At 41.7% G+C, this 61,311-nt stretch overlaps 3 protein-coding genes across 4 annotated transcripts; 1 reads left to right on the top strand and 2 right to left on the bottom strand.

The window, feature by feature from the left end:
• Positions 1-20,765: 20,765 nt before the first annotated feature.
• On the top strand, positions 20,766-25,115 carry LOC101467036 (female protein-like). Its single transcript, XM_076889593.1, is given in 7 exon segments — positions 20,766-20,818; positions 21,124-21,228; positions 21,315-21,366; positions 21,369-21,474; positions 21,477-21,607; positions 24,546-24,649; positions 24,651-25,115. Coding segments are annotated over 7 exon segments (657 nt in total). The 3' UTR covers positions 24,757-25,115.
• An 8,297-nt stretch (positions 25,116-33,412) lies between these two features.
• LOC101468531 (metalloreductase STEAP4-like) lies at positions 33,413-43,066 on the bottom strand. Its single transcript, XM_004541689.2, has 9 exons — positions 42,017-43,066; positions 41,811-41,918; positions 39,985-40,055; positions 39,471-39,555; positions 37,351-37,629; positions 37,173-37,267; positions 36,912-37,065; positions 36,601-36,771; positions 33,413-35,203 (listed from the first exon to the last, which is right to left on the bottom strand). The coding sequence occupies exons 1-9, from the start codon at positions 42,203-42,205 to the stop codon at positions 34,940-34,942; spliced, it is 1,416 nt and encodes a 471-aa protein (XP_004541746.1). The 5' UTR covers positions 42,206-43,066; the 3' UTR covers positions 33,413-34,939.
• Positions 43,067-56,635: 13,569 nt separating this feature from the next.
• On the bottom strand, positions 56,636-60,970 carry LOC112435567 (sterile alpha motif domain-containing protein 3-like). 2 transcript variants are annotated; one of them, XM_076889591.1, is made up of 9 exons: positions 60,841-60,970; positions 59,981-60,176; positions 59,732-59,893; positions 59,162-59,249; positions 58,907-59,071; positions 58,410-58,616; positions 58,008-58,176; positions 57,767-57,846; positions 56,636-57,294 (listed from the first exon to the last, which is right to left on the bottom strand). In XM_076889591.1, the coding sequence occupies exons 1-9, from the start codon at positions 60,932-60,934 to the stop codon at positions 56,998-57,000; spliced, it is 1,458 nt and encodes a 485-aa protein (XP_076745706.1). In that variant the 5' UTR covers positions 60,935-60,970; the 3' UTR covers positions 56,636-56,997. The 2 variants fall into 2 exon arrangements, with proteins under 2 accessions (XP_076745706.1, XP_076745707.1); XM_076889592.1 differs by having other exon boundaries at positions 59,732-59,872.
• Positions 60,971-61,311: the final 341 nt, after the last annotated feature.

The following is a 61,311-nucleotide window of genomic DNA, read 5'->3' as shown; positions in this document are numbered from 1 at the left end:
ATGATAGTATGGTTCTTGTTGATAAAATACCACACCTCCTACTGCTACCTCTGTAGTATTAGAGTCTTTTTTTACTTTGTGATAACATTTGTGAGAATGAAACATTCCCTCTTGTGTTGAGAAACTGATAAGAACACCCGTTTTGCATTTAAATCTTGTTAATAACAAATGTTTTACAAATACAGAGTCGATTCCCAGAACCGTCACAGAAAAGTCATTTTCTTCTGTTTTTGTATGTTGATCTTTCTCTTTGTCTTTCAGCAAGATAAGATTGGGGGGAAAATGCTTAGCTAAATTTCCTGAAACTTGATGGAGGTAGAGCATGAGCAATAGATGAAGCCATTAAAATTTGATGCAGACTCCAATTGCTTTAGAAAAATATGCAACTTTTTTATGAAGTTATAAATTATGAAAGAGTAGTATTGTAGTAGTTTGATATATTGCATATTCTAAACAAAAGTAATGTCTTGGGCACAGATATATACAAAGATGCTTCAATGTATGAATACCTGAGGACCAGTTACACCTGTTGTTCTGCACTCTCTTGTTAAGAAGGGTAACAAAGAATAATAGTACTCATGTCCTTTCAGTAGTAACACAAGATTAAAATAGTACAGCATTTTATATTCATGATTATATCTAAAACCAGCTTCATACCTGAGTGTAAAAACCATTAAAATGTTCCTCAAACTGATTCAAAAGTTTTTCTCCATTTCTTGCCTGCCAACTACGTCTCATCCTGTCTGGAGGTGAAACTTGGGGAGTCTTTCCCTGCTGAGTTCAGTGTGCTCTGCCTTGTCATTTCAGTCTGATCCCTCTCCAGGGTTCATCCCTCCAGTTCATGATTCTGTTCTCCATGACAGACACATCACAGATGTCCTCTGAAGACATGGTGTAATATTTGGATGTGACAGTACAAATAGGCCCTTGATGTTGTGCTTAGACAAGCCATTTCAGCTTATCAAGAGCAATGACTTTATCAGACAACCGGCAGCTGCTTATCACAAGTAATCAACCTTTATTTAAATTAAGTCTGATGGGAAAAGGGTAAGCAAAAAGACCGTAAAGGAAAAAAGAAAGAAATCAGGAAATACTGTCTCGCATATCAAAATGCACACGTTTACAAAAAAGGATGCTCACAAAAGAGCTTCTCACTCTCATCAATGCTAGTTAAATAAAGAAATTCTGGACTTCTGACTAACGAAAAGATCAGATAACTGCAGCATGAAAAACCAGAGGACTGGAGCACGATCCTAAACTTTGGTTGCATTTGTTGAAAAGGTGGCAATAAATTAAAGTACCATATTATGATGGTGGGGTGTGGTCTGTGGATCAGCTGCAGGAAAGGTGCAGTGGGTTCATGAGTAATGCCAGGGGAGGCTGGCCAGCGCAGCTGGTGATAGTTATCTAATCATGCCTCCCCTATTTCTTCTCTATCTCTTCCATCTCTAATATATTGCATCCTTTAGCAGATTGAGGCATCTAACACCACTGACAGTTACATGTAGCTTTCCCAGTGTCTTGGTTTGCACATGGATTTTAAAAAGAAACACTTTGTAAGCTGCTGTAGTCTGTTTTATTTTGACGTCCCGTATGACTAGGACTTCAGCCAAATTACCTTTTAGTGGGTCTGCTTGTAGTCCTTATTGCCTCAAGTTAATGATGTAAGGGTGTGTTTATCTTTTTTAAATTGCATATACGCTGATTTATTTCCTTGTTTTATTATTATGAATTTTATCACCCACATTATTGAATTTTTATCATTTGAATTTTTATTTTAACTTTCTCTCACACTGTCCATTCATCCATTGTCTTCTCCTTATCCTCATCAGGGTCATCAGGAGGGGCTGGAGCCAATCCCAGCTACCACTGGGTGAGAGGCAGGGTACACCCTGGACAGATCGCCAGTCTGTTGCAGGGCTAACACAGAGAAACAGGCAACTATTTACACCTATGGGCAATTTAGAATTACTGATCAACCTAATTCCTCTCATCCACTCTCAGCAACTCCATTAAAACATTTTCTAAAATAAGGAGACAATATTTTTAACACCAGCACAGTCCTGACCTTTAAAGTTCATTCTTCTTAAAATGGTCACATTTACAGTAAACCAGTGAAAAACATGTTGCACACTGTTATTTACCAGGACATGGTGTAATCATGAATGCTCCAACTGAATTGCACATCGATTCCAGCTAGAATGGGGAAGCTGTGAAGGCATGAACTCAAAATTACAGTTCATTGTTGATCTTGACAAAGGCTTTTTGTCTAATGGAAAAGAGCCAGAGTGTTAAGGTGGCTGTACTTTGTTTTCCTTCTGAATTGTGTATACAGGGAGTGCAGAATTATTAGGCAAATGAGTATTTTGTCCACATCATCCTCTTCAGGCATGTTGTCTTACTCCAAGCTGTATAGGCTCGAAAGCCTACTACCAATTAAGCATATTAGGTGATGTGCATCTCTGTAATGAGAAGGGGTGTGGTCTAATGACATCAACACCCTATATCAGGTGTGCATAATTATTAGGCAACGTCCTTTCCTTTGGCAAAATGGGTCAAAAGAAGGACTTGACAGGCTCAGAAAAGTCAAAAATAGTGAGATATCTTGCAGAGGGATGCAGCAGTCTCAAAATTGCAAAGCTTCTGAAGCGTGATCATCGAACATCAAGACACACAAGCTGAAACGTCAAGACTGGGCCAAGAAATATCTAAAGACTGATTTTTCTAAGGTTTTATGAACTGATGAAATGAGAGTGAGTCTTGATGGGCCAGATGGATGGGCCCGTGGCTGGATTGGTAAAGGGCAGAGAGCTCCAGTCCGACTCAGACGCCAGCAAGGTGGAGGTGGAGTACTGGTTTGGGCTGGTATCATCAAAGATGAGTTTGTGGGGCCTTTTCGGGTTGAGGATGGAGTCAAGCTCAACTCCCAGTCCTACTGCCAGTTTCTGGAAGACACCTTCTTCAAGCAGTGGTACAGGAAGAAGTCTGCATCCTTCAAGAAAAACATGATTTTCATGCAGGACAATGCTCCATCACACGCGTCCAAGTACTCCACAGTGTGGCTGGCAAGAAAGGGTATAAAAGAAGAAAAACTAATGACATGGCCTCCTTGTTCACCTGATCTGAACCCCATTGAGAACCTGTGGTCCATCATCAAATGTGAGATTTACAAGGAGGGAAAACAGTACACCTCTCTGAACAGTGTCTGGGAGGCTGTGGTTGCTGCTGCACGCAATGTTGATGGTGAACAGATCAAAACACTGACAGAATCCATGGATGGCAGGCTTTTGAGTGTCCTTGCAAAGAAAGGTGGCTATATTGGTCGCTGATTTGTTTTTGTTTTGTTTTTGAATGTCAGAAATGTATATTTGTGAATGTGGAGATGTTATATTGGTTTCACTGGTAAAAATAAATAATTGAAATGGGTATATATTTGTTTTTTGTTAAGCTGCCTAATAATTATGCACAGTAATAGTCACCTGCACACACAGATATCCCCCTAAAATAGCTAAAACTAAAAACAAACTAAAAACTACTTCCAAGAACATTCAGCTTTGATATTAATGAGTTTTTTTGGTTCATTGAGAACATGGTTGTTGTTCAATAATAAAATTATTCCTCAAAAATACAACTTGCCTAATAATTCTGCACTCCCTGTATACATATATATATATATATATATATATATATATATATATATATATTAGGGGTGCAACGATATTCGTATCGATATTGAACCGTTCGATACAGTGCTTTCGGTTCGGTACGCATATGTATCGAACAATACAACATTTGTAATTTATTTTATCAATTTTCCTTCTGACGATGCTGTCTGTGTTGAGCGCTCAGTGAATCTGTGTTCGACTACTCCGCCTAGGCTGCACTGTCCAGCGCAGATCCACTGAGCGCTCAACACAGACAGCATAGTCAGAAGGAAGAGCGCAGGGCAAGCTAGCGAGACAGAAGTTAAGCTCTCCTTGCAACAGGCAAATTGAACCTCATTCAGATCTGGCGTTTGGAATTATTTTGGTTTTCATGTGACGTATGAGGTAAGCGAGTCATGGACTAAAGTAAAACAGTATGTTGGATGTGCCATGCAATGCTCAATTACATTGGTGTGAACTAGTGTGTTAGCGCAGTTAGCTCGTTAACGTGTTGGCCGTCTAGCCCCATGCACGGAGCGATCGGCGGTAGCTCGTTAACGGAGATTTGCCGTGTTGTGGCGTTAAGGTCATTTCAACGAGATTAACCTGAAAGCACTAGTGGGAACACAACGAATATGACTGCACATTTACGCCGACATCATCCTAGTGCAAAGACAAGTGGAAGCAGACAAAAAAAAGCAAGCATGCTACTAACTTTAGCCGAGTCATTTAGACCGCTGTTAGCACATGATTCTCCTTATGCTGCTGAGAATATAGCCCAGAAGAAGCGGATAGTATAGCATTTATTTTGGAAAGAGCCATTTCTCTGTAATAAACTCTCTTTTCCAAAGATGAGTGATTCCTCAATCAGATACAGGGCTTGCAATATCGCTAGCCCGATGTCCTGGAGCTAGCGATTTTTTCAGTCGGGGTACCAAAATCTTTCTCTGCCCTGCCCGTCGGGCTATTGTAGGAAGGAAAAATATATGTCAATGCTTTTGCATTCTTTCGGAAATGTAGCTGGGTAATTATGTCATTGGCATCGGTGAGCCACTGTCAATATGTGACATATTGAAGTCGCGTTTGAATTTGCGCTTGTTTTTTTTGCTTTCACTTTGCAATCGTGCGAACTGTGTATAGAGAGCGACAGCACTGATCTGTGAGTGATGATAATTTGTGCACCAATTCCTCTGACATCGTCTTATTAATCGTTAGCTTACTATGCAAACATGACAAGTGAAATCTCCCGCAGCAAGCTTAAACATGTGAGAGGTTGACCGCGCAGAGAATCGCTGAGCTTATGTGAGTGAGTGTGTAAAAGCATTTCAGTTCTGCTGAGCCAAATAAGACAGGTCAGGGTGAAGAAGTGACAGCCAAAGAAAAGCTTACCACAAAACGGAGAAGTTATGACAAATCAGAATATAAGGCAAAAAGAAAGTGCAGCTTTATGGTTTCATGGACAAAAGAATTTCTGTGGCTGCAATATGACGAGCTAAATAACCAGGGCTGCACATAAGTGGTCCGCAGGTGCGCATTCGCTGTCAAAATAAAAAACACGCACAAGGTTTAGGGTTAAATTTAAAAACTGTACTTTTGAGTTAAAATATATATTTATAATTTTAATAAATGACAAATTAAAAATGCATGAACATTTTTTTGTATCGAAAAAATATCGAACCGTGACACCAAAGTATCGAACCGAACCGTGAATTTTGGGTATCGTTGCACCCCTAATATATATATATATATATTAGTGCTGTCAAAATTATCGTGTTAATTGTTAAGATCAACGCGAAATGTTTAATGCATTAAAAAAATTTAACGCTGATTTTGTTTTTTTATTAATTTCCTGTAATCTAAGACCTTTAAATTCATGAGCACCTCTGGAGGAGGGGGCAACAGTGTGCTATGCTGGCGTTTGGCCTGACAGAAATGATTAGAAGAAGAAGAAGAAGTGACACCATGCTACTATCTAGCTAACACTAGCTAACACACGCAAGCATGGACGAGGGTGGACTTTTGGGTGGAAAGTTTCTCTTTAAGAAGTTGCCTGATGGCTTGTTGGACAAAACGAGAGTAAGATGCACAATTTGCAACGCTGAATTCAAGTACCACAGAAGCAGTTCATCACTGGCGTATCACCTGAGAGCAAAACACCCAACTGAATCCACCTCTACGGGACCTCGCCAGTCTACGCTTCAGGAGTATGGTGCTTGTGGACGAATAACAAAAAATGTGAGAGAAAAGGTAACCAATTCCTTGGTTGTTTGGATAGCTAAAAACTGCCGACCAGTTAGCATAGTAGAAGATGATGGACTGAGAGAAGTCATTCGTGCTGCATCAGGAGATGAGTGTTACAATCTGCCCTCGAGAGGAACCATTGTGTCGAGACTGCACACTTTGTATGGGGACCAGAGGGCTCAGCAGTCCAGCAAGCTTGTGCAAGTAAGGAATGTCGCTCTCACCGGAGACCACTGGACTTCGGTGAACAACGATAATTACTTAAAATATAAAGAATAAAAAAATGTAATTGGAGCCAGGCTATTAATAAAGTAATTGAGATTAATCACAATTAATAACAGAAAATTGTGAGATTAGTTAGTTAATTTTTTTTAATCTATTGACAGCACTAATATATATATATATATATATATATATATATATATATATATATATATATATATATTAGGGGTGCAACGACATTCGTATCGATATTGAACCGTTGGATACAGTGCTTTCGGTTCGGTACGCATATGTATCGAACAATACAAAATTTGTAATTTATTTTATCAACTTTCCTTCTGACGATGCTGTCTGTGTTGAGCGCTCAGTGAATCTGTGTTCGACTACTCCGCCTAGGGTCAACAGTGCAGCATAGGCGGAGTAGTAGAACACAGATTCACTGAGCGCTCAACACAGACAGCATTGTCAGAAGGAAGGAGCGCAGGGCAAGCTAGCGAGACAGAAGTTAAGCTCTCCTTACAACATGGACCTCCCCCACCGTCATTCAGATCTGGCGTTTGGAATTATTTTGGTTTTCATGTGACGTATGACCCTGAAGGTAAGCGAGTCATGGACTAAAGTAAAACAGTATGTTGGATGTGCCATGCAATGCTCAATTACATGGGTGGGAACTAGTGTGTTAGCGCAGTTAGCTCGTTAACGTGTTGGCCGTCTAGCCCCATGCACGGGGCGATTGGCGGTAGCTCGTTAACGGAGATTTGCCGTGTTGTGGCGTTAAGGTCATTTCAACGAGATTAACCTGAAAGCAGAGGTGTGGACTCGAGTCACATGACTTGGACTCGAGTCAGACTCGAGTCATTAATTTTATGACTTTAGACTTGACTTGAAATAATGTTCTAAGACTTGTGACTTGACTTGGACTTTTACACCAATGACTTGGGACTTGAATTGGACTTGAACCGGTTTACTTGAAAAGACTTGATATTTTACCCCAAATATAAAATTTAACATGCATATTATATAGAGATTGAAAATGTGACGTCATTCACGGGTAGAACCACAAAGGATTCTGGGAACTCGTGGCAAGCGGTACTAGCGCACGCAGGCTTTCAATTGAAATCAGTCACACAGCGATAAAAAGAAACACAAAAATGTCAAGAAGCTGTTGTATTATTAACTGCAATAGCTGGTCGCATGACAGCCACGGGAAGCCGACGGGTAAAGAGATCGGTTGTTATCGGATTACGTCGTTGAAGAGAAATTGTTCGAGCCATGTTTCCGAAGTAACAAAGATGCGACTGGATTGCAGCCATTCAAAGACCAATTATAACGTCCCAGAACCCTCCAGCTCACAGGTTAGTCTGCTCCAAGCATTTCCACAAAGGTCAGTCTGCTGTTGTAGTTAATGCGTCATTTTTCTTAACATAATTGGTGATATAGGTTACAAGCAAGTCTGGCGCTGAACAGAAATTGTCGCGCTATGCTCCTTTGTTTATTGTGCATAAATAGTGAATTGTCCTGACAGAATATTGTGTTTCGCTTCTGTTATTATGGTACATTGACAAAAACATATACTTTTATTCACAGGGTAAAACAGTTGTTTTGTATCACTAATTGCCCAGTACGATTACAGCATACAATATTATTGTCACTGCTACATTTCTGTGATGCTACCAGAAATTATTTCCACTGCTAATTAACTACCGTTGAGCTCAAAGGTCCTATTAATAAACGGTTAACGAATGTGTATTTATGACGACGATTTGTGAGACTGGTAAACTTATGATACGTACGATGGTCTTTACTTTCTACACGGTGCATTTCAAGGTCCTGCACCCATCCGTCGGTAAACTGTACCTGGGCTTGTTGCAGTGACCGGAAGTTACTAAACTTCATGAGTGTATGCACTCACTCCAAGAAGCGTATAATTATAAATATGCATATAAATATGCTACGATGAGATAGCTGACTTCATCTAACTAGCAAATGTTTTCCAGGCTACGTTGGTGATGCAGTTTTTTTTTAAATTATATATTTTTTAAAATATCATTTATTTATGTATGATATTTTTGTCATGCGATTTTAAAGCCGGTCCTACAAGCGCATCCAAGAATAACATGCAGCTTATCTCAGAACTGTCGGTGAAAATTATTCTTGGAGCTAGGTTTAATTGAGCTGCATTTTAAAGAGGTGCAATTTCACAATTTGTGTATATTTTCTAAGTTCACTATTTTGTCATGTGTTGAGAAAAACACAGATTTAAAAATTACATGGTCTAATATTTACATTTAGCATATAACTGCAACATGCTTTTTTTCGGGGGTTTTTTAAAGACTCGAAAGGACTTGAAATTCAAAGTTTCAGACTTGTGACTTTACTTGGACTTTTACACCAGTGACTTGAGACTCGACTCTGACTTGCCTGACATTACTTGAGACTTGACTTGAGACTTGAGGATAAAGACTTGAGACTTACTTGAGACTTGCAAAACAATGACTTGGTCCCACCTCTGCCTGAAAGCACTAGTGGGAACACAACGAATATGACTGCACATTTACGCCGACATCATCCTAGTGCAAAGACAAGTGGAAGCAGAAAAAAAACAAGCAAGCATGCTACTAACTTTAGCCGAGTCATTTAGACAGCTGTTTAATATGCTGCTGAGAATATAGCCCAGAAGAAGCGGATAGTATAGCTTTTATTTTGGAAAGAGCCATTTCTCTGTAATAAACTCTCTTTTCCAAAGATGAGTGATTCCTCAATCAGATACAGGGCTCGCAATATCGCTAGCCCGACGTCCCGGAGCTAGCGATTTTTTTCAGTCGGGGTACCAAAATCTTTCTCTGCCCTGCCCGTCGGGCTATTGTAGGAAGGAAAAATATATGTCAATGCTTTTGCATTCTTTCGGAAATGTAGCTGGGTAATTATGTCATTGGCATCGGTGAGCCACTGTCAATATGTGACATATTGAAATCGCGTTTGATTTGCGCTTGTTTTTTTGCTTTCACTTTGCAAGCGCGCGAACTGTGTATAGAGAGCGACAGCACTGATCTGTGAGTGATGATAATTTGCGCACCAATTCCTCTGACATCGTCTTATTAATTGTTAGCTTACTATGCAAACATGACAAGTGAAATCTCCCGCAGCTTAAACATGTGAGAGGTTGATCGCGCAGAGAATCGCTGAGCTTATGTGAGTGCGTGTGTAAAAGCAGCAGGATTTATATTTGACTACGATGACCTGGATGACTGAGAACCTTCACAGACAGATATATATTTTAGTTCTGCTGAGCCAAATAAGACAGGTCAGGGTGAAGAAGTGACAGCCAAAGAAAAGCTTACCACAAAACAGAGAAGTTATGACAAATCAGAATATAAGGCAAAAAGAAAGTGCAGCTTTATGGTTTCATGGACAAAAGAATTTCTGTGGCTGCAATATGACGAGCTAAATAACCAGGGCTGCACATAAGTGGTCCGCAGGTGCGCATTCGCTGTCAAAATAAAAAACACGCACAAGGGTTAGGGTTAAATTTAAAAACTGTACTTTTGAGTTAAAATATATATTTATAATTTTAATAAATGACAAATTAAAAAGGCATGAACATTTTTTTGTATCGAAAAAATATCGAACCGTGACACCAAAGTATCGAACCGAACCGAACCGAACCGTAAATTTTGTGTATCGTTGCACCCCTAATATATATATATATATATATATATATATATATATATATATATATATATATAGAGAGAGAGAGAGAGAGAGAGAGAGAGAGAGAGAGAGAGAGAGAGCAAGCTAGCAAGACAGACGCCAAACTGGTTGCAACATGGCAACTGCCTCAACGTTACCCGAAATTGAACCTCCACCACGTTCATTCAGATCTGGCGTTTGGAACTATCTTGGTTTTCATGTGAAGCATGACCCTGATGGTAAGTACGTCATGGACAAAAGTAAAACAGTATGTTGGATGGGCTACGCAATCTCAATTACATTGGTGGGAACTAGTGCATTAGCGCAGTTAGCTCGTTAACGTGTTGACGCCATGTCCAGCCCCACACACGGGGCGATCCGCGGTAACTCGTTAACGGAGATTTGCCGCGTTATGGCGTTAATGTCATTTTAACGAGATTAACGCTGACAGCACTAGTGGGAACACAACGAATATGACCACATTTACTCCGACAGCATCCTACTGCAAAGACAAGTGGAAGCATACAAAAACAACAAGCACGGATGCTACAGATTTTACCCGAGTCATTTAGACAGCCGTTAGCACATGATTCTCCTTATGGGGACCTGATATGTTTAATATGCTGCTGAGAATATAGCCCAGAAGAAGCGTATAGTATAGCTTTTATTTTGGAAAGAGCCATTTCTCTGTAATAAACTCTCTTTTCCAAAGATGAGTGATTCCTCAATCAGATAGATTTATTTATGTTTTATTATTTTGTTGTTTCAGCAACATTAAATTTAAGAACTGTACTTTTGAGTTAAAATATATATTTATAATTTTAATAAATGACAAAGATATCATCAGCCCCACCCGAGATTGGGTACATAGCCCCAAGTGCGATAGGAGAAGGATCGTTGAGTGCGAGAGGAACTGACCTGAAAAATAGGATAATGGCCAAGCTTGAAACCTGGATCCCTCGTAGCCGGTTACCAAGATTACGTGAAGTACCCTCAGAAGGTCTGCTAGATGATGTTAATGCAGCACTACGGACAATACCTACAACCACGATTACCGACACTAACAAGCTGATCTACAATACGGCAGCAGTGATCAGTGAGATGCTTGGCTACAAGTTGAACAGCCACAAGGGGCAGTACCCTCCATGGAGAAGGAGGCTAGAGGGCAAGATCAAAGTAGCACGGAGGGAGGTTAGCCAACTAACGGAGTTGCAGAAAGGTGCGACAAAGAAGCAAGCTGTCCATACCTGAGGCCTTGGAAACTGCCAAGCAAAGACTCACAGCCTTGGCCAGCCGCTTGAGGAGGTACACGAGAGAGATAGAAGGCAGGAGAATAAACCAGCTGTTCTCCACAGAACCAGCAAAGGTGTACTCTCAGTGGCAAGGGGAAGGTCAAGGGAACAATAATAAGAGAACAGCACCACCAAGGCTGGAGACGGAGCAATACTGGAAGAGCATATGGGAGAAGGACGCAACCCATAACGGCAATGCTCAGTGGCTAGTGGATCTGAGGGCAGACCACAGCGACCTCCCTGAACAGGGTCCAGTAACCATCACAGTGGCAGATATCCAAGAAAGGGTCTCCAGTATGAAGAGTTGGACAGCACCAGGGCCCAACATGGTTCACGCCTACTGGCTAAAGAAGCTGACTGCACTCCACGAGCGTCTGGCAGCACAAATGAACCAGCTGCTAGTTAACGAGAGACACCCAGAATGGCTAACCGAAGGTCGGACGGTCCTGATCCCCAAGGACCCCAAGAAGGGACCGGTCCCCTCCAACTACCGACCAATAACCTGCCTCAGTACTACATGGAAGCTCCTGTCAGGCATCATATCGGCTAAGATGAACAGGCACATGGGTCAATACATGAGTGGGACACAGAAAGGAATTGGCAAGAATACCAGAGGCGCAAAACACCAGCTACTGGTAGACAGAACAGTCAGCCGAGACTGCAAGACCAGACTGACCAACCTGTGCACTGCCTGGATTGATTACAAGAAGGCCTATGACTCAATGCCCCACAGCTGGATACTGGAATGCCTAGAATTGTACAAGATCAATGGGACCCTAAGAGCCTTCATCAGGAACTCAATGGGGATGTGGCGTACAACACTAGAGGCCAACTCCAAGCCCATAGCACAAGTCACCATCAAGTGCGGGATCTACCAAGGAGATGCTCTGTCCCCACTGCTGTTCTGCATAGGCCTGAACCCCCTCAGTGAGATCATTAACAAGACTGGCTACGGATACCGACTACGGAACGGAGCAGTTGTCAGCCACCTCCTGTACATGGATGACATCAAGCTGTATGCCAAGAGTGAACGAGACATCGATTCACTGATCCACACTACCAGGCTATACAGCAATGACATTGGAATGTCGTTCGGACTGGAGAAGTGTAGTCGGATGGTAACAAAGAGAGGGAAGGTAGTCAGAACTGAGGGGATTGAACTACCAGAAGGCAACATTGCAGACATAGAGGACAGTTACAAGTACCTGGGGATCCCGCAGGCAAATGGGAACCATGAAGAGGCCGCTAGAAAGGCTGCAACCACCAAGTACCTGCAGAGGGTCAGGCAAGTCCTGAGGAGTCAGCTGAATGGTAAGAACAAGATCCGGGCCATCAACACGCACGTGATCAGGTACCCTGCTGGGGTAATAGGCTGGCCAAAGGAGGAGATAGAAGCCACTGACATAAAGACAAGAAAGCTCCTTACCATGCATGGAGGGTTTCACCCCAAGTCCAGCACCCTGAGGCTGTACGCTAAGCGGAAGGAAGGGGGCCGGGGACTGGTGAGTGTCAGCACCACAGTCCAGGATGAGACAACGAACATCCAAGAATACATTGGGAAGATGGCCCCAACTGACCGAGTGCTCAGTGAATACCTCAGGCAGCAGAAACCCAAGAAAGAGGAGAGAGACGAGGAACCATCATGGAAGGACAGGCCCCTGCACGGTATGTACCACCGGCAGATAGAGGAGGTGGCTGATATCCAGAAATCCTACCAGTGGCTGGACAAAGCTGGACTGAAAGACAGCACAGAGGCACTAATCATGGCAGCACAAGAACAAGCTCTGAGTACAAGATCCATAGAGGCTGGGGTCTATCACACCAGGCAAGACCCCAGGTGCAGGCTGTGTAAAGATGCCCCAGAGACAATCCAGCACATAACAGCAGGGTGCAAGATGCTAGCAGGCAAGGCATACATGGAACGCCATAACCAAGTGGCCGGCATAGTGTACAGGAACATCTGTGCCGAGTATAACCTGGAAGTCCCGAGGTCAAAATGGGAGATGCCCCCAAGGGTGGTGGAGAATGACCGAGCTAAGATCCTGTGGGACTTCCAGATACAGACGGACAAAATGGTGGTGCCTAACCAACCGGACATAGTGGTGGTAGACAAACAGAAGAAGACGACCGTAGTGATCGATGTAGCGGTTCCGAATGACAGCAATATCAGGAAGAAGGAACACGAGAAGCTGGAGAAATACCAAGGGCTCAGAGAAGAGCTCGAGAGGATGTGGAGGGTGAAGGTAATGGTGGTCCCCGTGGTAATCGGAGCACTAGGTGCGGTGACTCCCAAGCTAGGCGAGTGGCTCCAGCAGATCCCGGGAATAACATCGGAGATCTCTGTCCAGAAGAGCGCAGTCCTGGGAACAGCTAAGATACTGCGCAGGACCCTCAAGCTCCCAGGCCTCTGGTAGAGAACCCGAGCTTGAAGGATAAACCGCCCGCAGGGGCGTGCTGGGTGTTTTTTTTGTTTTTTTTACATATATATATATATATATATATATATATATATATATATATATATATATATATATATATATATATATATATGTATGTATATATACATGTATGTGTATATATATATATATATATATATATATATATATATATATATATATACATCATGTAATTCGGTTTTGTCCGAATTACATGATGTGCTGAGCTCGCAGCAAGGACCCGGGCGCAGCCCTCATTGTAGCAGGAGACTTTAACAAAGCGAACCTCAGACAAGTCATGCCAAACTTTTACCAGCATGTCTCGTGTCCAACGAGAGGGGATCGGATTTTGGATCACTGCTACACGCCATACAAGCAGGGCTACAAAGCTGTCTCACACCAGGCTTTTGGGAAGTCTGACCACAACGCCATCTTCCTCATTCCCCAGTATAAACAAAGCATACGGAGGGAAGACGTGACCACGAGGGAAGTAAAACGGTGGACTGCCCAATCAGAAGCTACGCTACAGGATGCACTCAACGACGTAGACTGGGACATGTTCAGAGCATGCGCAGTCGACATCAACGAGTTTACGGAAGTAGTAGTATGCTTCGTCAATATGCTAGCGGAGGAGATTATCCCCACTGCGAGAGTCACCACATTCCCAAACCAGAAACCGTGGATGGACAGATCGATCCGCACTGCAGTAAACGCCAGGACCGCCTCCTACAACGCGGGTCTCACCACTGGCGATATGAGCGCCTACAAAGCGGGCTCATCAAATCAAATCAAATCACTTTTATTGTCACATCACATGTGCAGGTACATTGGTACAGCACATGTGAGTGAAATTCTTGTGTGCGAGCTTCACAAGCAACAGAGTTGTGCAAAATACAATAATGTAGACAAGCAAAATACAAGAATGGCTACATCTGAAACTAATAAATATATGTACAATATATAATAGTATATGCATTTCTGGATGTGTATACTAAATATTTTTCTACGTGTGTGTGTGTGTGTGTGTGTGTGTGTGTACACATATTTTACAAATTAAATAGAGTAAACAATAAATAGAATATATAAAATACTTAAAATAAAATATACAGAGTGAGACATGTGCAAAACAGTGGCATTACTGTACAGTATGGAGTGCATAATGTTAAAGTTCCAGTAGTGAAGCTGAGGTGTCTATGAAGTGTTCAGCAGTCTGATGGCCTGATGGAAAAAGCTGTCTCTCAGTCTGCTGGTACGGGACCGGATGCTGCAGAACCTCCTTCCTGATGGAAGTAGTCTGAACAGTTTATGGCTGGGGTGACTGGAGTCCTTGATGATCCTCCCCGCTTTCCTCAGGCACCGCTTCCTGTAGATGTCTTGGAGGGAGGGAAGCTCACCTCCAATTATCCGTTCAGAGCACCGCACTACTCGCTGGAGAGCTTTGCAGTTGTAGGCGGTGCTGTTGCCATACCAGGTGGTGATGCATCCAGTGAGGATGCTCTCAATGGCACAGTGATAGAAGGTCCTGAGGATGCGGGGGCTCATGCCGAATCTTTTCAGTCTCCTGAGAAAGAAGAGGCGCTGCTGGGCCTTCTTCACTGTTTTGTTTGTGTGTACTGACCACGTAAGATCCTCAGCCAGATGTACACCAAGGAACCGGAAGCTGCTCACTCTCTCCACAGCAGCGCCGCTGATGGTGATGGGGGTGTGTACTTCTCTGCACCTCCGGAAGTCCACTATCAACTCCTTTGTCTTTGCGACGTTGAGGGTGAGATGGTTGTCTTGACACCAGTGGGTCAGGGTGCTGACCTCCTCCCTGTAAGCTGTCTCATCACTGTTGGTGATAAGACCCACCACTGTAGTGTCGTCCGCAAACTTCACAATGATGTTGGAGTTGTTAGTGGCTGTGCAGTCGTAGGTGTAGAGTGAGTACAGGAGAGGGCTCAGTACACACCCCTGTGGAGCACCAGTGTTCAGTGTGACGGGGGATGAGGTGATGCTGCCCAGTCTGACCACTTGGCGTCTGTCAGACAGGAAGCTAAGGATCCAGCTGCAGAGGGAGCTGCTCAGTCCTAGATCCTGCAGTTTCCTATCCAGCTTCGAGGGAACGATGGTATTGAATGCTGAGCTGTAATCTACAAACAGCATTCTCACATACGTGTCTCTCTTCTCCAGGTGTGACAGGGCAGTGTGTAGTGTCAGGGCTATGGCATCATCAGTGGACTTGTTGTGGCGGTATGCGAACTGTAGAGGGTCCAGTGAGTCGGGTAGTGCAGAGCAGATGAAGTCCCTGACCAGCTTCTCGAAGCATTTGCTTACGATGGGGGTCAGGGCTACAGGTCGCCAGTCGTTCAATGAGGAGATGGTGGAGGATTTGGGTACAGGGACGATGGTGGCCATTTTGAAGCAGGCTGGGACTACAGACAGAGAGAGGGAAAGGTTGAAGATGTGCGTGAACACTCCAGCCAGCTGAGCCGCGCATGACTTGAGGACGCGGCCGGGAATCCCGTCCGGACCAGTAGCTTTGCGTGCGTTCACCTTCCTGAAGCACCTCCGCACATCCTCCTCAGACACAGTGTGCGCACTGACGTCATCCGCGGTGCGCACACTGTCCGGTCTCATGGTGTTCGCTGTGTCGAATCTAGCGTAGAATACGTTTAGATCCTCACACAGAGAGGCCGTGGTCTGCGGTGTGCTGGTTTACGGCGCGCGGTGAGAGATGCCAAACGCCGGTACCGGGAACGTGTGGAGTCCCGCTTCCACCAGGGCGACACACGGAGTATGTGGCACGGACTACGCACCATTACGGACTACAAAGCCAGGGACACTGCGCCGATCAACGCTGACTCTGCATTCACCAACGAGCTGAATCGGTTCTACGCCCGTTTCAAGGTTAGCCAGGCGGCTAATGCTATCTACCGCCTGACTACCGAGGACAGTGACGTCATCAGCGAGAGACCGGTGACCAGCATCGCGGAGAATGACGTCCGAGCAGCACTGAGGAGAGTGAACATAAGGAAAGCAGCGGGGCCAGACGGCATCACCGGCCGTCTGCTGCGCTGCTGTGCTGACCAGCTAGCAGGTGTGTTCACTTACATCTTCAACGAGTCCCTGGCGAAGTCTGTGGTCCCCACATGCTTCAAAAGATCCACCATCATCCCTGTGCCCAAGAACAGCAAACCCTCATCCCTGAACGATTACCGGCCAGTTGCACTGACCTCGGTAGTAATGAAGGTGTTTGAGAGGCTGCTGAAGAACATCATCTCCTCCTCCATCCCAGACACCACAGATCCGCTGCAGTTTGCCTACAGATCCAACAGATCCACAGAGGATGCCATCGCCCACGTCCTACACACCACTCTCAGCCACGTGGACAAGAAACAGGGTAACTATGTGCGAATGCTGTTTGTTGATTACAGTTCAGCGTTTAACACAATAGTGCCCTGCAGACTGTTCACAAAGCTCAGGGATCTGGGACTTAACAGCCGTCTGTGTGCATGGGCAACCCGTTCTCACTCCCAAAGCGTAACATTTTACGCTAGGTGACAAATCGTCACCATATTACGTTTTCGGCTACCCACCACGTTCCTAAATGACGACCTCGGAAAAAGAGGAAATATGAGAACCGTCTGGACTGAACCTACACATGTTCGCTCTTTTTCTTCAAATCGCTTAGAAACACGCTATTTAACATCATTAAAGTCCTGGTTAAGGTCAGGAATAAGGTTATGGTCAGGGCTAGGGATAAGGTTAGGTTTAGGGCTGGAATACAGGGCTGGAACGTCTACTACCGCGGGAGCGTCATTGCACTGGATTCCAGCCATAACCCGCCGCGTACCATAAGAACGCCGAAGGTCTCCTTTCGCGTTCCTCAGGAACGCCGCGGGACGTGACAAAACGTCGACATGTTACGCCTCGGGAGTGAGAACGCTCTGGCATGGGTGTTGGACTTCCTCACTGGCAGAACTCAGGTGGTGAGGGTGGGAAGGTGCTTCTCCAACAGCATCACCATCAACACAGGAGCACCTCAGGGATGTGTCCTCTCGCCACTGCTCTACTCCCTCTACACTTCAGACTGTGTGGCCACCCATGGCTCCAACACCATTGTGAAGTTTGCTGACGACACAGTGGTGTTGGGTGCCATCTCCAACAACGATGAGGCGGCCTACATGGATGAAGTGAAGAATCTGGCATCGTGGTGCCAGGACAACCACCTCCAGCTGAACGTCAGCAAGACCAAGGAGCTGGTGGTGGACTTCAGAAGGGGTCAGCACAGAGACTACAAGCCCATTATCATCAATGGAGCTCCAGTGGAGAGGGTGCAGTCCTTCAAGTATCTTGGTGTCCACATCTCCTCAGACCTGACATGGGCTGCCCACATTCAGGTCCAGACCAAAAAGGCTAGGCAGCGCCTGTATCACCTACGACAACTGAGGAAGTTCAGGGTCTCTCCAAAGATCCTCAGGATTTTCTATACAGGCGCTGTGGAGAGCATCCTCACACAGAACATGACATCGTGGTTTGGGAACAGCTGTGTGAAGGACCAAAAAGCTCTCCAGAGAGTGATCCGTACAGCAGAACGCTGCTGCAGGATTGCTCTCCCCCCGCTTCAGGACACCTACACCAGGAGATGCCGGACTAGAGCAGCGCAGATACTGAAGGACCCGTCCCATCCTGGCAACAAACTGTTCCAACTTCTGCAATCTGGTAGAAGGTTCCGCATCTTCCGGGCAAGGACAGAGAGACTCAAGAGGAGCTTCTATCCCCAAGCCATCCGTGCCCTAAACACACACACCCGCCCTCTCACATCATCTATAATTGACTGAGACAGGACTCTCTTCCAGACACTCTAAACCAAGGCACAATGTACATTTCAAATTCCTTTAATTTTAAATATGTTTATATTGTCTATCCTGTAAAATAGTCAGATGTCTATTCATATTAATGTACAGAATTCACCTGCTTGCTGCTACTACTGCACATTCACCCAGTGTATATACTAAATGTATGTATATGTGTGTGTGTATATATATATATATATATATATATATATATATATATATATATATATATGTGTGTGTGTGTTCTTCCTCTACACCCCCCCCCCCCCCCCCCCCCCCAATTTTTGCTCATGTCGAGGAGCGTGTCAGGCTACATTTCCCTGTGTGTTATACTTGTATAACTATGCATGTGACAAATAAAGAACCTTGAACCTTGAATATGTATATATAGGATATGCATATATAGGAAGGCTAGAGGGAACATGTTCCCTCTAAGCCTGAAGGGAAAAAGAAGGAACACACATGTCAAGGAAGCACTTAAAACATGCGGTTATCCTAATTGGGCGTTTATAAAGTCAGCAAAGATGCACAGGAAAGAAGACCAGACACCAGCGAGGGAGGATAAGAAAGTCAGACGCAACAACATTGTCATCCCCTATGTAGCTGGTGTATCAGAAAAACTCAGGAGGGTCCTCTCCAAGCACAACATCCCAGTGTACTTCAGACCCAGCAACACACTCAGGCAGAAACTGGTTCACCCGAAAGACAAAAAACCCCTAAACACAAACTTAACAACATGGTATATGCTGTACAGTGCAGCGAGGAATGCTCAGACCTCCACATCGGAGAGACCAAACAGCCACTTCACAAGCGCATGGCACAACATAGAAGAGCCACCTCCCGGGACAAGACTCAGCTGTCCATCTGCATCTAAAGGACAAAGGTCATTCTTTCGAGGATGCCAATGTTCACATTTTGGACAGAGAGGACAGATGGTTTGAAAGAGGAGTGAAAGAAGCCATCTATGTCCACTGTGAGCGACCATCTTTGAACAGAGGCGGTGGCTTAAGACACCAACTGTCTGCCATCTATAATCCAGTTTTGAGATCCCTTCCCAGACACCTTAACACCCACTCACATCCTGGGCCATCTGACCTCAGGAAATCACATGATAGGGTGGGGCCAGGTTTCACAATGAGCTCACCCAAAACCCTGGCTGATTGTGACCCACACCCACTTTCACACCTTGGCTCATGTGATTAGGTAGAGGATCATCAGGGGGTCCTTTGTCCCTCTTTGGGGGGAAACTCCCACTGGGTTTATATCTGGGACTCTCCACCATTTGACCTTAGAACTGAAGAAGCTTCTCGGATGAGAGGTGAAACGTCTTCAAGCAACTCAAAGAAGTCCAGACGCTTTTCTTTCCAAGCTCCTAAGACTACGATGACCTGGATGACTGAGAACCTTCACAGACACACTTTAATAATTAGGTTATTTAATAACATGGTTGACATTTAAAAAGACCCACCCAGAATAAGTACGAAGGAAATAAGAAGAGCAACTACTACTAAATACTACTTGGAAAAGAAAGCTTGTCTCAGGGAGTTCAGGCTGTGTGGTCATATTAAGTGTAGTTTGGTATGATCATCTGGTTGTATAAACTGTGTTTTTGCCCTCGCATGCTTCAGCAAATTGCTGGACATGTTTTCCTAGCAAAAAATAAAAGGGTGGATCAAGAGTTTTGCACATGCTGTACATCATTAAATCTTGTATTAAATAATAGTTCAATTTATATTTATATACTGAATGGCTAATGGGGCCATGAAAATAATAATAATGGATTGCATTTATATAGCGCTTTTCGGGACCCTCAAAGCGCTTTACAATTCCACAATTCATTCACTCTCACATTCACACACTGGTGGAGGCAAGCTACAGTTGTAGCCACAGCTGCCCTGGGGCCGACTGACAGAAGCGAGGCTGCCATATTGCGCCATCGGCCCCTCTGGCCAACACCAGTAGGCAGTAGGTGAAGTGTCTTGCCCAAGGACACAACAACCGAGACTGTCCGAGTCGGGGCTCAAATCGGCAACCTTCCGATTACAAGACGAACTGCCAACTCTTGAGCCACGATCGAAAGACTAAAAAACAACATTTTAACACAAATATGGCACTAACCTTTCATATTTGTTATTATTAAATGGATATTAAAAAAACAGTAGATTTCCAGTGTTGAAGCGCACAATAACAAGAATGAGGAAGCAGGTATAAAACACACAATTCCAGTTTGTTCTCGTCACATCGTCTTGGCACAGACTTAAAGGTAAGACTACGACATGAATAAGGATTAAGGTGGCAGCACCTTCCCTTCTATTTTCCACTGCCTATTGTATGAGGTCAGGAAAAGCTGTGCGGCAGCACTGAATTTATTGGACTGAATTGTCTGGTTTGACTTTTTATCAGATGGCACTTCTGATTCTCCTGGTAATGCTGACAGCATGTGCTGCACTGCCTCAAGATAATACATATGTATTCTTATTTCTAAGAGAAAATCAAAAGGGCGTTTTTACGTTGATGTTATATCTTAAAAACAGTCTTAAAACACTTTTATCACTGATGTCTTATACCTTCATGTATACAAAAGGTGAATAGAACATTTAAAGTGTTATTAACCATCTTCAGTCAGGTTCATCCAACTTTTTGTTTCTCTGTCATCAGTTATGTAATGGCTAAACTGTGCACAGTATTGAGATGTACAATATGGCATTAGATTTGGATTTTTTCAGTCATAACTTGGTCTGTCCAACACCCCTTTTTTTGTAGATCTCTCTGGCAAAATGTTCATTTTTCCACAACAAACTAACAAAGCTAATGTGAGACAGAATACATCCATGCAGAGCCTCACAGCTGTGACGCCCTGTTTCAGGTAGTTTTGAAACAATGATAACTGCTAAATGGAACCAAAAGCAACATATCCTGTATGATCATTTTATCATACCATTATTCCAGCAGGTGCATTACAGACCTCAGCAGAAACCACAACCTTTTCTCTCTCTATACAAGCTTTCTTTCAACAATGGCTTCCTGGTATTCAAGGAAGCAGGAAGTAATGTGATTGACATCTATGTCAGAAACAACAGAGTAACAGTTACAGGCCAGGATTACATGCTGAATCGTGGCAGTCTATTTGCACCACTTGGGATTCCGAATCTGAACTGGTGCAGCTGTGGCTTAACGGAAAGCCCTCAATAAAGAAATTCATTGGGGGATTGGTCATCACTGATCCAGTTGTTATCATAGGATAGGTAAATTCATACTTTCTGGGTATTCTGGAGAATTTATTTATCGTATGAATATATTTCACCTCTACGCATTGTCTGGGCTCTGGAACCAGTCTCCTGGAGAGGGGCTGGACTCTGTCTCAGTCTGGAGTTGCCCCTGGTGAGAGGCGGCGGGCTGGGGTGGGTATTCTTATATCCCCTCGGCTTGCTGCCGGTACGTTGGGGTTTTTCCCGGTGGACGAGAGGGTTTGTTCCCTGCGCCTTAGGGTCGGGGAACGGGTCCTGACTGTCATCTGCGCTTATGCGCCGAGTGGCAGTTCGGAGTACCCAGCCTTCTTAGAGTCCCTGGGGGGGGTGCTGGAAGGTGCTCCACCTGGGGACTCTGTTGTCCTGCTGGGAGACTTCAATGCTCACGTGGGTAACGACAGCGAGACCTGGAGGGGCGTGATTGGGAGGAACGGCCTCCCTGATCTGAACCCGAGCGGTGCTTTGTTATTGGACTTCTGTGCCAATCACAGTTTGGCCATAACGAACACCCTGTTCGAACATAAGAGTGTCCATAAGTGCACGTGGCACCAGGATGCTCTAGGCCGTAGGTCGATGATCGATTTTGTAATCGTATCACCAGACCTGCGACCATATGTTCTGGACACTCGGGTAAAGAGAGGGGCTGAGCTGTCAACTGATCACCACCTGGTGGTGAGTTGGATCAGGTGGCGGGGGAGGACGCTGGACAGACCTGGTGCACCTAAACGCGTAGTGAGGGTGTGCTGGGAACGTCTAGCAGAGGCCCCAGTCCGCGAGATCTTCAACGCACACCTCCGGCAGAGCTTCAACAGCATTCCGAGGGAGACTGGGGACATTGAGTCCGAATGGACCATGTTCAGCGTCTCCATTGCCGAAGCTGCTGCATTGAGCTGCGGCCGCAAGGTGGTTGGTGCCTGCCGTGGTGGTAATCCCCGAACCAAATGGTGGACACCAGAGGTGAAGGGAGCCACCAGGCTGAAGAAGGAGGCCTATCGGGCTTGGTTAGCCTGTGGGACTCCGGAGGCAGCCGACAGGTATCGACAGGCCAAGCGGAATGCGGCTCGGGCAGTGGCTGAAGCAAAAACTCGGGTGTGGGAGGAGTTCGGAGAGGCCATGGAAAAAGACTTTCGGACTGCCTCGAAGAGATTCTGGCAAACCGTCAGGCGTCTCAGGAGGGGAAAGCGGTGCTCTACCTGCACTGTGTATAGTGCTGGCGGAGCGCTGTTGACGTCGACTGAGAAAATTGTCGGGCGGTGGAAGGAATACTTCGAGGACCTCCTTAATCCCACTGACACGTCTTCCGGGGAGGAAGCAGAGTCTGGGGATGAGGGGTGTGACCCACCGATTTCCGGGGGCGAGGTCACTGAGGCAGTTAAACAACTCCTTGGTGGCAGAGCCCCTGGTGTCGATGAGGTCCGCCCCGAGTTCCTGAAGGCTCTGGACGTTGTAGGGCTGTCTTGGTTGACACGTCTCTGCAATGTTGCGTGGAGATCAGGGGCAGTACCTGTGGACTGGCAGACCGGGGTGGTGGTCCCCATCTTCAAGAAGGGGGACCGGAGGGTGTGTTCCAACTACAGGGGGATCACACTCCTCAGCCTCCCCGGGAAAGTCTATGCCAGGGTGCTGGAGAGGAGGGTTCGTCCGCTAGTCGAACCTCGGATACAGGAGGAACAATGCGGTTTTCGTCCTGGTCGCGGAACACTGGACCAGCTCTTTGTCCTCTCGAGGATACTTGAGGGTGCATGGGAGTTTGCCCAACCAGTCTACATGTGTTTTGTGGACCTGGAGAAGGCATTCGACCGTGTCCCTCGGGGCGTCCTGTGGGAGGTGTTGCGCGAGTATGGGGTGTCTGGCCCATTGCTACGGGCCATTCAATCCCTATACAACCGTTGCAGGAGCTTGGTTCGCATTGCCGGCAATAAGTCGGACTCGTTCCCGGTGGGTGATGGGCTCCGCCAAGGCTGCCCTTTGTCTCCGGTTCTGTTCATAATTTTTATGGACAGGATTTCTAGGCGCAGCCAAGTGGCGGAGGGCTTTCGCTTTGGTGGCCTCAGAATCTCATCTCTGATTTTTGCGGATGATGTGGTTCTGTTGGCTTCATCGGGTGAGGGCCTCCAGCTCGCACTGGAGCGGTTCGCAGCCGAGTGTAACGCAGCGGGAATGAGGATCAGCACCTCCAAATCTGAGGCCATGGTTCTCAGCCGGAAAAGGGTGGAGTGCCCACTCCGGGTCGGGGATGAGTTCCTGCCCCAAGTGGAGGAGTTCAAGTATCTCGGGGTCTTGTTCGCGAGTGATGGGAGAAGGGAGCTGGAGATCGACAGACGGATTGGGGCTGCGGCTGCAGTAATGCGGACGCTGCACCGGTCAGTCGTGGTGAAGAGGGAGCTGAGTGTAAAAGCGAAGCTCTCAATTTACCGGTCGATCTACGTCCCTACCCTCACCTATGGCCACGAGCTGTGGGTAGTGACCGAAAGAACGAGATCGCGGATACAAGCGGCGGAAATGAGCTTCCTCCGAAGGGTGGCTGGCCTCTCCCTTAGAGATAGGGTGAGAAGTTCGGCCATCCGGGAGGGGCTTAGAGTAGAGCAGCTGCTGCTCCACATCGAAAGGAGCCAGCTGAGGTGGTTCGGGCATCTGGCAAGGATGCCCCCTGGGCGCCTCCTGGGTGAGGTGTTCCAGGCATGTCCCACCGGGAGGAGGCCCCGGGGCAGACCCAGGACACGCTGGAGAGATTATATCTCTCGGCTGGCCTGGGAACGCCTTGGTATTCCCCCGGACAAGCTGGAGGAGGTGGCTGGGGAGAGGGAGGTCTGGACCTCTTTGCTTAGGCTGCTACCCCCGCGACCCGACCTCGGATAAGCGGATGAAGATGGATGGATGGATGGATGAATATATTTCTGTGAGAACTCATCCTAACTCTCTGCAATTTATACAGGAGCAGGATTCCCATGGCGGGGGATTTGACATCAATCAGTGTTTTGTTGGGATGATGTCTGATGTCCGCATGTGGAACTATGTCCTTTCCCCTTGTGAGATCCAGCTTAGAAGATCTGAACTTCATTCCTGGGAATGTGATAAACTGGAGGGCGCTAGAGTTCGAGGCCACAGGCAGAGTGCTAGTAGAAAATAAGCTGACTTGTGAATAAAGTTACACTATAAATAAATCAAGTCATTCAGAAGAAGCTTGAAAACATCTGCAGCTGGTCTTTGGGTAGGGTAATGTCATTAATCAGTTTCATTTCTATGAAAAAAACAATCTCATGCTTAATCAGAATAATCAATTTAAAGAAAAACATGTTAATTAATTGCCTTGTATGTGTATAATAGTTTGGGGTTTCTCTTTTACACCAGCTCCTGTCATCAATAATCGAAATAGTTTCCTCAGTATAAATACTCTTCCCTGTGTTTTCTGCCAGATTGTCTTGGTGCAGCGAAGCATTACGATGTGTGATCATGTGTCATTTTATTTCTCTAATGTTCTTCTTCATAGTTCATTAAAAACAATCATTTTGAACTGCAGTCTTGTGTCCAGTGTCCTTTATGACTATACTGACAAACCATTTATAACACTGTAGTATAAAGCAAGGGTTCCCTGGACTTTTTGACCTCTGAACATAATTCAGTTCCCCTTGATGTGTTATCATCCATGTTTATGAAGACTGAGTCAGCTCTTGGCTCTCCTTGTGGAGCTCATCTCTACACATTCATCTAAATATGAGTAAATTCTGCTTTATATTATCTTTATGATTGTAGCCCTTGAAGGCAGGATAGGAGGAATACTTGGACTCCTGCACGAGTGTGCTCGTGAAGTCATGTTGATTTATTCACTGTAAAACTGCACAGCTCACATTAGGATCAAATTAGGACAAAACCCAAGGAAAGGCAGAATATCAGTGCTTTAAAAGAATTTCCTCTATGTCACATAGACAGTCACAAAACTACATTCAATTTTCCACCTACATTTTTACAACCATTAATCCATCTAATGCTCTATGATTTAATGGTTCATATCAGAACTAGTGTTACTTAGTTCAATGCCTGGATATTAAACTGAGCAGCTTGTAATTATTCTATATTTCTCCTCTTTTTATGGCTTCTTAATTCAACTTTAATGACCGTATTTTTAAGCCTTTTTTTTTTTTTAGATATGAATGCTTGGTATTACTTTATAGAAGACCAAAAACTTTAGTGATTTCTGTCTTTGAGTAACTACTTGACAGAGCTTACCAAGAAAAGATAGCAGGTAAAGTGGAAATATCCACTTTAAATCACAATAAATCTCCTAGAGTGGTTATTGTTGCAAAACGCATTCTTGTAATATTTTTAAAGAGGATTCACCCAGTTACAGACACAGAAGCTTGCAGGTTTGTACCACCTTCAACATGCGCTTGGAATTAACCAAAACATCGAGTTATTCATCATCACATTGTTTTGCCCAGGTTGAGCTCGTTTTCTGAAGGAATTGCAACATTTCCTCAAACCATGGCACTGGTGATGCTGTAGCCTACTTGCAAACCTCCAGGGGCTTCCACAATAAATTAGGCTGCAAGACTGGAGCTGCAGCAGTAACCCTGCTCACTTTAAACACTTCACTTTTGACATTTGTGCTGAATCAATTAAGCATATGTGCTGTGTGAAAACTCAGAAAAGCCCCTTGTGATAGGCTAGCTGCTTCCTGATGTAATGGAGGGCAACTTTTACCTCAACAGAGTGAGGGAGATGAGAATTTCTAAAGGTCCAATCCTCCAGACAATGGGAAACACTTTTTGCTTGAAGTACCATTTGCTCCACTGATGTGCTCGGCCACAGTGAGTGCACCTCATGCTGCGCAGAAAATGTAAGTCTTTAATGCAATCCTGAAGCTTCCACAGTTTGCTTGCATGAAAAACAAATAAATGTGAAGATAGCATATGGCAAAATTTATTTTAAACAACACTGCTTTTTAAAAAAAATATATATATATATTTTTTTTTCTTTTTATTGAACCTGAAGACCTTAAAATTTAATAGTTCAGGGAAGGCAGAAATATTGAAACTGTGAAGTGGAAAAAAAACTTAAGTAGATCCTTCTTTGAGCACTGTGTTTATTTGGGTTTTAATAAGAGTTCAGTGAATACTTCTTAAGACCCTTTTCTGAATGTTGAATGTCTGCAAAGCCTTGGATTTCTCTGAGAGAAACCATGTGAAACAGGACAAAACAAAGAAAGAACATCACAGTTTTTACCATCTATTCTTCATAAAAATGCAGAAAAGCATTCAAGGCTCAACACTCAAATCTAAACTAAATATAAATTAATAATCAGGCTAAGTATGCAGAGGCATATTTCACATGAATCTTAGTTTAGAATATTTTTAACTTTACAAAATTAAAGACATTTGTCTGTGTAGTCTGTGATTTCAAAAGCACTTTTACACAACAGATGTGATACTATGAGGCCTTACCCAGTGTTGGGAATGTTACTCAAAAGAGTAATATATCACACAGTACCCATAAAAGTATTGCAGTACTTCACTTACTTGCCAGTGAAAGTCATTAGTTACAGTACATGTTGCTTTACTCTATAAATTACCTGAAACACATTGTCTTATTATTTCCTGTTACCAGCATAAACCTTAGGCTACTATTCCACAGTGACACAAATCCCTGAGGATAAAGGTCTTTCTTTTAGTTTTTTATGAAAGCTGAGCAACCCCAAGAGTCTTCAAAGTGCAGATTGAAATGCAAAAACACAAACAGCAACAAGCCTGAGTGCTCATCACTGCGTTTATTACCCATTGAAGTTCAGGTTCTGACTGCTGGGCAGAAGTCAACATACGCTTTAACATCACTCTGGGTTCATGGATAGCTTTATGTTAGCATGCTGTCTGTGCAAAGACATCCAAAGATCCAACGTTCTGTTAGCAGCTTAATGCAGTTGTTTCTGTCCTGGACACAGTTTGTATTTTACCATTGTGCTCTTGTCCTTTTGTGCAATAAAAATAAAAGTCATGTCTATATTTCCACTGAAATCAGCAGATTGCAGCACAAGTCCACAGGAAAAACAGCAAAACAAAAAAAAAGTCTTTTTGTTTGAATTTTTTTTAAATGCCCAGTGTGCAGATATAACTGAGCCTTACCAAACCTTTACCAAATTTTTTTTTCTTTTGCAAAATATTTTAGCATTAGAGGGACATTAGTACGGTACAATCTCAAAAAAGGTTTGAAATCTTACAAATCCAATTCCCAAAAATAAAGAATAAAAAAATGGGATACTGTGTAAAATGTAAATAAAAACAGAATGCAATGATTTGGAAATGTCATAAGCCCATATTTTATTCACAAGCAAACACAGAAAACATCAAATCTTTCAACTGAAAAATATACAATTTTAAGAAAAGCATATTTGCTCATTTTGAATTTGATGGCAGCAGTGCATTTCAAAAGATTTGGGACAGGGCCCAGAGGCTTTTCTATACCACGATTTGGCATCCTCTCCTCTTTTAACGGCAGGCCGTAAACGTCTGAGGGCTGAGGAGACCAGTTGCTGATTTTTTGGGAGAAAGTTGTCCCGTTCTTGTCTGATATATGATTCTAGCTGTTCAGCAGTTCGTTTTTGTTGTATTTTGCAGGCAGACCAGTTCAGCATCAGATTCTTTTACTACAAAGCCATGCTGTTATAATAGTAGCAGTATGCGATTTATCCTTGTCTTGCTGAAATATGCAAGCGCTTGCCTGAAAAAGACATAATGTGGATGAGAGCAGATGTTTCTCTCAAACCTGTATATACTTTTTAACACTGATGGGACCTTTCCAGATGTGCAAGCCGCCAGTTCCACAGGCACTAATGCACCCTCAAACCATCAGAGCCATCTGACCACAGAACACTTTTCCGCTTTGCTTGAGTCCATTTTAAATTAGCTTTAGCTTAGTGAAGACAATGGCATTTCTTGATCATGTTCGCATATGGCTTCTTCTTCGGATGACAGATCTTTGACCTGCGTTTGTGGATGACACAGTGAACTGTGTTCACAGTAAATGATTTCTGGAAATGTTCCTGAGCCCGTGCAGTGATTTCCATGACAGAATCATAGCTGTTTTTAATGCAGTGTTGCCTGATCATCACAGGCAACCAGTACTGAATTTTAGGCTTATCTCTTGCTCTGACAGATTTCCCCAGATTCCCTGAATCTTATAATGAAAGGAACATTCTGAAAATGTTCCAAAATTTGTAGATGCAGTTTTTTTGTAGACAGGTGAACCTCTGAAGCTATTCACAGCTTTTAGCGAATTTGCCGTAAAACTGAATGCCTGTGGAAAGCCACAAAACGTGAGGTTCATAAGCTCCACTTAAAAGAAGTATTATCTACCTTCAACAACATGGTGAAAGATGCGAGAGCCACTTATTTCTCTAAACTACTCGCAGCAGGGAAAAGAAACAACATAGTAAATAACATAGTGTCCCCCCCAACTCCGTGTGTACCTGCCTTTTCAGATAAGGGCTGCAATGACTTTCTAAGATTTTTCCAAGGTGAAATCAGTAACCTAAGAGGAAACATAGCTCCCTCAGATAGTCCTTTCAACCATGATCTTCCACACCCTGTAATTATGGAATCCTTTCACCCAGTTTCTGTAGAAGACCTATCAGAAATAGTGACCCAAATGAAACCCTCAATGAGTCCAGTTGATATCCTACCTACTTCGTCATTTTGCAAAGTTTTTGACACCATTGAGCCCTCTGTGGTCACACTGATAAACTGTTTTCTGCTGTCTGGCTCTGTCCCCATGCTTTAAACAGGGTGTTATTCAACCTCTGCTGAAAAAGCCGAACCTGGATTCGACTCTTCAGTCAAGCTACAGACCCATCTCAAAACGTCCTTTCCTTTCTAAAATATTAGAAAAAGTCATTTGGTCCCAAGTAAAAAAGGCACTGGGGAAACATAACATTCTTGATAACCTTCAGTCAGGATTTAGAAAATCACACTACACAGAAACTGCTCTCCTCAAAGTCACAAATGACCTTTTGATGGCCGCAGACAGAGGTGATTGCTCAGTCCTCGTCCTATTGGACCTTAGCTCGGCCTTCGATACCGTTGATCATCAGATCCTAATCCACCGCTTAAATCACATGGTAGGGATATCTGGATCTGTTCTGAAATGGCTCACCTCATTTCTGACAGAAAGAACAATCTTAGTTTCAGTGGGAAACTTTCGCTCAGCTGTTGCTAAATTGTCATGGGGAGTGCCGCAAGGTTTGTGTCACGGTTCTGGGTCATGTTGACCCAGCTTTCTGTTTTTCATGCTTTGGTGTTTTTCTAGATTATGATTTATGATTTATCAGTGATACTGTTTTGATTATGATGATTACTTAGTAGACTTTGGTCAGTGTCAAGTCTGTCTCTCTCTGTCTAGTCCGTGTCTTAGTAAAGTGTGTTTTGTTTCCTGTTTTACTTTGAAGGTTCCTGTTCCCGTCTGATGTCAGTGTTCCGGCTTTGCTCTCCCTGTCTCGTTAGGTCTTATTTCTCCCAGCTGTGTAGCCATCAGAATTGTTGTCTGAAGACCAACATGGATACCCAGTGGATTTACTTTGCCAAACGGATCACCACGGCTCATCATCCAGGGTCCAGACACCCAGAGGCCCCAGAGTGCGAGAGCCCAAGGAGGACCACCGGAGGGGCATCCGTGCCACCCTCCTGGAAAGAGCTGAGGAGAGCCCCAGATGAGAGGTCACCCAGTAACCACGGAGAAGAAGCCAGAGGGGGCTGCAGTGGCGTGCACGCCGGCTCTGCCAGCAGCCAGCTGTGCCAGAGTGAGCTGAGCCGCAGGCCCGGAGGCCTGAGGGCCCCTTTTGCCCCGGAAGAGGCCTGACCAAGCAACAGGCACCAGGCCCCGCCAAGAGTGTTTAATTTTTGCCCCAGAGAGCATCAAGTCCCAAATTAGTCCACGTCTGGGTCCTTTCTCATCCTCAATAAAAGCTACCGCTCGGAATCTTGGGATCATTTTTGATCAATCTCTGTCTTTTGACGCTCATATCAAGTCCTTGACCCGCTCCTGTTTTTTTCATCTAAGAAACATTGCCAAACTCAAGACTATTGTATCCAAAGGCGAATAGGAGATGCTTGTCCATGCTTTCATCTCCTCTCATTTAGATTACTGTAACGCACTCTTTTCTTGTCTGTCTAAGGCTTCCCTCAATCGCCTCCAAGTGGTCCAAAATGCCACAGCAAGGCTTTTATCCCACAGTCATAAATTCGCCCATATCACCCCTGTGTTAAAATACTTGCACTCGCTTCCGGTTGAGTATAGATATCAGTTTAAAATCCTCACTTTTACATTCATGTCCCTACAAGGTGAGGCTCCCAATTATATCAGAGCTTCTCCAACCCTACTCTCCAAACCGGATCCTTAGATGAACTGATAGTTGTCTTCTAACCATTCCACGGACCCGTTTGAAAACGAAGGGGGATCGCGCTTTTCAAGCCTTGACTCCAATATTATGGAACAGTTTACCTCGCCCACTACGCACCATCAACTCTGTAGCTACTTTTAAAAAACAGCTCAAAACACATTAGTTTAGACAGGCATTTAGGTAATATTCATGTGTAGCAAGCTGTTTTATTGGATGTGCTACTATACCCTATTTATATAGGGAGTGCAGAATTATTAGGCAAGTTGTATTTTTGAGGAATAATTTTATTATTGAACAACAACCATGTTCTCAATGAACCCAAAAAACTCATTAATATCAAAGCTGAATGTTTTTGGAAGTAATTTTTAGTTTGTTTTTAGTTTTAGCTATTTTAGGGGGATATCTGTGTGTGCAGGTGACTATTACTGTGCATAATTATTAGGCAACTTAACAAAAAACAAATATATACCCATTTCAATTATTTATTTTTACCAGTGAAACCAATATAACATCTCCACATTCACAAATATACATTTCTGACATTCAAAAACAAAACAAAAACAAATCAGCGACCAATATAGCCACCTTTCTTTGCAAGGACACTCAAAAGCCTGCCATCCATGGATTCTGTCAGTGTTTTGATCTGTTCACCATCAACATTGCGTGCAGCAGCAACCACAGCCTCCCAGACACTGTTCAGAGAGGTGTACTGTTTTCCCTCCTTGTAAATCTCACATTTGATGATGGACCACAGGTTCTCAATGGGGTTCAGATCAGGTGAACAAGGTGGCCATGTCATTAGTTTTTCTTCTTTTATACCCTTTCTTGCCAGCCACGCTGTGGAGTACTTGGACGCGTGTGATGGAGCATTGTCCTGCATGAAAATCATGTTTTCTTGAAGGATGCAGACTTCTTCCTGTACCACTGCTTGAAGAAGGTGTCTTCCAGAAACTGGCAGTAGGACTGGGAGTTGAGCTTGACTCCATCCTCAACCCGAAAAGGCCCCACAAGCTCATCTTTGATGATACCAGCCCAAACCAGTACTCCACCTCCACCTTGCTGGCGTCTGAGTCGGACTGGAGCTCTCTGCCCTTTACCAATCCAGCCACGGGCCCATCCATCTGGCCCATCAAGACTCACTCTCATTACATCAGTCCATAAAACCTTAGAAAAACCAAAACCAGTCTTGAGATATTTCTTGGCCCAGTCTTGACGTTTCAGCTTGTGTGTCTTGTTCAGTGGTGGTCGTCTTTCAGCCTTTCTTACTTTGGCCATGTCTCTGAGTATTGCACACCTTGTGCTTTTGGGCACTCCAGTGATGTTGCAGCTCTGAAATATGGCCAAACTGGTGGCAAGTGGCATCTTGGCAGCTGCACGCTTGACTTTTCTCAGTTCATGGGCAGTTATTTTGCGCCTTGGTTTTTCCACACGCTTCTTGCGACCCTGTTGACTATTTTGAATGAAACGCTTGATTGTTCGATGATCACGCTTCAGAAGCTTTGCAATTTTGAGACTGCTGCATCCCTCTGCAAGATATCTCACTATTTTTGACTTTTCTGAGCCTGTCAAGTCCTTCTTTTGACCCATTTTGGCAAAGGAAAGGAAGTTGCCTAATAATTATGCACACCTGATATAGGGTGTTGATGTCATTAGACCACACCCCTTCTCATTACAGAGATGCACATCACCTAATATGCTTAATTGGTAGTAGGCTTTCGAGCCTATACAGCTTGGAGTAAGACAACATGCATGAAGAGGATGATGTGGACAAAATACTCATTTGCCTAATAATTCTGCACTCCCTGTAGTGTTTTATTGTATCGATTGATATGCTTTCATACCTGTTTTATATCATTTTTATTGTTTCGTTTGATATGCTTTTATTCCCATGTGAAGCACTTTGAAAAAAGTTCCAGTTTCAAAAAGCGCTATATAAATAAATGTTACTTACTTTACTAACTCTGCCTCTCTAAGATGCTCTTTTAATTTACTGACCTGTTGTTCCATTGTGAATAAAATATGGGTCATTACGTTGTTTGATCTCATTTTACAGTCCCAATGTTTTTGGAACTGTGGCTGTACAAGTCAAAGGCAAACCTCATGATTTATCTGTAAGTATCGGCTCAGTCAAATTATCGTCTTCTGTGAGTTAAAGTTAAAAGTGTTGGTATTGCACACTCCTGTGCGCACAATTTCAAATATCTAATTTCTGTATGTGAATAGTAACTAAAATATAATGACGGCTGAATGTCTGTGGATGTCCAATTTTGCAGAATTTGTCATTTTCCGAAGTGGTTTTAATGAAGAAAAAAGGACCTAATGAATAATAAAAACAAAATCCTTTGCAGAAAAGCTCTCATAAATAAACCATAATTTCTTAATTAAATGCATTTTATTCTGTCACAATTCTGGGATACATAATTTACATTTCTGAAGTTCCCATGCTATTTTGTTATACACCTTTCATTTAATATCTAGTTGTACATTTCACAGGTGGAGCTTGAATGTCAGTGATCTCTGTATTAACCCACAATTTCTGCAGATTATTTACACTCACACAGGTTTAAGCCTTCAAGGCTAGACACATATCAAGTTATTATAGGTTTCAGGGCCGTCTAGGTGTGTAAAATTAAAGATGAGAGGAAATGAATTATGTAAGTTAGCTTGTTTCACAGCTATTCTGCTCTGCATGTTGCTACATCTTAATTCTTTCCAGAGGCAATACTGGAATAATGGAATAACTCACACACCAACACACGCACACACCAATGCACACGAACAGCAGGCAGTTTGGTAAAATCGGTTCATTGGTAACAGGAGGCTAATACAATAGGAGAGGATGTAAGGGATTACAGATTGTGTATGCAGATAATGCTGTTAGATGCTAGATAACAGGATGTCTCTGCCTAAATGTTCTGCTTTAGGCGAGAGGCACTGCGTTTTCTTTATATAGCACCAGAATCTGTCATGGCGACAGCTACTCCATCTTCTTCTTTCCTTTTACTGTCTCTGTATCATTAGGGATGTGCATACCAACCTCTTCTAACCATCCTGCACCTGTTCATCAGCCATCACTATTGAGTTTCCCATTTCTGCTCATCATCTGTTCAAATCTAACTGGATCTGCTTTCTCAGCAATTCCTCGGTAGTAGTGGGTATTTTGAGGGCAGCCTGCATGTTTTATTACTACCTACCTGCTTCAGCCGGGTAAATTTGCTGGTGACTGTAACACTGCACTAGACCTATGGTAGTAAAGGTGTTTGTGAATCTGCTTTTGACTACAAAATCTGTTGTTCCGCCCCCAAGTTAAGTGCTTCATTTTTTTTATTTTGTTTTTTCATATAATCTGCATGCAGAAATCCAATTAACTTACTCACCTTCATGCTGTGTATGTGCATCATAAGCATGTGTGTCTTAGTGTGCACTCTGGTGTGCTCTTGAGACGGAGGCAGGTACGGGTAGTGAGATATTTGTGTCAGAAAGCAGGGAGATCAATAACATCCTGAAAAGAGAGCAACCTCAGGGATACAATTGCTCCACTTGAAGGGAAAGGAGAGTGGAATACAGAAACTATTGCCTATGTTTATCAAAACAGTGGATTTCAACAGGGGGATAGCAATCTATTTTTCAGCACATTTGGTGAAAAAGATACAACACAAACATCTGAAATGTGTGGGGGGGTTTCACTCAAAAAGAAAATACACATTAAAAATATTTATATCAACAGAAGCATGTCAATTTGGCATAAACCTAACTTTTCTCTGAGTAAAGTCAGGAACAGGCAGGATCAGACAATAACTCACCACTGGAACCACTGGTCTTTCTTTTTCTTTACTTTGTGCAAAATCGAAACGATTGTTATGCTATTTCATTTTCCCTACTTTATGATTGTCTACAAATGAAAAATAATATAACATGTCATTGAAACATTGAGCAACCCGGGATCACATGTTAGTGGCTTTGAGTTCACCCATCTCATCCTTTAACCGGTTGCGTTCCCAGCCTTGGCGAATGCGCATGAGCGGACGGTTCACGCAGGGGAGGACGAGGACCAGCTTGAGCACCAGTGTTACCGAAGGAACAATTAGACAGAGCATGGAGTCCGGAGGAGTGTACCATTTATACGTAGATTTGCGAAGGAATTTATCCCAGGCATAAATGTAGCAATGTGCAGTGGAGAGAAAAAGAGTCAGGTAGCCCAGCGTCGACTGTGGGGAAAAAGAAACACACACACACACACACAATGGTAAAAATTAAAGATTAAATACAAAAGAGTTCAACAAGAAGACGATAAGCTTTCTGTTATCTGTTAAATAAACATGAAACTAGTGTTGAGTTTATTAAGTAGGTAATAAAAATTTTATTTCAAGCATTTTGTTATCAACATCACAAAGTGCTTTAAAATAAACTTACAGAGCATAAAAGCAAAAGTTAATCAAACACAAGTAAAAAATATGGGTTTAGCTTAGCTTAGCAAAAATACTGAAAATGTGTGGAACCTTTGTCCAAAGGTAGAAGGTTTTTTTAAAAAAGCAAATTAACTGGTGAGGTTTAGAGGCGCTCAGTTTTGTTGTGACAGTATTTTCTTTCTCCTTTTGTCATGCTACTCTAAGCTAGGATAAGTCAACTCTAGGCTGGTACGAGCAAATTTACCACACAGACAAACTAATGGTATCAACTGTCTCATCTAACTCTGTGGAAGAAAGAGAATGAGAATGAGCTATCTCCCAAATTACCAAACTATCCTTGGAAATGCTTTATGCTGAATTTAAGACTGACATGCACAGACGCAGACATAATAAAAAAACAACCTAGTGCATAATGTGCCTCCATTTCCATGTTTTAGCATTTGCAATAAGGGCAAACAGCAGAGAAAGCAAACAGTGCTATTGCTATGGCGCAGTAATAAACTGTGCCCCTGTGTGATGACGATAAGGGATCTTGCACCTACTTGCACCTTATTAAACCAGTGGAGAGCAAATATCATATTACACAGTGTCCTAGCATTTTTGGATATTTGCTTGTATTCAGGGCTTTATATTCCCATGTTGACAACAGTGATCACAACTAGAAGCAAAAAGTAAGCTTATGTAAGCATATTATTGTTATTTCATGTCTTATTTCATAACTCTCCTCACTAGATCATAAGAATTAGTTTGACTTTCACCTCCATCTCTGAGTACCATTCGCTGTCTGAGGTCTATCTATGGACCTGACCTTTACACAAATGGGCCTGTGACCTGTATTAAAAATCTTCTCACTGGAGGATTATACCAGGTATCATAATTCTATTTAATGAATAACTTAACATTTAAAATCCTTGGCTAAAGTCTCTCTGTGTGCCTGTGTTAGGCGGCTAGTTAACTAGGCTCTAGGGAGACAAGTGCCAGTGACATATTGCTATATTGCTTTTACAACACTTTAATAACTGATAAAAATCTAAGAAGTTCTAAATGTAGATTATCTAGAAGGCTCTAAAATATGCCTTTACTGATATGAAACACGTGACTGATAAAGCATGAGAATTTAAAGGTGTGCATGAGAAAATGCACATTCACACACAGCACATACATGTGAAGGACTGTGCATTTTTATCTGCACTGACCTGAACAAAGCTGAACTCTCTCCAGCTGAGAGTGCCTCCAACAGAGGGCAAGGATGTTAACCCCAGCAGGACAAAAAGAAAGAAGCCCAGGATTCCCAGTGCATATAATGAGTCAGTGCGCCATGCGCTGGTATTGTCAAAGTAAAGTGGAGTGGTAGTATTTTTCTTCACCTACAAGGAAGAGAGAAAAGTGGAGGGACTGTTATTGCAGTGAATGTTCTACATGTACATATAAGCTTTATTTAATATTTTTCTTTGTGCAGGATTGCAGAAACACTCCAATCAGTTTGCACCAGCCTGCTGCACTTTACCTCATTCAACACATTGGAGATGACTCTTTGTCTGTCAGAGTAGCGGGCAGGAATGATTAATGTGTAGATAGCATGGAGCAATGCAAAGCCTAGTGCAAGAAGACCCAACTGTTTCCTGCACAGCATCCAGCGATCTAGCCAATTGGGGAAACGCCTGGAACATAGGAAAATGAGTTAGGCACTTTACGCTGCAAAAATCATGCCCTTTTTTTTTTTTTTACATTGTACCAGGAATGAAAATGTTTATGTTTGATGCCTGACCTGTACTTGGTCCCTCTGTAGAGCTGAAGGAACCCAGCTATAGCTCCAGGGAGGTAGCAGAGCGACAGCATAATGAGGGACACAACTGGAGTGATCTGACACATGGAAAATAAAAACACAATGAGAAATGTAAAATACCGTTTTACGAGCAACTAAACAAAGAGGAGCATATCTTTACCTTGTTGGCCAGAGATATCATTATGCGGTAGGAGATATCTTCATCATTTTCCACATATGCATAGATGATATCTCTAATGACCAAATACAAGAAAAAGAAGGCAGAGAGGCCGAAAGCCACGTACAAAGGCATCCTCCACTCTGGGAACAGCTGCAGAGGAAAGTCCTCCACCTCTTTAGCAGCTGACAGGGACCCTTTGTCCACAACAGTGAGGCCTAGTTTGGTGGCCATCTCTGCCACATCCCGTTTTGCTTCTCCATTGTTCCCACACAGGTACACCTAGGGCATAAATAGAAATAGTCTATAAATGTGTATTTCTCCAAAGGCATATAGAGCTTGTCACAAATATAAAATTAAAATTTTTTAAAGGTTTGAAAAATTCTCACTAAGCTTTGCACTGCAGGTTTTATCAAAGACTCCTGAAACAGGAATAAATGATGCTTTTGTTGGGGGCTTTTCAGCCGGCAGTCTGGTTCTCTAATGAGTATTAAGGCAGCAGGACAGCATATGTGCGACTGATTCAAAAACCTACACCTTCTGCATTCATGTCTGCAGGCAGGAGAATTTTTACCAGTGCAACAGCACGGACCATTAATCTGTTCTTAGTCGTTTCTGACCAAAATGGAAGATGATGCGGTTTTAACTGTCTGTGAAGTTTCATCGTGTCACTAATATTATCTTTTCTTTGCAGTTACAAACTGTATTAGTTGGTAAATTGATGAAAGCAGATTCTAAAATAATAATATGAATATTAACATTTATTAAAATTTTTCTCTCAACACTTTCTTATGATCTGTGTTTCTATTACTAATAGATGACTCACCTGATGCGAATATCTAGTGAATGACTGCACAGCTACACCTACATTGTGTGTCCACAGAATTACCCTTGTTTTATCTGTCACCCACCGCTCCTTCAGTTTTTTGGGAAGAAGCCCCTGAAAATGTATTACTAGGTAAGCACACGTGCCTACTTTATATACATATGCTGCTCAATATGTAATCCCATTCTAGATCACAGCATGGTGAAGCTTATTACTGCACTCACAGCTCTGTGATAAGACGATTAACTTGTTTGTAAAAGGCGAGAACTAACGAGAGCTAGAGAGTGTGTGACAGAGAGAGAGCAGTTTGACAGGCATATAGGAGAGTCAGTGGGATTGAGCAGTTTTCCCCAGGTGTGTGTGTGTAAGTGGACCGGGCAGCCAGCCATGTCTCCCTACATTACTGCACCAGTAACAGCAGGGGACAGCCGACAGACTAAATCTCCATCTGAATGTAAATGTGACAGAGCCACAGCCCCGCTGTGGATCTAATCAAATTGCTGGCTGGGGAATAGCACACACTTAAAAGCATGAGTGTGTGTGGATATATACTGTAACTACATATGCGCTGATAAAGAAACACACATTCAAACACACACACCCTCTTTTCTCTCACAGCTACCTGTTTTCAAAGAAATAGAACACTGCAGTGGTTTGTGTGTGTGTGTGTGTGTGTGTGTGTGTGTGTGTGTGTGTGTGTGTGTGTGTGTGTGTGTGTGTGTGTGTGTGTGTGTGTGTGACGTGCACACGTATGGGGGCTTGTTTGTGTTGAAGAGGCAGATTCAGGTTTGGTCTCCAGAGGTTCGAGCATGTTTGTGTTTCTCTTTGTAGCCGTGAAACGGAAGCTGCAATAAACACTGGTCTTTCAACTTTGTAAGATCATGAAGTGTGCTTGTTTGTGTATTTTTACAAGCGCTGCCCTCATTTTCTCTCGCATTGTTATGGTAAGACAGCAAAATCAATAATCAGCAGCAACAAAACTGAAATCAATTGCTTCCCTAAATTTTGCACGGCGTATGTTGAAGCAGTCTCCTGTTATTAAGCAGTTCAAGAGACATTTTTTCCCATCGTAAAACAGAAAATGCTGAAAGCAGATGTTATTTTGTAGTTTGAAGTCAAACATTTCTCATGGTGATCAGATCAATTTAGTAATCTCCTCTTTCTGTTACTGCTTTGTTTGTATCTTTATTCTTGTCAGCCATAGTCTTCCTTAAGGCTCAGAAGCTTCCTGACTTTGTTTTGTCTTAAGCCAGCTGACATCTTTTTAACAGATCCCTTACTTCTACTCTTGTCTTACCTGTCTTCCTGCTAGAAGTCCATTCTGCAGGGCCCAGGTGGACAGGGTGTTAAGGCCTTTAACAACGGCTGCTTTAGGGACCAGCCTAGAGAACACACAGAAAGGACTTTAGTTGCTATTGTTTCTTTTACAAAGACGCCCAGGGGAAAGAAAAAGTCTCAAAACGATGAGAATCAATGTTTCCACTTCAACCGAATGGATACACAGCAGGCTCACCTGTCAAGGGAGCTGCAACCACTTGATTTGTTTCACTTCTTTAGGATTCAGTTTAGAGTTTTGATCTCTCATTTTCCAAGAGGTCTTTAGGAGCATTTTTCCACAACAATGTCATTCTCACATAGATTTGTAATAGGCACAGTTGCAATGAAAGAAAAAGATATCTTTGACAACAAATAAAGATTGAACAAAAAAAGGTTAGGCTCCCTTGGTGAACAGAAGGAATGACTTGCATGCACAGTGTATTCATGAATGAGAGACTCTTTTTCTTTTCCATACTTTTGAGGGCGTATGTTACCTCTGCAAGTAGACGGCATTTGCTTCCATGTACATGTCTTTCTTCAAGTTGTTACTGAGGTCCACCAGCACCTTGAAATAAATCCATCAGCATTGATTGAGTAGAGAGAAAAAATAAAGTAGTTAGAATATTTGTCATTTATTTCATGCACATCCTTTTACAAAAATCATGTGAATGATTCCGTTAAGATGTGAACAGCAGAAAACACTGACATTACACACACATAAGGTGTGACTGGATAACGTTGTGTTTTTGTGTAGCACCTCTTGTCCACCCTCCTCACTCTGTGTATTCATTTCCCATGATTACATGTCAGTAGCCTCTGGTTCTTTCTCCTGTATTTTATGCTTTCTCCTCTCTCCGTACCTTTCTGGAGATGTGTCTCGATCCATAGCTGCTTGGTTTTGACCTGTGGTTACTGTCCCTGCAAACCTGCTCACTGTTTGTTATTTTTCAAGTGCTCATTTTTTTTTTCTCTCCACTCTCCTGTCACCCCCGACCGTTTCAGACAGACAGCCCCTCAGCCTGAATTTGGTTCAATCAGAGGTTCTTCCTCAAGAGGGATTTGTTCAGTGTCTTTCTGTAATACTGTAAGGTCTAGAGCCAACTAAACCGTCCTCAGATAACGTCACAACAACAAATAATAAATTACTAATAATTTTGTCTCTGATTTGCTTTCCTTAAAAGTTTTTGTTTCCACTTCAAATATTTCTAAATAATGGGCCATTTTGATCTGCTTGTGTTTTTAATTTCCTGAGTTATTTTTGTTTATCATGGGCTAAAATGTAATATTCCCACATGTAACTTGGCCATTGTTTTAAAATGAGAATAGTTATTATTAGTAGTAGTAGTATTACACTGTGCTGTTGCATGGCATTAGTTGTTGTTAAGATTTAATCCTTAATTCATGCTGCAAATAAAAGTTACAAAGTAGCATAATCATCTTAGCAGGATTTAATTGATAAAACAATGCAAACCTAAAAGTAATCGTTTTTTCATGTCTTTTGATCTGTAACAGAACTAAAGTAATGCTAATATTTAATGTTTTCTTAACAATTCAGAACATTTACTGAGGAAAATGTTGTGGTTAATGTCTTGAGGACAAACTGTTCCACAATCCAACTGAGTGCAGAGGTGTCAGAAGATGTTCAAGCGAAGTAATAAACTTCCGAGATCTTGAGATTATTTTATTTAAAAAAAAAATTTCACAAATCACTGTCAAGGATTACCTACATACGCATACAAAAGCCCATTTTCAGACGTCCTCTCTCCTGTCTTACGGCGGCACTTTGCTTTATCCAGTGTGAATATGTTTAAAGTATTTTGAGACTGTAATTGAAGCTACGCAGGCTCACATTGACCAATGTATTGCTTCTTTAATCAGCTGTGCTAACACCAGTTAGACCTTTAACATAATGAACTTGCATTAGGTAATGCTGTTATCAAAATGAGTTACAATTAATCAGTCATTGATTGTCAGACCCATGATTTAGATAACATGTGTCTAAAAATTATTTCCTTGATATATGAATGACACAGCAGTTAATATTTATATGTTCTCTCAAATAACATGAATTATTGCTGACAAATCGCCATGATAATTCCGTGAAAATGTCATTTTTAAACTCTTGCTATCATGTTTCACATGTGGGAACAAATGTAATAACCTATGTGTACACAATATGTTAAATATTGTTTCCAGGCCAGCTGGCAAATGAAAATGTAGAAATGTTTATTCACAGAAAGAAAGAGAAAAAAAAGAGTTTAAAGGTGTTTAAAGATTTAAAGGTGTATCTTTTTTATTCCAATTTTAACTTTGGACTAACCTTTCTTTCAAGTTGAGGTGCCATCTTCTCCAGAAATTCATAGTGTTCTCTGTGAACACAAACGAAGATCATCTTGGCAGACCGGGCTGATTCTTCATGGGTCATCACCTCCGCAAAACAAAGGACAGAACATGTTTGAGATACGTACAGTAATGTTTCTAAATTTAAAAACTCTATTCAGTTCAATATAATGCCATAAGTCATACCTGAGCTCCCTCAGGCAAGGGGCCACAGCTGTGAGGTCTGCGGCTGCCATACACCACCCTGTAGCCGGATTGGAGCAGACACAGGCCCAGAGAGCGTCCTAAGTCCCCAGTCCCAAAGATACACATCAGCTCAGGCTCAGGGCCATCTCCCGATGCCAGTGGATGCAGCATCGCACCTTCTGTCTTCATGTTCTCTGATATTTCTTTTTCCACACTTATGATCACACACTGAGATTGGATGGTCAGTTTTAGCTGTGTATTTATAATGTTTTGGAATCTGACCTATACACTGCCTCTCCCACTTTGTGCGTGATTCTTCTTTTAACCTCTGTGTGACATAAGTGTGTGTAATGAAGTTATTATAGCTGTTTATTACATCTGCAATCAACATCTGAAATTGCATGTGTTGGAATGCAATATAACTCATATCTGTGTTTTGTTTTTTTCGCAATGTGAGTCAGCATTTTATCCATGATTTCTTTTGGATGTATATTTAGTTTATTTTTATATTGCTTGTGCTCATCAGCTATTGGCTGATAGAGCAAGACTTTGAACTCTAAATTAACTGTATGGGGAGCCATCTGCACTCTGCAGCAGTAACATTAACCTCAGATTCGCACTTTTTTAACATTTTATTATTCTTAGAAACGCCGACTGCTTCATCTACCTAGTTCAGCCAGAATTTGACTTTTACATTTGGTAATAATAAAAAAAATCTTTTGCTACTGCTTTCTAGTGCTGCCTTATTCTATTTCTTCTGTTTCCACTCTAGACATGATGCCATGTGGGAAATCCTGGCCCACAGATTCATTATCATTTCAAAACCCGCTGTTCCAACCAAACAACCGGGAAGAGAATTTCTGCAAATTTAGTGTTCATGTCCCCATGGCTTAAACATCTGCAAAGTTGTGACACAAACAGACTCAGTAGAGCAGAAATGAAGCTTGGCACATATGTAAGTGTTTTGCGTGTGGCTGCTTTGCTTTGTATGAATGCATGGGTCTGTTCGCAACTGTCAGTTGGTGTATATATGTGTGTGTGGTCGAGCGTGTGTGTGTGTATCTGTGCACTGAAATGGGTCAGGAGGATCGGAGCTGAACAGAGTCCCAGCTGTGATGTGAGGTACCAGGGGAGTTGGCTTTGTGTAGACAGAATGACTACCTGGCTATAGAAATGACACACAGCATCACATCAACTTTAACTATTTGCACAAAAATATACTCATCTCCATAAAAGCAGCCTCATTCAAATAACAATATACATACATATAGCCAGAAATATTTATGGCAGACAAGCAGCCTGTTACCTCAGGAGCTTTTACACTCAAGTCCATAACCAAAGCGTTAATGTCTACCAGGGGGTATATCGCAGCAAAATGAGAAATCATTTTATGCCTAACCTTTAAGGCATCCATTCACTTGTAGCACTGTTAGAATAGACCTGATAGCAGATTCACTCCAATGACTCATTTACTAGCTCTGCCTCCAGGACAACTCTCTTTTCACGTCCTGTTCTTTCTTTCTTTTTCTCTTTGCATCACCACTTAGCCCTCTCCTCCAAAGTCTCCGTTCTTTCTGTGCACTCAGTTCCTAGTGCTCTCCCACCTCTTAGCCAAGCTTTCTCTAACTTAATAATTATTGAACCCACCGAGTAAATTAAACCTACGTTGGCTTTAATTATGCTGTCCAAGGCCATGACTGTCTATCCGAGAAAGTTAGGTAACCTTCAAGAATAGTTCTTCCCACCTAACGTGATCAGTTTAAGTTTTTCCCACAACTCTTTCAAGTAAGTATTTCATCATTAGTGACTGTAAATAGCTCTTGATATGTTTGTCTATATATGTGGTTGATTTGCCTATTCATGTTTTATAGATTCCAGAAAAGTGTGAAATTCTCACGTGTCATTCACATGGGGCAGCAAATATGTCCCTGGAATAGAAGAAGAGAAACAGAGCTGAAAGAATTCATCACTTTATACTCTTTTGAAGTGACTAAGCAAAGACAGTTAGTGGCAGTGTTGCCAAGTCCGTAATTTCCCACAGAACTGGGCTACTTTTGAAGTCTTGCCACAGGGTGAATTTATGGTCCACTTGTTGGGTAGACCTAATTTGCATGAAAATTACACGAATATCTATAAATAACCACACATAAGTTACATGAAACAATGAATTCATACTCAGACCCTGCTAAATCAACCGCAGATCAGATCAACATGTAAACAATTCCAGCGACATTCAACCACGCACAGTATGCCATAATTGCCGCACAGTGTGGGCACTAAGCTAGTTTTGTCACAGTCGTGTCTAAGGAAGGGAAATGAAAGAATTAAGCAATTCCAATTGTATTATTGATATCAGTTATCAGTTTGATTACTTATTGATTTTCTTATAGATTCTCAATGAGTTCTCTCACTTTGAGAGTGACCATCAAGCAGCAGATCAAACACATTTGTGCAAATGAATTGCATAATGTGGGTCTTCGCAGCCAGCAGCGGGGAGTTGGCGAAGCCAGCTCGCACCGGCATCTGCAGGAAGAAGACGTGACTGAAGAGGAATTCGCTGTCGTCCTAGGAAGGACAGCATGGGTGGGGGGATGCCGGAAAACGGTTATCACAGGACGGTTGGACAGCGGATCCAGCAAGGCCACCACGTGTTGGTATTTCATGTCGTCAGCTGAAAAGCCACGGGGAGCAAACTGAGCTTCAATGTGCACGAACCACGAAGGAGGGTCATGAAGCCAAAAATCCAGCAGCTTAACTGCCACAGCAAAAATTTAAACGTGCAGCTCTGTAATCACTTTCGACATAAATGAAGACAGAAAACTGAAGTTGGGCTAGCTGGTATATAATGATGTGCTGCGTGGTGGCTGGCTACACAGCTATGGTTAGCACAACATAAACACAGTGAAGCTTGAGGATGAACGCTAAGGTTTTTCCACTCAATAAAAGTTAACCTGAGAGTTCCCGATGATTAGGGACAAATGTAATTGCATGGCAGGATGCTGTAAACGGACCAAACTTCAGTCAGGAGAACAACTGCAATACAAGGTTAGTCATTAATATACTGCTGCATGGGCTGGGCCATAGGTACATTGTAAGGTTTTAAAAACTGAGCTTTAAAAATGAAAACTGATGATAACAACCGAGAGAAGTCGACAGTGGTCACTGACTTTTTTTTGGGGGGGGGGGGGGGTTCACATTAAATAAAACAAAATTCAAAGCATTAAACAGGTTAAAAACACAACAGCCTTAATAAATGCAGAGTAGTTTGTATCCGGAAGCAGGGTTCATACGTCATCACTTAAAGATTGGATATCCCAACTGCTGTGGATGTTTTAATGCAGTGCAGTTGTTATTATTAAAACTTGCCACATCCTGTTTATGACAGTTACAATAAACACTGTTCCTTAGTTTGGAACTACAGTGGATACTCATATTACTCACTCATCCATCGCACATTAGCCATGGACATCTGGATTAGAACTCCAAAATTCAAAACCTAAACCATACAAACTCACATTGCTGCTGAGTCTCACTGATATGATGAAATGTCTCAGACATCCATTGGAAGCAGTTAAACTAAACTGTTGTATTGTCTCTGTTGTATGACAAAGCAAGCACACGTAAACTTTTAATTGCATTTTTAAGGACAGTCTTTCTGCTGCAGACAGATTTTCTAACCATGTGAGTATTTTGTGCTTTTTCAAAAACATCTTGCAACATTTAACCGTAATGCGCTCTGGGACATGTTTACATCGAGCATATGCTGAGCCTTCAATTTATAAATGTCAGGGTGGAGTTGCAAATTACAGCACACGTGAGAAAGCACACTCAGATTCTTCCAGTGTTATCTGTCACTCTGCAGTGCATTAAAAACATGCGTATAATAGTGAGCGTTGAACATTTGTTTTGCCAGCTTAATGGACAAAAATAAAGAATTCACATTTGCAAGCAAGAGTGAATGGCTGTGGTGGGAATTACTTGAGATTACAGCTGTTTCCAGGCATCATGAGGCACGCACAATGAGGGGCAGTTGTTAAAGACAGTTTTCAGTGAGAGTGCGCCTATTATACATAGTGCCATGGTGTTACAATGAGCAGAGAACAGCCTGTAAGATAGATGAGTTCTAAGAGATTTCTGTTATGGCAATGCATTACATATGAGATTCATATTGAGGCTCTGACTGAGCTCAGGTTTTGAGGTTGTTGAAAAAGCAGTGGAAAAAAAGTGGTAGGAAGACAGACACACACTGGCTATACGATGAGACACAAAGACAGAAACATAGGGAGCATAGCAGAGAGACTCAGGCACAGAAAGAAAGACACCAAGAAGAAGAAATTGAAAAAAATTGTGTTTCAGTAGAACAAAGATGCTTGTTACAACCAGTTTCCCATAAGTATTCCCAGAAATATTCTATAAATATTCCATTACCAGCTTTCCAGACAGAAACACTTGGGATGTTCATTATGAAACACTTAGAGTAGGTTTAAGGAGAAAAAGAAACACTTTGAATGAAAGTGCACCCTATTTTTTTTAGATGTTTGTCTTTGATGAAGTTGCTGCTTTAGGGCTGTTGAGATAAATGAATAGTGCGTGTCCTTTTGTATAGCATGTACACATATGGTGTGGGTGTTCTGTTATGGGTTATGTTTGTCTGTCCAGCTCAACATGTTCACTGGTGTAAAGAAATGTTCATGTGTGTAAATTTATAGTCAATATTCCATTTTTATCATGTCTACAACAGGCCTACATGCATTATAGAAGCATCTCAACTCGGAGAGCCTCATCCCCTATCTCTGCTTTAACAGGATGAGCCCTGACTGTATGTTTGATGTTCAGAATCTTATCTGGCAAGCCAAGCGTCAGAAATCAGAGGCTGGGAGGAGCTGCATGAAACTGCAGATTTAGAGATTTTCCTCTTTCGTCCGGCACACATCGCTGCTGAATTATATGGCCTTGGTTATTTCAGAACTCAGGCTTTTTAAGAACAGAGGGGACTGGGACACTTTGAAAATATCTCCAGAAAGACAATGCTTGCATGGGATTGTCTTATCCTCTCCTTGGATAGCAAGCTTTGATAATCTTTTTGCCTCGTTTAACTTCTTTTCCTCCCCTCCACCCTGCGCCGTTCTTTGTGTGATCCAAGATAGAAGAAATTGAACAGTCTTTTTCGGTTTACATGCTGAAAAGGTTGAGATTAAGATCTCCAATGTATCTGTGTCATTCTACATAGTCATATCTCCACAAACAGCTGTGGTCTGCAAATAGCATGCATCCCCACTGTTCGTCCTTTGTGGCTGGAGGGAAATCGACAGCCCATTATGAGGCTGAGATAGGCCTAAAGAATTTTTCGCCTCATCTCCTCAGCCATACCTCCAGTCAAGTGAAAGAGCTGACAAGGTAGGAAAAAGCTGACACGGAAGTCTAATTCTGTAATGATGAAAACCTCATAGTCATCAGAGGTGCAGGTTCCCTACTCTGTATTTTTTAACGCAGGTGGTGTGCTGAGGGAAAACGACAGAGAGTCAGGAAGCATGCAGTATGCTCAGGTTCACAGGCAATATGGTTGTGAATGGTGATGAGGCAAACTGTTGTTGCTAGGTACAGTTTCACAGCAAAGCTATAGTTAACAAGGCGACAAGAACGTTCCTGACAGCCAACGATGGCATTTGTTCTAATTTCCTTTCAAACTACCCTCTGGGTCGCAATGCCTAAATGAGGTTACTGATGATTGGTGCAAAAAATAATTATGAGCCAACAGTCCTCTTAGATCAGCAGCATGGTAACCATGTTTGTGTATGGCCCTGACTGGCAGTCAAGATCATAGCTAGATATCTATCCTTTTTTCCATGTAGAGTTATATCGGATTAGTGACTTTTTTTCCCCGAGTGTCTCATCTGTTGTTGTTTGTATTTATTGATTGATTGATTGATTCTTTATTTTGAACATGTTGAAAAAGTACAACAAAATAGAATTAAAAGAGACAAATGAACAAAGCAAAACAAAAGGAAAACGAGCGTCTCATCTGTTGTTGTTTGTATTTATTGTTTTATTATCGTGAAAAGCAACACAAAGCTGTGGCATTTGTTTGTGTATCCTTTTAATTAATAAGGTCTCTTTCAAAGAAGGTTAAATCTCTGCTTTCTCCGGTATGTGGAGATGATAGACAATTTCCAGGTGATATTTGAGCTGTAGCCAGGAATGACTGCCTGGAATTGTCTTTTAAAATATAAAAATTCTTGAATTAATACAGACTTGTCAGTTCTGGTGTTCTCTGGCCAGCATTCATGCCACCCACATTTTTCAATGATGAAGACATTTAAGTACAAAGAAAGTTCTTGCTTTGAGCACCCACTAGAAACTCAGAGCTAGATGGATGCCCAGCACTCATCAGACTAGAAAACAGAAAACCAAGAAGGACAGGGGGCTTCAAAAACAAACAGAAATACATAAAATAGATGTAAACACACAGCAAACAGATAAACAAAGTCATTTTCAGATTTTTTTTAAGGGGAGTTGTTAAGCATCCTTTATTCTTTTAGTTTGATTTGTATCAGTATCCACACCATAAGCAGGAAACACAGGCTCTCAGTGTATTTCAAGGTAACTTTATTGTGCTGTGGAACCACCACAATATGTAGCTTAAGGGTGTGAGAGAATCTCAGATACACTGACTCAAATACAGCAAACCACAGTATAAACTGATGTTTAGATTCATGTTTGAACATTAGTTTATAAAGTGTGTTTTTCTTCCTTTCTTTACCTCCGGCTGGTCGAGTCATATGGTCTTGCCAATCCTGGTTTTGCCAGAGGGTTCTTCCTGTTAAAAGGGAGTTTTCCCTTCCCACTCTTGCCAACTGCTTGCTCAAAGGGGCTTCTTTGAATATATCGATGTTCTCTATATTATGCTCTTTACCTTACAATATGAGATTCCTTGAGGCTGTTGAGATTTGGCCCTATATAAATAGAATTCAATTCAATTTGATTGAATTGAATTTGGAATTTATGTTTTAGATTTATTTTTTTGTCTCACTTCATTAAAATTAAGCTTACATAAAAATAAGAGACTTTCCCTTCTTTGTAAGTGTGCACACTTACTATGAAACATGAATGTACTCATCAGTTTATACTGTGTTTTATTTGAGTAAGCGTATTAGCTGATATTTTGTCACACCCTGTTAGCAGCGTTTTGTTGTAAGTCCAAACCACACTACAACAAAGTTATCTCGAAATATGCTGACAGTCTGCAGTTCCTGTTTATGGTGTAGAGAGTGCACACAACCCAAACTAACAGAGCAAGAAAATGCTTAAAAATCTCTCTAAATCCCTTGAGATAATCTGGAACAGCCTTTGTTTATATGCTTGTTGAGTGTTTACATCTATTTTATGCATGTCTGTTTGTTTTTGAGGCCCTCTGTGCTTCTTGGTTATCTGTTTTCTAGTGTTATGAGTCCTGGGCATCCATCTAGCTCTGAGTTTCTAGTGGATGCTCAAAGCAAAAGCTTTCTTTGTACTTCAATTTCTCCGTCGCTACAAAGAAAATGTGGGTGGCAGAGAACACCAGAGCTGGAAAGTCCACTAGTGTCCTGTTCTCTTCAAAGATGAGAGCAGACTCACACTGAGTACATGTGACAGACATGAAAGAGACTGAAGACACCGCTGCAAAAATAATGCGGCCTTCAAAATCATCCAGCATAACTGGTTTGGTGGTGGATCAGTGATGGTCTGGGGAGGCCAATCCTTGGTGAATGTCAGTCAAGCTGCAAGGTGCTCGGCTGTGAGCACAGGTCCTGTTGAAGGTTTCTTCTGACAGTTTGGTCAGAAACATACACATGGATGTGCTGCCCTTAAATTACCCCATCTCTGTCTGTCAAATTTATATATATATGTCTGTGTGAGAGAGAGAGTGTGTGTGCATATGTGCGTGTGTTAATATGTTATTCCCAGTAATTAACAACTATTCAGCCTTTCCATGTTTCTAGCGACCCTGGAGAAAATACAACTGTACAAACTGTCAGCGCTGATAAGAAACACCAGATTCTTGCGCATTCTGCAGTCCCGTGTAGGTTTTTAATAGAAAAGGAGAATTATTCATTGTCTTCTCAACAAATCTGTTATTTCTACAAAACTGTACTTCTGATTGCCATTGCGTATGTTTCTGTGATGTTCTATTGTGTTTCCAAATAGCAGATGGCTTGCTGGCAGCGATAAGAAACACGCATTTAGCAGGTAATGAATAAATAAGGATGATGATTGGGGAGTAATATCTAATATTCATATACTGCCAAACTGCCATAACAAAAACAACATTTCTTCACTTATTTCCGTGTGCATGTGTGTACAAAGAGGCCTGAGTGTCTATCATTCCAAAGAATTTAACTTGCTGCGGATGCATAGATAACATTAAATGTAAGACATACTTGTTATCCGCATTTGTTATTTTATGAAGCTTGCTTAGTACTGAAGTGCAAATTACAAAAAAGTTGTTAAGAATTATAATTCATGCAAATAAGCCTATGGCCTTTTTCAAACTCTGAGCATGTGTAGCATGAAAGTCTGTGATGGACAGAAAGATGGTGCATGTCCTTGTCATGCAGGAAGATATATTTTGAGAGAAGCACAAATAATTAATGACTTGTGGCAATCAAATATTAGGGAATTCAGGCATGAATCATGAATGAAGTGTGTATGTGTGGATAGGTGTGTGGGTTTGTGTGTCCTGAGGTAGCGTCCTTGCTGCAAAGCTGTGGGAAAATTGCAGAGCTTGCAAACCTGAAATGGCAGGTGTCGGCAGGCTGAAAATCGCACACTGGATGATGCATTGTGTGCGTGCGCCTGTTATTTTGTATTACTGACATTGAGGGAACCTGCCTCCTCATGACATAAATCATTCAATTCTGGATGAAGGTTAGAGTGAGGTTAGGTTTTGGTTAAAATTAGGTTTAGGCAAGTCACGATTAGTGTTAGAGTAGGTCTTGTAGTAGGAACCCGTGTGTATGTTTGAGAGAATGGAAAGACAGAGTGTGTTGATGCAGGGAATCGACACACTCGTACTGTGTGTGTATTTGATGAGGAAAACATGCTGTAGAGAATATTTTGCTTTAAAATGAAATCTATTCAGGAGTGGTGCAGAATCATGCAATTCAAATGTGTAATACCTGCAGTATAATCATATGAGTGTGTATTTGTGAAAGAGCGAAAAAGAGACAGAGAGTTAAGGGGAGTGACAGTTTGTACAGCAAGTGCAGGTTAATTGCTGTGTGACCATGCTGAGAGCAGTGAACTCTGACATGCTTGGAGTCAGGCATAGTCCTTTCTGATTGGCTTACAGAGAAAAAATCTATAATTACTCAGAAAAGCCTCGCTGATAGCCTTCATAATCAGCAGAAAACACTTCAGAACACATATATAAGCGAGGCACAGGCACTCACAATGTTGACAGGGCCACAGCCCCATTATTTTTGAAATAGAGTAACATGACAGACATTAGTTTCCTTCTAAATTCTAATTACTTTTTCACCTTTTCTGGATAGATTATAACCTTGCCACTGGACACTGTAAAGATTTAGACATAACCACCTTGACCCACTCACTGGTTTGGACCGTCCAGCTGACTGTGTCAGAACACCTATCAATCAGTGCTGCCACAACCTTAATGCCAGTTTCTAGATGGATGATTTTTTATATATTTTGTTTTAATCACAAAACTCTTTTATACCAGGCTGTAAGCTGTAGGGATGTTTTTCGGTTTGTTTTAAATTACTGCTGCCTTAGATTTATTTTCAGTGCTGTAGGTTGCCCTCTGTCTCACACTGGCGAAAACTATAATGCTAACAATCACATATGTGTGGGACAGAGTCCTCATAATTAGCTTCATCTCTACAGAAGTGAATATGGTGAACAAATATTTCCCAACATGTCAAATAATTTATTTGTGAAAGGAGTACCTTTGTGTTAAAAGAGCACGTGCTTTATTGTGTTTTTGCTAATGTGTCTGGGTGTGTGTCCGCACGGTCCTAAAGCCATTAATCCCTCCAGCTTTGTCCAGGTCACGTATCGTGTCAGGTACCCATGGAGATTCAAAGAAGGAGCCAGTGGAACGTCTTTGTGTCAGCAGACGAGTATAATTAGACTTCCTGAGCTATACAATGACATTTAAGTATCATCCTTTTTTGGTGTGTGTTTCACCACAAAAAAAGAAAAAAGAAAAAAGAACAGAGTTAATGATCATATTGTATTGTTCTGCCCTATTTTCATGTGTACAGACACAAACACTCACAGTAAAAAAAAGCCTCAGAATGTGATTCACCCTTTCTATAGCATGTCTGAAGCTGGTCATAATCTTACTTGACAGGTTATGACAGAAACTATGACAAGATATCATATCACTGTGGCCGGCAGACCCCAAACACAGACAGCCAGACTGCACTCGATACTAAACGGATGAGGGAAAATGCAGCAAATTTTATTGTCCTGTACGGTGACGTTGTGCTCTGAGCAGAGTGCTGCTATGCCACACCGTGTTGCATTGTATGGTAATTTTTCATACTGTATTTGGTAATGCTCTGTGCATGTTTGGGGAAATTGTTTTCTATTGTGTAGGATTTTTCTTTGTCCTGCAACCAATTTAGTCCTGCAGCTGACATGACCCAAGGACTTCTGTAAATGTTGATGTTAGCAAGACCCAGTAGTCCTGTGTGTAGCTGTACACGCTTTCTCTTTTAATGTGTGCGTGTATATGTGTTATCGTGTCTGTGCGCCTCTTTTGGCATTAATGCCACGGAGGAATGTGTGAGAGCTGTCAGAGAACATCAGGTTCCTAAAATAGACACTTCCCTTGGGAAAAATAGGAAGAAAGAGAGAGAGAAATGATAGAGTAGCTTTTCACAAAAGCTAGCAAAAAGCCCAGAATCAGGAGGAGAGCCAATGATTAATTATAGATTACAAATTATAGTAAAAAAGCAAGTGTATACATGCACACAATAAATTCCCACGCACAAACATACTCATATTTTACATCTACATCACAATACGTCCTAAATTTCTAAATAGATTTGAATACAAAGCACAGCAGTAAGTTCATTTTGAACTTTACAAAACAGCTGAAATACTAATATAATAAAGTAGGAGGTAATAAAATTCCTTTGACTTTAAACAACTGACTTGTAAAAAAAGAGGAAAAGGAAAAGTTTTTCCAGAAAGTATTACTCACAGTATCAAAAATATAAACAGGTTTTGGCATAAAAAAAAAAACATACTTAAAGCAAAACTTTGAAGTGGACAGCACTTTATAGTATGAGCCCTATAAATTCAGACCCTACTTTAGAATTGAGCAGTGAAAAATTGGTTAAGACAAGATATTTACAATTTATACTTAGAGGAATTTAACTGCATGTCTGACACTGCCGAATCGACCAGCCATCCCAATGTGAAAATTACAGAGAATAACAGCATAATTCTTGGACTTTTCACTATACTTTGCACTGTGCTGCATGTCGTAAAGAATAGATCACGTCATGTCTGCACTATTATTTTAATCTGAGCCAGAGGTCTGATCATTGTCAGCTTTATGGCCTTCCTACTGACAAAGACATGACCTATGGCCTGCCCTGCCCCAGAGTAAGACACTTCTGCAAAGAGGCGATGCCAACAAGTTTCTCTGAGTTACAACAGTAGCTTTGTGATTGTAATAGATTAACCGAATGCAAACTGCACTTCACTAGGTAAGGACCACAATGTCAAAAACAACTAGACAGTGTTTAATGATAGAGAATGAAGAATAGAAGGTGAGCAACAACTTAGGCCTGAGTCATTAGTTTGGTGCTGGTATTAATGAGGATTGTCAGCAGCTGTCAGACCAGATAGATCCCCCTAATGTGTAAGGAGGAACATGGGGTAGGGGTACCATCTGTTTTTATAAATGGATGGTTCATTAAAATGTGCTACTTTACTCTAAAAGAAACAGTCAAATTTAGAAGTTTTTTTATAATCAGTTTGGGGGTTTTCTTAGTAGTTTCTCTGAAGATAAGTTTTTATTGTCATTGCACAGTCATACCTAGTACTGTCCCACGTCGGCATTACGCACAACACAACACAGTAACTTAACTTAATAAATAAAAAGAATGAGTGTATGTTTATTGCACATTATTACTATTATTGTTGTTGTTGTCTTTGTTGTTCTTGTTATTGCCCCCATCAAAAAGTCGAGGGAGGTAGCCAATCAGGTAAGCTGCTAGCTTTGATTAGGGCTATTGCCCTGTTGTAAAACTGAAACTGCCCATTTGAGATCACAAAGGGTTGTTGTAAATTAAGAAACATGAGTTTGACAGCAGTGCAGTAAAAGAATGAAAGTGATTTTGCTGCTACAAGCTTTGTCCTTCTGTTGACATTTTTTTTCTCCTGTATGAAGCGGTTTCTCGTGATGTCATAACACGCATTGTCCAAGAGTTGTAGCTGTCGGTGGCTAGGGAAAAATGTGCATTCCTTGACCAGGTGGCAAGTGGTTTCTTGGGGAGATGAAGGGAGATGTTCACAAAGAGACTGCTGCACCTTCAATGTAACTTTCGACACTGGCAGATTGCTGAAGTGACCCATAGTTTGTATTGTAATCCTGCAAACAGTGTCTAACTAGTAGCCAAGTGCTTTTAAAACTTGAAAGTGTGGGGGAAAAATTACGTTTTGCCTTAGCGCCACAGCAAAAAACTTTGTTTCACACTTTCTATAGTTTCACTAGGGTTCTGCAATTAATTGGCGAGTATTTGCAGACAAGTCATCAAACTACAGGTGACTGTGGAAATCTGCCAGCCATCAAACCCAGAAAATATTTAGACATTGAATAGTTGTTGGCTGAAAAATCTAAACTCTCAACTGGCTAAATTGTAACTTCAACATAGTGGCACGATTGCGTCACAATTAGTCCACGATCATTAAAAACGCAAACTTATTTTGAATCAGTGAATGAATATGTATGATGGAGCAATCAACTAAAATTAAAATGTTTTGAAATTCTAAATGGGAAGGAGTGCTCTGAAACAGATAATGATAATAATCATTATCATCATCATTTGGGTTGCTTACCACGCCCTATTCAAAGCAGTTAGGGATGACGATTACTTAGTACAGTCTCAGGAATTGTGTAATCCATCACTGTAAGCACTAATTCAGCACTATTTTTGCAGAACCTACAAAAGCGTGATAATGCATCACAGGCTCTTCTCCTCTGATTTGCATGTAAATGAAAATACCAGTCAATGACAAAGAGAAAAAATTGTGTCAACGTGATGTTCAAGGTGATGGATTAGAAAACTCGATACATTTCAGGTGTCTGCTTATTAATTATCATATTATTAAAAAATGAAAAGAACTATGACACTCTCACCCCCCAAACAACAACAGCAACATTTGCAAAATGTTATTTACTTTCATGTAAATATAAAATATTTAATTAAAAAAAAAAACAGTGGTGTTGTCCTTTAAGATCATCTGCTTTGGCAGCCATTAAAAGGCGGGCCTTCTTTTATAGGGAGAGCGGTGAATAAGCTGCAGTGACTCGTGGGTCAAGTTAAATATCAGGTTGCTGAGAGTGAGTCATGGTTTGGTGACAGATTTCATAATGCTTTCCTTCACTGTATCCTTGTAACAGAGATTTAGCTGTTTGGAGATTGTTGTTTGAAGGTGCGTTCAACATTCTTCATGTGCCCCTCGTGCTTGCCCCTCGGGTCTTTGCCCTATCAGGTCGGTATTTTCCTTTTTTTTTTTCCCCCATACTATACCAACACTTTGTTCCTGAAGTTTTAGGTCATGTTATTTTCTTCTGCTTTCAACTTCAGGATCCCCCCATAAGTATAAAGTATGCAAAGGTGATTTTATACTGTGAATATTTGGGAGAGATGTTTTTAAAATGACAAAGATTATTCCGCCACTGCAATAAAAGACACATGAAAGATAGATATGTGGTGTGTGTGTGTGAGAGAGAGAGAGAGAGAGAGAGAGAGAGAGAGGGAGAAAGGGGAATCAATCGTTAAGTCATCACACTACTCTATCAGGCAGTTGATGAGAGAATAGAAGCCCCCTCCTATCTCCGCCTTTCCACAGCAACCCTCTGCTTTCCATACAGGAGTGGTGGATAATTAAAAGATAGACCGATTGCACAGAAGAGCAAGAGGGCCGCTGAGACCTCATCTCTGTTCTCCCTGCTCTGACATAATTAAAATAGTAACTCCATGAAATCCTGCACAGGATTCTTCCAGCCACACTTACTCCATCAACACAAATCATTTCTCCGATTTAATAACTCCGCTTAACAACACAGAAAAGATGATCTGCACTCTCAGAAATAGGGGTACCAAAGTGTACCAAAAAGGGTACAAATGCTTGTCGCTGGGGGTGTTCCTTTTTGAAGGACATTTCTGTACCCTTTAGGCTTGGTACATTTTTGTACCTTATGAAGTTGTACCATCTGAAGTACAATCATGTACTTTCCTAAGACATAAATGTACCTTCAAACTATAGTACAGAAATGTTCCCTTGAAAAGGGTACAATAGGGTACCTATGAGGGTACCCCCCCAGCGACAACCTATTTCGTACCTAAAGAGACAAAAATGTACCCCAATAGTCCAAAATATTTGGTTATTTAACCATTTATTTTCGATAATAGAATCACATCAAAGCATTTAAACAACCACAGGAATACATCCTTGATTACATTCGTATATTGCCATAGGACATGTCAAGAAAAATACATTCATTTAAAAAAAGTAAACAATCACATAAAGACATTAAACACCTGAACACAATGTTTTGACGGATCACACATGGCGTTGAAAAGAGTGATACTTGGAAAAAGCTGCCTGGCAGTCATTTATTCCACAAGTGATGCTGAAATGAGGCTCATGTGCGTGTACTAACCCAACATGTATAATCAACTTCCTCAGAGTAAATGCCCTTTTTGAACATTTTGAACATTTGTGGAGTGGGGGCATATTTAATAGAGTTGGTTAAGTACCCTGGTGACACTTACTGGCAGGGGTTTGTCTCCCTGGTCTCCTATGTTGACAATGCAGTTCTGAAGAAAGACAAGTGTTTTCTTGAAGTATGCAGGGTAGGTCATGTTGAACACGAAGAAGGTGGAGAATGCTGAGATGTAGGCCTCATCCAGCGAGCAGCATGAGCAAACATCCACTCCTTCAACTGTGACAACACAGCGACACTGTCTTGAGAGGGCAGTTGTCCAACTCTTATCCTTCATTCGAATGGTTGGGTATGGACTCATGGGAGTATTCTGCAGAAGAGGAAGAAAAACATTAGTATACAGTATGTTTAATATGTGCCAAGTGGATTTTCAACAGATTCCTCAAATTACCTTCTTTTTTTGCTGCAAAACAAAACTGTCTATTCTGATAACCTGTAAACATGGCCCCTACTCCAAACAAAAGCTTCTTGACCAACGACTGTTGTGGTAGTGTTTGATAAGCTGCTAAAGTTTGACATAATATTCAAGGGCAAAAGCAATCACCCCTGACAGTGACAGTACCTGTGAAGAAGAATTTCCCTAAGGGGACAATAAAGGTCTATCTATCTATATAAACACCAGACAAAACCCAAGAGCACAGCAGCACTGTGGATTAACAGCAGTGTTTCCTCTACATTAGCTTAGTTGTGATGCTGAACCGCAGCTGAATTCAGCTCCATGCCAACAAAACACCGAGAATGAAACTTGTGGCCAAAGGCTATGCATTGCATCATGCATTTACCTCTCCAAGGATGATGAAATCTTCTATCTTCTCCTTGAAGATGGATGGCAAGAGGAGAAGTGCCCCCTTGAAGTCAATTCCTAGGTCATACAGATGCAAATGCACTTCATTAGATTTTGATAGCATGCAAATTCCCATTAACATGCTCTTCACATGGCACTATGGTACATCAATTATCTTTGGAAGAGAGAGCAAATGAATTGTCACAAAATTTACTATTTGTATGAGGTCAAATTAGCACCTGTAATGTCTTCAGCCAGTGCATTCTCTCTTGCCTCCATGTAGACCTTCTTCAGTGGCAAATCCTTGGTCATTTGAAGAACATTTTGAAGAACAGCAGTGAAGTTTTCGCTAAAGCGGCGACAGATGTTGTCTTGGCAGGGATGCATTAAATCAACCTCATCACACAACTGGAAATGAAAAGAGCAGAATAGACAAAAGAATGACATTTTACATTGAGGATTTAAACTTTTGACATGTTTAAAGACACAGACTGGAGATGAATGTAAAGTGCTTTAACCCTTGAACAAAAATTCTAAAGATAATGAACAGATTGATTAATCAGTTAGTACAGAAAATAATAATCAGATTTAGAGACAAAAAAATCATTAGCTGTTTCCCCAATCATCTTAACAATTCTTACCCCTGCAGATGTCCCCAGGAATGGATATCTCTTTAATAGGTCCACAGTACACATTCCTTCAGCTACCTCTCTACGTCTCCATGCAAAGGTTTTTGTCATGCGGTCTTTCACCAGTGCTGTGTCAGGATGTAGCTTCTTGTGCTGATCATTTAGCACCTTGATATGAGCATCAACGGAGGCTGCATCTTCCCCCACAAAGCACGAATCCTTTGTCAAAGCAGATATCAGTATTATCATAAGTAAAATCTGATAAGTTAATGTTACTCGAAATGCGGTAATTTGTACACCAAATGCTTTGAAAAAAATGCAAAAATGTTGAATAGGAATTGCAAGTTGAGCTGACTTTTGTTAAATCAACTGTGAAGTTCCTTGTTCTATGTTAATGTTATCTGTTAACATGTTTCTTTCAATTAATGTTTACTTTTAGCTTTACAGTGAACATAATAAGACTACATATGTTACCTTAGCTCTTAGAGGCTGAGGGTGTGAGGACTTACGAGAGAGGGCTTCAGTCTCTTCAGACAGGAGCTGCTGGATTCCTCTGTGGTCCGATGTTTCTGCGTGCGTCCAAACTTTTCTTTAACCCGGTTCACTTCTTCGTTGCTGATTAGGGGAGCCCGTTCTGCTTTGAACTTTCTCTTGAGTTGGCTGTGCCAGGTGTCCTAGTTGTTTCAAATGTATATAAATAGTTAATTATGCTTACTTTATATTAATATAATCTATAAACGAAACAAAAAAGGAGAGGTACTCACATAACCATTTCCGTGTACATCTCTTAAGAAAGGATACTTCACAATCAGGGCTTTGATGACCTGGATGTAGTCTGAGTGGGTTGGGTACCTGTTTCAAACATAAGAAAAACAACCCACAGTACACTGATTACTCTTATCCTTTCCTGGGGGCTTTTCTGTTCTTCAATTCTGCTAATCATATTGTTATTACCGTAAATAGTTATGTTATAGACCAATGTCAAATCAATGTAGCTAAAGTTGATTTTAATTTTTTTTAAATGGGCGTGGACAAACAGCCACACCTCTCCGAAACTTCATTAATTAATTGACTGCAGTCCTGAATTATTAATTTACTCTTGAGTAAATTCGAAAATGAACACTTTGGATATCATAGTCCAGACAAGGTCTGGAGACACAGGATGTATGGTTTTACCACTATTGCCAGTTCATTGGAACCGTGTGTCACGCCAGACTCGAACGCTGGTCTCCAGATTGGGAGGCAGATGGGCTAAGCATTTGTTCTCTGCCTCTCGTACAACAGCAATATTAATATTAAGAAATTAATGTAATTATTCAGAAAGGAACCCTTACATTGTGTACTGTGACAGCATTTCATAAAGAGTCCCAATTATTTTGTTTCGGTACTTCTGTTCTTTCTGGACTGGTTCTTTGAGATCCAAGCGACTCTGGACATCTTGTGGGAATTTTGGAATGGAAATAACTGCAGGCAGTCTACGGCAAGAAGGTATAGAACTGCAATACAGTAGGAAAACAGCATTCACTAGCCATTTTGCAAGCACTTAAATGCATATGCAAATTTAGACATTTATCACAACCTACCTCTGGTTTGCTTGGGACACTGGACCTTCAACTGTACCTTCAAATGGGTCGACCGGTTGTAAAGTGATGATGACTTCCTTGTAGCGGTTTGTGAAGTTTCTGAACTTCAGCTGCTTTTTGAAAGACTTGTCAAAAAGATATGCAACCATGGTCTCAGTGAGTCCACAGTCTACCGTCTCTCCATCTACATCATTATCTGAAATATAAAGTACAGTATGAAATAAAAATAAAACCATTTTCAAATTTAGTTTTAAAGTGACATTATGGTCAATACATAATAATAATAATAATAATAACAATAACAACAATAAGCTATCATTGTGAATCTGTCTATATTCCCCAAAAGGAAGTTACAATTATTTCTCTTGATTAATTGTTAATATAAATTAACTGGTAATATAAAAATGTAAGTAAGTGTAAGTGTCCCTGCGCAGATCTTACAGCTCTCATATTCGAAAATCCCACTAAGTAGGTGGAATGGTACAAATGTGTACCTTCCATTGTTTAAAATCCCTTTGAGCGGGAAACAAGTTAGATGCCATAAAGTTTGCTTAGAAAACGATTTTGTTAATAGCTATATTTACATTCTAGCATGTTTTGAGAAATTATTGATTTTTTTACATTGTTGTACACGGTTAGTCACTATTTATTGATAAAACACTCGAATACGGCGGGCAGACAGACGTTGAACATTCCACCAACAGTCTAAATAGTCCACATTTGTACCTTTTCTTTGTTTAAAACTTAGCTAACTGCTAGCTTTCGCCCATGTTAAATCTAGCTCTTCGGACTTTTGCTAACTCTACTGTAAAATTACACGTTGTAATTTTTATAAAAACACAAAATCACACCCGACTTACCTCTAAATCTTTGCGCCTCGTCGTCTGACACATCAATGCCTTCTTCCATCAACTTTTTAAGGAGCTCCTCCGTGGATAACCCCCTGAGAGTCATTTTCAGCGCGGAGGCGGAGCACTCATCACTGCTGCCTTTTCGGCCTCTGGGATAAATGCGCGTTTCGAACTTGATACATGAAAATACAACATTGTGGTATTAATGCGCAGTTGTTTAGAAACCGTTATGCTGTCTTGGCGAACTATATTTGTAACTTACAAAATGTAGTCACCGTAACATAAAAATCTGCTTGACATTTTAACTTCCAAAGAACCTCGGTTTAACTTGATGTTGCAAATTCCATAAAAACCTGACAATTAATGAACAATTCTAGGATGTAGTAAAAGCAAAAAAGTAAATGGCCAAACATAACAGTAAAATGATTTCACGTTTTTGAAAGATTTAAAACATAAAAAATTATAACTGGAACTTAATAA

Source organism: Maylandia zebra, linkage group LG11 (genome assembly GCF_041146795.1).
Source record: "Maylandia zebra isolate NMK-2024a linkage group LG11, Mzebra_GT3a, whole genome shotgun sequence".
Lineage (NCBI taxonomy): Eukaryota > Metazoa > Chordata > Actinopteri > Cichliformes > Cichlidae > Maylandia > Maylandia zebra.
This window is presented reverse-complemented; position numbering and strand designations above follow the sequence as displayed.

Coding starts and splice junctions, on each gene's coding strand:
- LOC101468531 (XM_004541689.2), bottom strand. CDS start 42,205: ATGAAGACAGAAGGTGCGATGCTGCATCCACTGGCATCGGGAGATGGC. Junction 41,919..42,016: donor CCTTGCCTGAGGGAGCTCAG/GTATGACTTATG, acceptor TGTTTTGCGGAG/GTGATGACCCATGAAGAATC. Junction 37,268..37,350: donor TGATATCTCTGGCCAACAAG/GTAAAGATATGC, acceptor TCCATGTGTCAG/ATCACTCCAGTTGTGTCCCT.
- LOC112435567 (XM_076889591.1), bottom strand. CDS start 60,934: ATGACTCTCAGGGGGTTATCCACGGAGGAGCTCCTTAAAAAGTTGATG. Junction 59,072..59,161: donor ATGTACACGGAAATGGTTAT/GTGAGTACCTCT, acceptor TGAAACAACTAG/GACACCTGGCACAGCCAACT. Junction 58,177..58,409: donor TCCTGGGGACATCTGCAGGG/GTAAGAATTGTT, acceptor TTTCATTTCCAG/TTGTGTGATGAGGTTGATTT.